Source organism: Vicia villosa, unplaced genomic scaffold (genome assembly GCF_029867415.1).
Source record: "Vicia villosa cultivar HV-30 ecotype Madison, WI unplaced genomic scaffold, Vvil1.0 ctg.002927F_1_1, whole genome shotgun sequence".
Lineage (NCBI taxonomy): Eukaryota > Viridiplantae > Streptophyta > Magnoliopsida > Fabales > Fabaceae > Vicia > Vicia villosa.
Window position 1 is genome coordinate 52199 of NW_026706069.1, and position 72089 is coordinate 124287.

Below are 72089 nucleotides of genomic sequence, written 5' to 3' on the forward strand. Positions count from 1 at the left end.
ATGAAAAACATCGACCCTATCATGTCTCATTTTTCCACTTCAGTGTCTGGTGTAATGCCTTAGACTGCTTTTAGGATTTATGACTGAATCCACAAACCAAGACGGGTCTTTGCAGGATGCTTTGTCCTCACTCACACGCTTTCTAGAAAACTTCCCATAAGGCCCCATCCAAATATTAATCCAAGTCAAGCCTCATTAACTATGGAGTTCTTATTTGTTAGGCTACCAAAAAGAAGATACATCTTGTTGGTATTGGTATCATCAGTCAATCCTTATAACCCTTCCTTTAACCATGCAGTCCCTTCTCTGCACAGCCTCAGGATCCCTCTCATATCGATATGAATTTTATGATCAATCATTGCCCTCTTCAGCCTCATGTGCTACTGCCCACCAGCTTCCACTTGATTCGTCCCCAAACCACATTATACTGGGAGAGGTCTGGCTCTGATACCATTAGTAACGCCCCAAATTACTTTCAGGATTACCAACTGACGCTACAGATGAGAACGAGTCTTTTCAACATGCTTTGTCCTCACTCACACGTTTTCTGGAAAACTCCTTAGAATGCCATCCATCTAAATACTACTCAAAGCCAAGCCTCGTTAACTGTGGAATTCTTATTTGTTAGGCTACCGAAAAAAAGATGTATCTTGTTGGTATAGGTAGTACCAATCAATTCTTATAAGCCATCCTTTAACCATGCATTCCATTCTCAACACAACCTCACGATTTCTCACATTCCGATGTGAATTCGATGACCACTCCTCGTGCTCTTTGGCCTCATGTGTTACATCTAGCATAATATGTTCATCCTCAAGATACAACCTCATTGCCTAGCCATAAAGAAACTCAACCCACAAAGAAATAGATAGACATATCATCCACATCTCACCTAGTAGGACCAATTGGTCTACCATGTTAAAAGCAGACTTCAATAACGGTGTCAAGGATGGGTTAGCCCCAAACTCTATCAAATTCATTATACATCTTCCTCTTAGTCGTAAGTTAAGAACTACATTGATTGCACATAAAATATCTCGTGCCACAACCCAACATTTTCGACACAACGCATATAATATATGTTGGTCTTGCAAACCATCTTTATCATATGGTATCATATTAAGTAACAATTTAATGCACCTGAAAATAGTATCAATTTCGGTAACAAAAGCTTTTGAGAGCCTGGTAGTCGGCATGGAGGGAGGTGGCATGTACATGTCTTTAGGCTTGGAAACCTTCATTGTATCTCAATTATACAGGGGCCACTCGCGATGACCCAAACACTTTCATAGTCGGTGTGAAATGACCATCAACAACCTTGCAAAGGCATTGCTTCATGTTAGTCCTCACATTTTTATCTTCCTCCTCAGTATGAACTTCTCCATGATCCAAATCATCTTGTCCATAGCTTCCCAACACACTATCAACTAACTTGACAAGACCATATGCATCTCACAAAGTAGCCAAACACCCTAAAATGTGATGTTGTTGCCAGGACTTTCTATTCTCAAACCTACGATTCCGCCTATTTTGAGGCTTAGCCCCCTGTAAAGTGCTACAAAAAAGAATTAACATCCGAACCCAATCACCTACAGATCTAGGCTCAACAATCATCTTATAAAGAGCATCTTTCAATGCCTAAGAGAAAGTAAGACAACACCTAATAGGTATATTATTCACAGTTAAGATAGGTTTTGTGTAAGGACTTCTCTAACAATCTTGGATCCAAAACCGGTCTCTCCTTTGCATCGAAGGTATCATGGCATGAATACTCATGCACGTTCCACACATCCATTGCTAGACCACTCCCAATGACTTTATATATTGCACTTTTTCGTTCGTCACTACTAATGTGGTATTTTTAAGATGAAACATCAAACGAGAAACAACATTGCTCTCATCCCTATCATAGAAGTAACAATAGAAGCCTCAAAATATAGACAATGCAAAGCTTTTTTCTAAATAGAAATCATTGAATATATAATACAAAACTTCCCTATGCAGTACAAAAAACGTTTGAATAAAGAATTTTAACAATCAGGTTGTGGGCATGGACATCAATGAATAACAATGTGTAATTATTTCATCTACGAGCTTAAGTGCTTGAAGTACTATTTTTGGTATGAAAACCCCGTCTCATAACAATCTAACTTGACGTTCAAGTGTCGTGGGAAGATATATGAGATTGCACGACATGACATGTTCTTAATGCGCACTTTATTTTCCATACACATTCGTGGAAAAACGATATGATTCAACTAGAACATTTTTGAACATTTTCAAAGTAGTTACTACTTACTACTACTATAGTATTTCCTTTCAATATATCCTAGGAAACATTATAACTAGTCAACTATAGAGAAACATTTTCCATGGAACCAAAACAGTTATTTAATGTACCCGGTGGCTTATGAAATTTTTAAGTACATACAAGCTTACAAATAAATTGATAATTTGTTCCTTATATCCTTATCCCTGGTTACTAATTGTATTGGACTGGACCCAATCCAAAATAGTTGTTGGCCCATAAAGTCTTTTTCTCCAACACGCAAACATTTGTTTTCTACCATCTCTGAAAAACTTGCTTCTCATTACTATCTCATGTGGTATTAACATGTGAAACATGTGATCAAAGCTCGTAAACTTCACCATTTCTTACTAAATTCTCAACTTCTAGTAAAAATTCTTGATGATGTGAATCATAATCGTATCTCTCATGCTTTTGAGCTATGGTAACAACAAGATCAAATACCTTTCCCATGGCTACATTAGACTATATCTGGCGATAAGGGATGACATTGCCTCTCATGAATGTGATAGTATATACAAATACTATTTACACATATCTTATTCACCTCCCTACATAATCTAAATCTAAATCCTACAACCACTACTATAAATAATACATTTCATGACAAATCTTTCACCTCAGGCAAACAAAAAACAGAGATATAAAGTCAAGGCGCACCATGTTTTATTGTTTATAAAAATAAAAACAACATATATAATCCTTGGGTTTTTAATATAATCGAGGGAAAAAACAACTCAGTACACGCTTCAAATCACAGCTATTGCATTTTATATTTTTATTTGTTTACAAGTGTAAACTAAGTGATTCATCCCTTCGGTTTCCTTAATAACCAAGAGATAAAATAATCAGATTTTGCTATAAAAACAATCGTTAAACAGATTTGACCGTAATCCTAACTTATATGTTGCTTCCCCAAACTCGTATGCATTATTCTTTGGGATGGATTGCAAGACAAAAACAAAATCTTCAATGTTCTGCTATCCTTGAACAAAATATTTTTTTCTGTCCTTGCAATCTATCTTACATAATGATGTTGATGTTGCTATTACTGTATTTTTGGAACAACACTCAGTTAAAGAATGTTGGAAAAGTTCCCTATGATAGATTGCAAGTGCAAAAAATCATTTTTGCTTCAGATTAAACAAAGAAGGTTGTTCAATCTTTGAAAAGATATATGAAACAAGATCTGGAATTGCAATGACGATGATGAGTCTGGATTTTTGTTAATATTTTATGTAAATAATGTAATGTTTAAAATAAGATTATTCATCTCGGTTTTCTTCTAAAATCGAGGGGTAAACATATTTTACCTCGCTTTCTATCAAAACCAAGGAATACTTTTGGCGCGATTATTGAGGATATTATTCACCGTCCTTAATCAAATCTTTTCCGTATAATATCAACGCTCAAGACACTTTCATTAGTGATCTGCGTGAAACATAAAAAACTTTCATTATAAAAGCATTATGAATATCAAAATGAGCATTCTGAATACCATTGGAAGCATCATGAAGCGCTTGAGATTATCTACATCCACCACTTTAAGGTTTGCCATGAAAAGATCTCTACGATGGATTGCAAGAGCAAAAAAATATTTGGGTTTAAGATTTTTGTTCTTAAATATTTATTTGAGCACAAAATCATTTATTTATCTAACAATTTTTTTGTTTTATTTCAGAAACAAATGCAAGCAAAAGTCATAGAGAAAATTTGCACCCAGCATTTGATATACCCCAAAATTATATGATTTAAAGGTCTAAAATCTAAATTTTCGGGAAGTCTTGCTGGACGAACTCTAAATCTTTGAGGTCTTTGGCTTGTACCAGTCACACCCTCTTCGACTTCGATTATGTCGCGAATGTCAGCAATTGCTTCGACTTCGACTGGAATATCTGTAATTTCTTCGAATTCGACATCATCAGTTTCTCCATCGAAGCCATATCTCATCAATGTCTTATTTATTGCATCACCAAAATTGCAATCCTAGACAGAAATTTCATCAATCACCATACCTCGACTCATCACGATCTTCTCATTAATTGGATTAAACAACCTGTATGCACCAGTTTTATGATATCCTACCAGAATCATAGGTTCACTCTTGTCATCAAGCTTCCTTCTTCTCGCATCAAGAACATGCTTGTAACGAATAGAGTCAAACACCTTCAGATATACTCATCTATAAATGAGACGAAATACTTGTTTCCACCAATGGTATGCTCCTCAATTGGGCCACATACATCTGAATGTTCAACTTTGAGTATACAAAAGGATCTCATTGGCACAGTCGAAATAATAGAATTTATGAATTTCTTTTTTACTAAACAACCTTCAAAGAGTTTGTCGGGCATCACAAGACTTGGTATACTATTTACCATCTCTTAAGTAATCAGTTGATTGAGTGGCCAAAAATTCAAATGATTCCGCACCTTCGACACATATCCTGTAATCTTTTCATCTTCTCCCATCTGCATCAATTCATACTGCCATCACAAATTTTGAGTATGCAAGAGGATCTCATTGGCACGGTCGAAATAAAAGAATTTATGAATTTCTTTTCGACTAAACAACCTTCAAAGATTTTGTCGGGCATCACAAGACTTGGTATACCATTTACCATGAGTAATCAGTTGATTGAGTGGCCAAAAATTCAAATGATTCTGCACCTTCGACACATATCCTGTAATCTTTTCATCTTCTCCCATCTGCATCAATTCATACTGCCATCACAAATTTTTCAATTTGACAACTTTGACTTTCTCACCTCCTTCATAGTACTTGACAAGAATATATCATGTCTCCTTCTCCAATTCAGCACGGGAGATCTTGTCGAAATTCGTCGAATATATCGCCGATTGAATGCAATACGCAACCTTGCAATCTTTCTTCTTCGTCTCCTTGTCTGCAGTTTTATGCACGTCGGTTGCATTCTGAACAAGCTCAAGAACGCTGTTTTCGACCACTTCTAGGGTTTCATGAAAACTGAACAAGGACTTCATCTGCTTGCTCCATCGGTTCTAATTTTTGCCGTCAAGAATTGGAAGAGAATTCGGAATTCCGTTAGTATCATTCATCTTTGAAATGATAGATTCACGTTCTCAAGAAACATGACCACTAACGTGAAGTTCTTGAAAACACGATCAAGAATATGAACCAGACTATAATACCAATTTGTTAGTGCGTGAGGCACTTTTAGTGAGGAGAGAATAAGGAAAATAATGATTGATATTATTGAATTGAAGTGTAAACTGAATTACAAACTATGCCTATTTATATACAACTAACTTGTACACTAAGTAGGCTAACAAATTCTAATTGAGCTTGGCCTTGTATTACTCAACTTAGATTATATCTAATATCTCAACAGTCTTAGAGGTAACTGTTTTGAACCGGCCAAAGACTCAAACGTGTGAGGACCACTTCATCCCATTCATTCCAGTGAATTCAATGTATATAAGTCAGTTCATACAATAGACAAGGTACATTCTAATCTCTGCTTTTCACTATACTCATCATGAATCTTGAACTAACTAAGACGTCGAAGTGTTAATTTTGCAGGTACACTCTACACTGCCATATTAAAGATCAATACCACCTATTCAAGATCACCGGTTCGTCAACCGCATCTAATTTTAGTTCCTAAATACAAAATTAAAAAAATATAAAAACAGAAATCAATAGAATTCATCACATTCATAAGAAAACAAAAAGTATAGCGCTAGGTAAGTCCATACATCTTATTCACAAGTTTCAAGCCCCCTCATCTTAAATATTTAGTTTGATTATAGAAAAAACAGTGTAATCATATAACAATGTATATATCACGCCGAGATTGTTTTAACAATTTCAACAGAGTTTATCCTTATTATCCGAATCATCACTTATAAAAGGACATGCATCACATCCTAAGTGAAAGTACGATATACATGATTCAAGTAATTTGCTTCTATTTTTTTCTAATTTAAAGATTTAATTTAGTGATGGTGGAATAGTGGAGCCTCTTTAGTGTCCCAAATTAGATGTTTGGAAGAATACAAGAAGTCGGTGTCGGTGTAAATATGATTAGATCCAATGATTGTGTGTGCCTTATGAATGATTAAAATTGGTTTTAATTATTAGAGGATTGTATATGGAAACTTTTGGCTACGTAATCTTGCTTTCGGAAAGATAATTCATCGTCTTAAAGAGATAATCTTAATCTCTTATAGCTATTCTAAGAGCCAACCAATTTGTGGAAGGTTAATTAGTTATTCAGAGCTAGCATGACAAGGACAATTTGAGAAATTCATACTACTTTGAATTACAATAAAGTTTTGAGTTCGGTGATTTTCAGTTAAACTAGTAAGAAACCCGTGCTATCGCACGGGTCTCGTTTGGATTTACATTACACGTCTCGTTTGGATTTACATTACACGTTTATCAGATCATCATTTATAAAGTATAAACTAATTCTTCAATTGGTTGACATTCACATACTTATAAATATAGGCTAATAATATGCATTAACTTTTTTGGTTGACATTCACATACTTATAAATATAGGCTAATAATATGCATTAACTTTTAAGCATTGATTCGTACTTATAATAAATCGTACAGTCGATTCTCTAACTTCAATTATATAATACAGCAGCAAGAGAAATATTTATAAGATGAACATTAAAATGAATAGAGTATAGTTGATATCTCATAGATACGTTTACATCTACCCGTGAACCTAGATGAGTTAACAAAACCCAGTTGAATCTATATGAGTTAATTTTAAAACTACAGATTTGAATAAAATCGTTTTTCCAATTCAAATAACATTACTTTTAGATATTATTCAATTTTTTCAAACCTAAAATTTATACAGCTCCCCATCAAATATCAATTTTAATTCCTTCTTATTATATCATATTTATAACTTTTACAAACCTACAATATATGACAGCTCCTCGTCAAATTTCAATTCTAAATTAATATCTGCACTATTACATCTACCCGTGAATCCATATAAGTTAATTTTAAAACTACATATTTGACTAAAATAATGTTTCCAGTTTAAATGATATTAATTTGTTTAAATAATATTAATTTTTAGATATTAGTCCATTTTTCCAAAAATAAAATTTATAACAGCTTCCCGTCAAATATCAGTTTTAATTTGATGATTATTAATTTTTTAAGATTCCATTATGTTTTGTTTTAGTAATTTTATAATTTTAAAAAAATTTAATTTTAATTAATAAATTAAACATAATATAAAAAATTGTTAGTATACTTTTATATAATTATAAATTTATTAATATATATTTAAAAATAGTTTTTATAGTAAAATTTTTAAAAAATTTTAAAAATATTTTGAGTTTTTAAAATATTAGTGTAATCAATTTTTATTTTAAAAAAATTAAATCATTAAGCTAATATCTAAAAATTAAATCGTTAGTTGGTCCAGTGGTGATTGGCGCTGGACTTGGTAGGGAGAACCAACGGTTCGATCCCCGCAACTGCGATTGGGAAGGGGCTTGACCCACTTGATGCCAGAGCTGATCCTCCGAACTATACCGGTGGTGATAAACCAAAAAACATATTATGTATAATGAAACAAAAGAATTTATATAAAACATATAAGTTTATTACGTATAATGCATTTATAAATATAGAAATTAATAATGAATAAAAAGTGATAAATATTAATTAAAAAGATATGAATAGGTTAAAAAAAATTATGACATAAATTTATTCTATAAAAGAGATTAATTATAATTACTAAAGGAGATTATGTGGATTTTGTTTATAAAAGGTTTTCTATATGTTTTATATTTTTAAAAGATATCAACACTAATTTTGATTTACCTTTGAAATATACTATATTAATAAATTCTTTTGAAACCCTCTCTTTATTAGATATGATTTGATAAAATTTAAATAAATAAAAAATATATATTTTAGTTAAAGTTAAATTATGTTGGAATCAAAGTGGAGCCATAAAAATCTCATCATTCAACGAATTTAATCATTGCAAGAATCATAATAGATTTTTCTAAAGTGTCCATGAAGTCTAACAAATACGTAAAATTTAAATAGAAATTAAAATTAGAATAAAAAAAGAGGAATTTGTTTTCACTTATTTGCAAAGATTCTAAAGGCATTGAATTTTCAGAGAAAAAAAATCAATTTTTAAGAAATTAAACATAGTATAAAAAATTGTTAGTATACTTTTATATAAGTATAAATTTATTAATATATATTTAAGAATAGTTTTTAAAGTAAAATTTATTAAAAATTTTAAAAATATTTTGAGTTTTTAAAATATTAGTGTAATCAATTTTATTTTAACAAAAAAATTTAAATCATTAAGTTAATATCTGAATATTAACTTTATTTTTGAAAAATATTATATATAATGAAACAAAAGAATTTATATAAAACATATAAATTTATTACGTATAATGCATAATGCATTTATGAATTTAGAAATAAATAATAAATAAAAAGTGATAAATATTAATTAAAAATTAAGAAAATTATTTTATGACATAAATTTATTCTATAATCATTTCATATAATTATAAAAGAGATTAATTATAATTACCAAAAGAAATTTTGTGGATTTTGTTTATAAAAGGTTTTCTATATGATTCATATTTTTAAAAGATATCAACACTATTTTTGATTTATCTTTTAAATATACTATATTCCTAAATTTTTTTGAAACCCTCTCTTTATTATATATGATTTAATAAAAATCAAATAAATAAAAAATATATATTTTAGTTAAAGTTAAATTATGTTGAAATCAAAATGGAGCCATAAAAATCTCATCATTCAACGAATTTAATTATTGCAGTAACCAATATTAATGTTCAAGAATCATAGTAAATTTTTCCAAAGTGTCTATGAAGTCTAACTGTAACATTTAAATAGAAATTAAAATTAGAATAAAATAAGAGGAGTTTATTTTCACATATTTGCAAAGATTCTAATAGCATCGAATTTTCAGAGGAAAAAAAATCAATTCTTGCCCAAAGAAGTCCATCCAAACATTCATGAGTAAGTTACATCAAATCATCCAAAAAGAGAATCAATCAAATCTCCCTAAGTTTCCAAGCGAAGTCTTCTAAAATCATCAAATTAGGATCCTCATTCAAGATATAAATAAAGTAAAATCGGATTAAAATCTACAATGATCTCAATCATCCTCAAATTCACTTAATCAACATAAAATAAAAATAATCTAAAATAACTACAGAATATAATATTCTCATTATATAAAGAACACAAATTTCACTTAGAGGACCTCTTTGGCAAATCAAAACTTTGCAGCAACCTTCATAAACTCTTTCTAATGCATAGGTTAAAAAAAGCTACTTCAATATCACCATTTTCATGGAAACCCCCACCACATCAAAATCAAAAAACAATAATAAAAAACTTTCAATCCTTGCATCAGACCAAAAATTGTGATATGCCAAGACAGTGTTGATCGAAGCAGCTCCAGCGACCAACAGCCACGCACGCCACCATTATCTACCGTGCTACCGCGTAGAGACACCCTTCGACTTTGACAAAATCGTCGCAACTCCATCGTTTCCATCATCGACACTTGGACTGGTAAGGTTTGTTGGCAAAGTAGAACCATCTTTTGCATATGGCTCCAACCAATTCCATAGAATCTTCGGATCAACATAACATCCTATATAGATAAATTCAACCTATTAACAACATAAGAAATTAATGTTGATGAGAAGAAAACAAAAGGATCAAGAAAGCAAAATCTTTAACTCAGTATATGAACTTTAAGTGCCAATGATAAAAAAGTTGTTAAAAGACATATGAAATTTAATTTTAGAATACTATTACTGCAACATTTTAACAAACACATAGTGTGCACCCATGAAACATAAATAGAGCAATACTGTAACATTTCAACAAATCTCTTGCAAGTGAAATTCAAGTTGCTCACGTTGCTGCCTCAATCTTTTGCAGCCAACGTCATTTCAAAACCAACGACAACGATAATGCTTGTTTTGATATTACCAACGGAAGATGAAAGAGTGTGCTTGCTTTGGCAAAAAAATTTATGATTAATTTAACAAATCCATCAACTGAGACGGTTTTTGGTGAAATGGAGAAGGTGATTTAAATAGTCCAGCAACTAACTTCCCACAACATGTGTTAGTCCAACCTTCAATGTGACCTTTGCGTCCTGTATGCATAGAGGAGAGTGAAAATTCAAATTTTCATTGAAACGTGTAACATGGTTATTCATTTTTGCATTGAGAACGTGAAAGCAGCAAAAGCATTAATTGAGTTTAGACAAAAATAACTCTGTAATTAGAAGAAAATGAATTTGGATTAAAAAGGCTTAGATATGCACAATATTATGATAATGCTTTGAAACTAACTCAAATTGACCCCACACCATTTACTAATTATGTTTGATAAAAATAAATTAAAAATATCGAAAAAAATGATGGTATGACACATCAGCCATATTAAATACCAAATGCATGTAAATGCGGCATTAGTGCATTAAGACTTATTTGTCCTTGAAATTAGATTAGTTTAAACTTTTATTAGTGGGGTTAAACCTGGATTTTCCAGGTACTTTAGTTTTTATATATTTATAATAAATGTTTTGTAATTTTTAAAAATCAAAATTAGTTTTAATTTAAAGCTCTTAAAAATATAAAATTAAAATCATTTTTTAATGTTCAAATATCAAACTGAGTTTCAAACATAAATATAAAAGTAAACGTTATTTAATAGTTATTTAAATAATAATAGTTAAATTTAACCCAAAAAAATTAATAATAGTGTTGGAAGTTCACTACTAGAAATACTCGATTTACCTGCGGAATTTCCTGCGGAAAATATTCCGCAGGTATTCCTGCAAAATTTCATGGGACTTTATTAAATAAAACTAATTTTCCTGTGGATTCAGAGTTTGCAGAAAATTCCGCAGGAATACCTGCGGATTTTGCTGCGGAATATATATTTTAACAAAATATCTCACTAAAATATAAAATCCGCAGGTAATTTCGCAGGAAAGCTTCCTGCGGATTTTGCTACAGATATTTATTTTAATAAACCCAAGCTATAATAAAAAGTCCGCAGGTAATTCCGCAGGAAAGGTTCCTGCGGATTTTGCTGCAGATGTAACATATTTAAATGTATTCTTAAAATAATAGTATTTTTTGTTAAAATTTATTAAAAAAAAATAATCATTATTTTTTATTTTGTTAATTATTTGAGTTTAATGGATATTATTTATTTTTCATTATATTCCTTAAATATAATAAGCGATATTATTTCTTTTGTAATTTGTAGAGAAAAGAAATGGATACAGATCTATTATTGACTGAGTTCTATTTTCGCACACATCGGAAAAAGTATCAAAGTTGGGTTGAAGTTTATGATAAATCTTCATATGTAATTGTTTCGGAAAGTATTAATATGACTATTTTAACCCAACAGTTTAATTTTTTGCTTTTAATTCACTTTAGCATTATTAGCATAAATAGACACATAGAATATTGTTCATTATTAATCAATTGATTTTATAAATAATAATATAATTTATAAATAATAATATTATAATAAACAAGTAGACTAGATTTTTTTTAAGAATAGATATGTTATAAATATAATACTTTATATAATTTAGAGTATGGTGATTTATTATAAAATTTGTTAATTCATGGACATATATTCAAATTCTATAATTTATTAAAAAAATGTACTTGATTATTTCTAACATAATAAAAAAAAGAGTGAAGACCCATTGTGGTCCCTCACAAATATTGCACGAGTCAAATTAGTCCCTCATAAAAAAATTAACTCAACTTAATCCCTTACAAAATTTAACCGGATCATATTAGTCTTTCTGCTAATATTTTTCTCAAATCGATTTTTTCCTACTTCTAAACCGGTTCTTTTCATACTTTTAAACCGTGACTGGACTGACACGTTGGATTTTTTTTATTTTTTATTTTTTATTTTTTAAATACGAAATTAATTTTTATTTTTAATTTCATTTTTAAACAGTTATCAATGAATAATATCAAAAAAGTCAAAATTATTTCTTATAAAGTAATTTTTAAATAAGTAATTTTCATGATTTCTACTAATATTAACAAATTTTATACATAAATTTTTACCTATGAGGTCTCAAATCCAAGTCCCTTCAAGTTAAATGATTTTCACTTTACAACTAGACAAATCAATTTCTATCGTTAATAAAGTGACTGTCATTTACAACTAGAAAAATCAATTTCTATTATTAGTAAAGTGACTATTATTCACAACAAGACAAATCAATTTCTATTGTTAGTAAAGTGAATATCATTTACAACTAGATAAATAAATTTCTATTGTTAATAAAGTGATTATCATTTACAACTAGACAAGTCAATTTCTACGGTTAGTAAAGTGACTATCAAGAACAACTAGACAAATCAATTTCTATTATTAGTAAAGTGACTATCATTTACAAATAGACAAATCAATTTCTATTTTATTAAATTGAATGTCATTTAATCTGAAGAGACTTAGGTTCGAGACCATATTGATACAAAATTTGTATTTTTTATTTTAAATTTAGAATTGTTTAAGATTAACCACACGTGTCTGAGTTCAACTCCTTATAAGAAACAATTTTGGCTTTTTTTATATTATTAATTTATAATTGTTTAAAAATGAAATTAAAAATAAAAATCAATTTAATATTTAAAAAATGAAAAATAAATAAAATCCAACGTGGCAATCCAGTCACGGTTTAAAACTAGGAAAAAACCGGTTTGAGAAAAATATTAACAGAAGGACTTATATGATCCGGTTAAATTTTATAAGGGATTAAATTGGGTCTATTTTATTGTGAATGACTAATTTGACGTGTAATATCTATAAAATAAGAAAATACAAGTACCTGGTTAATACTATTATGCCCTTTGCCCTTTTGCCAACACCTACCCAATTTTGCTTTTTTATTGTCTTTTCTCATTTTTTTGTCAGATTTTATTATTATTATATTAAAGTGATCATTTTATATATGCATATTTCAATTTTCTACTCATTTCCAATTTCTTCTCTCTCACTTTCTTTTTCCTCACGCTCTCTCTCTCAAAATTTCCCCAACAACCTTCTTTCTCTCTTTTCTCTCTACAACATCCTCTCTTATCTCTCTACAGCAACCTTCTTTCTCTCTTTTTTCTCTTTCTGCTTCTATCTTGCTTCCATATCCCTCTTCCTTTTGCTATTCTTCTTCTCCCTTCTTTCTCTTTTGTTATCTGAAACAATAATGGTGTCTGAATCGGTTTACGGTGTGCGAATCGATTGGATTCAGATTTTTTAGGGTTTCAAATAGTGATAATCGGTTATAAAGTTAGGGTTTTTAATTTGTAGTTTGGGTTTTAGTGGTTTATTTGATGATTTTGTGGTTTGTTTTTCAGGATATAGACTGGATCGAGTTTTACCGCTGAGTTATGAAGCTAACTAGGTATGGGTTCTCTTTGGATTTCTTATAAACTTAGGCTTTTGATTTTGTAGTTAGGGTTCTTATAAACTTATGGTTTTGAATTTGTAGGTAGGGTTTTAGTGGTTTATTTGATGATTTTGTGGTTTATTTTTCAAGTTATAGACTGAATCGAGTTCTACCGCTGAGTTTGAAGCTAACAAGGTATGGGTTAACTTGGACATTGTTTCTATTCTAATTATTTGAGTATTTTAGGATGAAGGTTTAGACATTGTTGTTGTTTTGTTGTTATAGTGTCCAGAAAATAAACTTATGGTTTTGTTGTTGGCCCTTCGGTTTGCTGATTCAAACGAATCATATACTGATTTTGAGATTCTTTGTTGTTTATGTTGTTTTGAATGAAATGCAGGTCTGAATAAACACCAGTTCAAACGTAACAACTGTTATCGCCTTTGTGAAGTTAGCGCTGACCAATTTCTTGCAGAAATTGAAGAGAAGCTGAGGAGTTTGTTTCCAACAAGTGGGCTTTTTCCAGGTATATATGGAATTTTTGATTAATGGTGTAGAATCGTATTTTAATGTTCTTCTATTTGATGCAGTTTTTTTATTATTGCTTCTCTACATACATCTTGGATATGGTTCTTCACTTCCTTAGTTTTATTGTTTTTATTTCTGCTGTATGGCAATGCTTCTTAGTTTTGGAGAGGCTGTTGCCAGAAGCAATAGGTCACCTGAAAAACTGCTTATTCTTCTCGACATGTACGAGATAATGAGAAAGGTGGGGAAGATGCTTTTTTGTGAGCAACTATAATGGAGGAGTTATTGTTGTTGCTGATGGTGTCTCTGGGTAACTTACTTTCTCACTAACTTCAATTTTATAGAATTAATTGTTAGTTTCAGCTTTGCTATTATACATCATATTGAGATATCGTTTTCGGATAATTTGTTTCAACATGTTTTTGTGTTATCCTTGGCTACCATTTTTTTTCTTTCTTCCCATTTTCTTTCTATACTTCCCTCTGTTGGAATTAGGTTTGGAACGAGAATGAATATGAAAGAGCCGACGGGAACGAAAAGTTTATTTTTCAGTAAGTTTATTTTTTTTCTTTATGCATTAGTTTCCAATCTCTTTTCTTCTCCCTGTGAATCTTTGGTTTTGAATTGATTTTGTGTGTCTCATGGATTTCAGAGGACTCTTCATTGACTTAGAGAAAACAATTTCAGACAGGTTGAACAAACTTGAAATTTTCATATGGACTCAGATTGATGCTTTTGTGTACTAAATGATTATTTGGATGGAAGAGAACTAAGCACTTGAAACTTGGTAGAAACCGTGATTCTGCATTTCCCTGTCTAATAACAAGCAACTGTTAGATGGTGGCCTGCCTGTGTGGTGCTATTTTTAACCAAGTCTCCAAATTTACATTGAGCAGGCCAAAGGCCAAAGATTAAGGCACGCAGAATAGCAAGGTTGTTTGCATTCTAGGTATATATGTATATTCTGTTGCAGCTTGCAAGATTAAGGCAGCTCTAATTTCATTGCTTTACTCAATTGTAGTCATTTTGGGGAGAAGTCCTTGATATCCTGTTTTGGTTTAATGGTTTGAAAAAGCAGCTCGACTACATTCAATAAGAGTACCGGGAACATTTGGCTATCATGCTCCAGAGTAAGTATGCTCAAACTTTAACTTACTCTTCATTTGATACTAGACATGGTTATGCTAACAGTTCTGATTTCTTTCTTATGTTGGTAGCTGTTAACAATTCATATTAACAATTTATATTTTCATGTCTCATATATAGTTGAATCATTTTGGTTTCTCTAACTTGAATTATTATGGTTTGAAAACAAAATTCTAGGTGTATATATACCATAGGTGAATCTTTGGTTGAAAGGATGAGAAAGCATAATGTCATTAATGGAGGTAAATATGTTTTTGTACATCTTTGTTTTGAAGATGTTAGTTTTGATCAAATATGTTTATTTCCAGAGTTAATTTTCCAGAGTTGGATTCAACGCCTAACAAATTATATTCACACTATCAAGGAAAAACTGGTAGTAGTATAATAATAAAAGGGTAGAAAAAAAGAAGAATAGATTGAAGTGTGAAAGTCTAGCCTTTTGTGGTTCTCAATGTAGCAGGTATATGCATGATAGATAACTGTGTACTTTTTCATTGTAACTTTTTTTGAATCTTTTAACATCCCTTTTAATCTAGGGGTGGACAGAAAATTTAAACCCTTCGAGGATGTTGAACACCTTTACGGTTCTATTTCTTGCAACTATGCTCTTGCTAATTAACAATGCTCTTTTTCTTAACTTAATCACTTTTTTGACAATATTATGCAGATGTCATAGGCTCTGTCCAACATGTTGGTAGGACTCAAGTGACTGGTGCTGGTAAGAAGGCTACATATATATCAAACAACTTGAATAAATCAATTGAAACATATTAATTAGTTTTACATATTAAACAACTTTCATCTTTTAGCTTGAATAAAACAATTGAAATATATTGCTTAGCTCTACATATCAAACATCTTACAGCTTTTATTAAATCTAAAAAACACTTTTCTGCATGCTATACCTCCAGAATAGTTGTAGCAGATAAATTAAAGTTCTTTTCTCAACCACTCAAACAGTTTATTTTCACTTTTCAGGATATTAGCGTGTATAGTTCATATTTTGTAGTTTAAAATGTGCTTCTGCTTATAAAAAAGAAGGCCAAGTATAGCAAAGTACAAGATGATTAAGAACTACAGGCTGTCACCGATTTGTGTGACCAACTTTCTTCCTAAAAGCAGAGATTACATACAAAATCCTTGGAGAAATCCTCTAAAAGTTGCTGCTCTGATTCTTTCACACTCACGTGTCATTTCAACATCACATAAACGAAATCTAATGCTTTCACACTTGCATTTAGTTTGGTTACTATGTATTAATATAAATTTTAAAATTTAATACTTATTAATTTAATGCCAACATTACACTATGTGGGATTTATAGAGTTTGCATCTTTTGACTTTTATTCCTGTTGACATTTGATAAGTGTACCGCCACAACCAAACACATCCACTCATTCAAGAAAAACATACACTTTAACAACCTCTTATCTTCATAAGCCGAAAGTTCAAGGTGGTAATGTGTAAGCTCTTTAGCATTTGTAACTTTTGCATTTTTGACAGTATGTACCAAAATGTATCAAAAGGCTTAGATAACACTTAAGCTTCAAATATTACACATATTAATGCATATGAGGTGTGGTATTCCCTGTTTCAATGACACCAAGACTAATAAGTATTCTTTCTGTTACCTATACTGGTGTGATGGGTAATAAGTATTTAGTAACAATAGTTTTTATAGCAACATTTAAATAATAGTATCCTATGTTTGAGAAATAAAATTAGATAAGTGGTAGCATCTTCTTCAATTTAGGCACAATAGTTTTATTATATTAATTAGTTTCATTCAATTTAATTAATATGCAAAATTTCATAGCCATTTAATAAATTTATAACATTACATGGGACTAAATTGTTAACTAAGTCAATTTAATTAATATGCAAAATTTCATTCAATTTTATTATTATAACTAAGTCAATCTTAAATTTTTTGGTTTTTTAATTTTGAAGATTAATTTTTTTCAAATTTTATGTTTAATAATTTTTCTTAACAATAGAAGTTTTTAAAAATTTATACAATTATTTTGCCGTTTATTTTTTTTTAATAATATTATTTTATCTTTTCTAATTTATTTGAATTCACATGACAAATTGGTGATATATCTGCGGTCCACACCAGAACCCGTATGAACGCATCAGTATTGTATTATTTTTTTGAAAATCTTTTAGATCATTTTCTTTTTGGACTTTTATGTAAAATTATTTTTCTTTTCATTTTCAACTAATTCTGATTTTAGATATTCATTTCTCTAATTTATTAAACTTTATAAACCATTTTATTATTACAACTCTATTAACCTTTTTTTATCAATATAATAGTTTTGTTTAAACAATATAACTTTTACATTTTAATTTCATATAAATTTTTTTCTTCGATTTTTTACTTAACACTATATGTATTTGATAAATTCGGTCCAACCCACACCAGAACCCGTGCGGACGCACGGGTTTCTCACTAGTTTGTGTGGCAGTCTTAGTTTACATTAAAAATAAAACAAAATAATCAACAAAGCAAAAGAAAAGAAGAAAACTACAGAGAGTATCGTAGCTTTCATGTAACGTGAAAATGCCTTCTTCCCATAAGCACCTATGAGAAGTGCTTTTTCATTCTAAAAAAACACTTATTTTCAAAAGTCATTCTCTCTACTCTCATTCATCATGAAACAATGCTAACAAATAATCCACCAATTGATTCACTCCTAAAGAAGGAGAAGGAATTACCGCGAAAAATATTATGACGGGGTGACGGGATTCCGGCAAGGGACGTTTCCGGCGGCACGTTCTGTTTGTGTAGGCGTTGAAATCGAGATTGAGAGGTGCAGCGGAGCTTTGAGGTAACCGTGGAGGTGCGCGGTGGAGTTCCAAGGTTGTTCTCGCATTTCCGTCAATAAATCCGGTGAGGCAAGTATTCACGCGTTTTTGAATTCCTTTTCTTCTCTTCTGTTCGATTTTTGGTTGCTTAGTCGTAGTTGTGTTATCGTTGATGATTGATGCTCAGTTTTTGCTACCAAATGCTTTCAAAGTGAAGAGTTTTTCATCTTGCACACAAGGTGTTTGATGAAAAGTCTCAACCAAGCTCTTAGTCTTAGCATGTACTAGTATAAAATAATTGTTGAAGTTTAACATGCTGTGGTTTCAAGTTGAAAATCCACCAAATTTTGTGATAACTCTAATTTGTTGTTGTGGTATCTGTTAATATCGGGTATGACATCCTCTTACTCTTTTACTGAAGGTTATCTTCTTCATAATGAAGATGGAGTAGCAATATCATGGTGTTCCATACTCTTTTACTGAAGAGTTTGTAGTTATAAATGCTTTTTTTAGAATAATATGTAACAAATGACTCTGAAGTTTTCGATTGATTGTTTTTTTGGTGCAGAATGGTTTAAAAGAGGATGAAATTCCAGATGAAAAAACATTGGGTGTTAGCTCAGAAGATGAAAGACTTAGTTGAGGTAAAACAATTGTAGTCTATCTCAAATTATACATGCTGAATTGAATCATATCTGTACTCTTTACTAGTTATCTTCTTTGATTATTTTTTTCATTTTTAATTCCTCTTATCTGTTTGTTTCTCTGTAGTATAGTCATTGCTATAATGCTATAATGAGGTTAATGGTAGTTATAAAAAAAGTTCCATGGGTATAGAAGATCATATACCAAATGTGTTATAATATGTACAATAGATATCAGTCAGTATGTAGTTGGCTTGTAGAAAATATATGCAAGGTGACTTTAGTTACATCTATTTTCATATATTTAGGTATTTTGATTCATTCAGCACTGAAAGTAATTTTATTTTAGCAGTGTATTTACATATTGGAATCACCCTTTTAATTTTATTCATTCATGTCAATATAATTATGTTATGGACGTTGATAGTGTATGGACTCACATGCTTGTTGAAATGATAATCTTTATATAACTTTAGCCAATAAATTTATTGAATTTAAACCATGAAGTTAACCTTAGTATAATAATATAGATATTACAATTTCAAACAAGTGTCATTAGCAAGACCTTGGCAATTTGTCTCCATGCATGAATAAACAATGGTCACTGAAAAGCATGTGATTCCTTGATTGAATTCACTGCGAAGCGCGTAACGAAAGTAACTCACATTGGGCTGAATTGAAGCAACTTAGTCAAGTCACTACCTGTTTGGTTTGATAATCAAAGTCTGCTATCTGCATGGGCTTCAATGCAATGATGCAGCAGACATATAGGTGAATGAATAGCATCCAACATAAAAACAAGCGTTAACGCCATTGCATATTTTTGGATATTTGATGAGTATGATGAATCCAAAAGATGAACTAAAATTATGGAAATGTAGAGATAAATTAAGAATTAGGTTGAAATAGACTGATATATTCTTTCACTAAATGGAGACTTGTCACTCTCAGTAGCTCTGGATCCTTGTTCCAAGTTCATCATCGCTCAAAATCTTCGAAATCGGTATTCTTCTTCAGTTCTAATTTTTCCAGTTCTGATATCATATTTAGAGAAGATCTGAAGGAAGCTCAATGTTCGTATCTAGGTGTGCGTTATTGGTTTTTGAATGGATTTGTTTGGATTCGGTTAGTGCATATCTGTATTGTTTGGTATGATTTCGGTTGGTTTTTGTATGTAGAAATTTGAATCTGATTCCCCTCTTTTAATCTGATTCCAAAGCTATTATTGTAACTGTCTTGTTGAATGTTGATTCTGGAAACTAGTGAATTTAGATAGGCCTAGCCACTTGTTTTTGCAATACTGTTGAATGAATTATTGATATATCTTTAAGTGACATAGCTTTTTCAAATGTGCTAAATATCTGCTAAACAACTTTGAGTATTAACAATGTGTTCCGGTAGAAGTCAGGCTCATAATTTATGTACTGAATGTTGTGCATGTGCTAAAGATTTTAAGTTGGATTTTGATTGAATTTGTTTATAGCAAGTGGAGCAAAATGTCCGGGAAGGGGTAATCGATGTGGATGCAGAAGAGGAGGATATTGAAGCTATTGTGAAGTCAACAACTCCCCATATGTTCTACAAGACTCTCATAACTTGACATTAGCACTCATGGAGGATTCTCGGTGCCTCGTTGAGCAGCTGGATATTGCTTTCCTCCCCTGGTAATTTTCATCTACAATGTATTAATTTTTTTGGTCAAAATAATCCATTCTATAAAATTGAATTCAAACCATGTGAAATACGTGTATAAATAATAATATCCATAATTTATACAAAGTATACCAACATTAGTTTTCAATCTTCATATCATATCTTTTTCTATCTTAATAGATCCTAATCTAATTCATAGAACATTAAGGTTCAAAAGTTTATTAAAACAAAAAAAAAAAATATTTAACATGAGAAAGAAAGTACTGGAATTACCTGCGGATTTACCTGCGGATTTAGATGCGGAATTACCTGCGGAATTTCCTGCCGAAAACATTACCCACGAAGGTTTTAGCTGGGGACGTAAACCCGCAGGAAAATCCGCAGGAAACACGTTTCCTGCGGAAATTTACCTAAAATCCGCAGGTAAATCCGCAGGAAATATGAGTATTTCTAATAGTGGTTGTAGTTGTTGGTAGACCATATTATGGTTAGAATTGTGATAGGAGAGGCATGGTTTTTTTTGAAGAAAAAATTTTCTCGAGGAATTCTTCCTTAAAAAAATCATGTTGGTCAAGTTATCTTGATTGGATAACTTTGAAGTATGCGATATTTCAAACAAATTTATTTAAAATTATGATGTTTTTTACCAGAACATACGTAGAAAGAAGAGACTATACCAAAGAAGACTTTGGTTAAGTATTTTCTTTTTAAGATAGGATGAATGAGTTTGATATATTGAATGTAGGGATGATAACGGGTCGGTCGGATGCAGGTTTCACACTACTCAAACCCGTATTTAAAATTGGCACCCAAACTCAAATGATGTTCTGGTGGCAAACTAACACACACGCCCACACCCGTTGAATTCGGGCATTTTCATCCAAACCCGAACCCGCAACAAAATACATAAAATATTTTTTTTCTACAATTTCCCAATATATATATATATGAGCGGGTGTGATTTCGGGTGCGGATTTCACATTACAAACCCGCACCAGAAATATCGGGTGGCACCCGAACCCAAATTCAATCAATTCAGATTTTCACCCGTTGACTCGGGTTCGGGTGCGGATGGGTCCCGCGGGTACGGGTCTGCTTGCCATCCCTAATTGAAAGATATTTTGAAAGAAATCAAATAAAAAAAGTTTAATGTAGAATTCCAATAAAAAAAGTTTGACACAATGAATGATATTGAAAAGGAATCCAATTGAAAAAAGGTAAATGCATGTTTGAATAGTCGTTTGTGTGTATTTAATCGTGTTTTTTTTTTTATAAATATGAGATTATTTTTGTGTTATATACACTTTTAAATTTGATTGGTTGTTGAAAATTACATATAGTTAATTTGTAGGCTTATTTAGTCCTGAAGTCCCATAACTTAATTTCAGTTTTCATTTTGGTCCCCTATGTAATAAACGTTACAACTAAGTCCCTTAATAAAACTTCTGTTACCTAAGTTGGTCCATTCTGTTAATTTGAGTGTGAAAACGTTAACTTGGATGATCTGGCATGACAACAAGACTTATTTAGCACTTGTGACTCAACATATGTATTAAAAATATTAATTTTTTTAAACTACAGGAACTTTGTTTTCGGAGGTTAAAACCCCCCGCAAATTATTAATAATATGTAAAAAAAATATAATAACTTTTCTCTCGGATAAGCTTTTCTAAAAAAAAGGGTCATTTTACTACTAAAAAATTTGTAAACCCTGGACATAAACACCATAATGGAGCCATTCTTGCTTCTGAGAAATTTTCAGAAAATTGTGACTCAGTAGATTTCAACAAAGCTTATAATGCACCAAATTCCCTTCAAAAAATGAAAAGAATAGAATTGAACAACAACAATCCCTATCTTTATTCTTCAGAGTTAATTCTTCAGAGGAGGAATTCCTATCATTTGGAAGCAAACAAATACATTAGTCCATAACACAGAAGCAAAAATTATATGGAAACATATGATAAAATTGGATACATCAACAAGATCCAAAATTTCAATTTCATTCAAAAATCAAAAGGAATTAGTTGAACATGATTCATGTCAGATTTTTTTACTATATAATTGATAGCAAATAACATAATGAAAACTACCCAAATTACACAAACAAGTCTCTAAATCCGACTCCATCATCCCTAAATGAAATTGATTAAATTCTTGAAAACCCAGATCATGAATCAGCAATTAAATCCATAAAAACCAATCATTTTCAACAAATATAAAACGAGGAGAATTAACAGCCCAAAAGGGGTCAAAAAGAAGAGAGTGAAAGAGATTTACATTCTTGACCAAGATGAAGTTAGCGACGGCAACTGTGGCCACTACGCCAGCGAGGATAGCCACCGGACCTGTAAGGAGACTCCACTTCCGATAGATCACCTTCTTCCGTTTTCGTTCTTTTCCCCAACCAGATCTAGATATAATGAAAATACGATTTGTTGGATTCATATTGAGGAGGGATCAAATTACACCCGAAGAGTTACACCACGAGTTACACTCGTTCAATAACTACATCTCGAAATAATATTTTTTAAATTCAACCGTTGGATTGAAACATAATATCATATAGATCATTTCTATAAAGTTTGAGCTTAATCTATAATGATTTACTATGTCATTGAATAACATCAAAATTAACGTTATATGAAAGCTCATTTTGACGTTAATCTTTGGATATCTTGATGATATAGTAAACCATTATAGATTAAGCTCAAACTTTATAGGTATGATCTATATGATATTATGTTTCAATCCAACGGTTGAATTTAAAAAATATTATTTCGAGATGTAGTTATTGAACGAGTGTAACTCGTGGTGTAACTCTTCGGGTGTAATTTGATCCCTCCTCATATATATATATATATATATATATATATATATATATATATATATATATATATATATATATATATATATATATATATATATATATATATATATATAGCACACTCATCCCCCTTATTTGCCTCATATACTAAAGTACACCTTGTGCCTTTAATAATAATGCTTGTATGGTGTCCCGAGAAGAATTTCTTTCTTGAAAATCTCCTCTAATGATGGCACCCTCGAGTAAAGTGTCGACGCAGTGACATACAGGCAACACATCCATAATATGGTCTGTCCTAGCATGTTATTCCTCTAAGATCTCTTGATTATAAGCTTGTTTGGGGGGATCTCCCTCTAGTACCTATGACATGTAAGGATGTGAAACTCTATAATATCATTAAATGTAAATATATACAGTAGTATGTGGCCTATCAACTAGCACACTTTATACATTTGTTAGTACCCAATGCTCACGATAGTCGTCAAATATCTCATCAACAAAAGAAGACATAAGTCCATGGTCAATGAATTGAAAACATCTCCTAGAAACATACTTTAGTTTAGATGCCACTAATATTTGCTTAAACTATGGAGCATCGGGTTGCATCAGCCTCATTATCTTTATACCATTGTTGATACACTTTAGTGTCTCACAAAACTGCAAACATAAATTTGTGAATGTCAGATGTTTAATGTCAATATAAATATGACAAGAGAAGTATTATGGGTCTTCGAGAAATCCTTCAAGTGCGGGATCAGGTGCACAAGCCTGAAGCCAACCATGAGACCGAGAATCCAGACTATGGGATGTTGGTCCCTTAGAAGTGTATGACACTTGCATTACTTTAAACTATGTACTTTGAGCCTTGGATGATTTACCTTTCTCTCTACATACTGAGGCATGTTGTGATAATTTACCATGCATATACCTTTGTTGTTCATCAAACATTTTTCTATAGTAACACAAGACAATAACAATGTGATCATGTTAGCCTATATATAAAACACGCAATAAAATTGTAGTTATCTTCCATACAAATTACATCAATGTATGATATTTTAACTAGAGAACATTATTAAGCAAACAAAATTTAGAAATGTGGTAAATATAATTAGTGTTCAAGTACAAAACTACGGAGAAATAAGCAAAGAGTAAAAATAGATAACTAAAGAACATTTTGTCTTGTTCAAAAGATGACACTGGATGATGTCTCCAGAAGTTATCATCCAAACGCACACAAGCTAGAAAGTTGCGAAAAAAACCACAACCCTAACCCTAAATCTAACAAACAAACTCTATAAGAAATGCGAAGAAGATAAACTAAAAAAAATGAAGATATGTTGCTAACCAGATATAATGTGTGAAAACAAAAAGTTTATCATCGCTTGTTCGTAAAAGTTACCAACTAAATGAGAGAAAGAATTAGAATTGATTAACATAATTCAATGTGAAATTGAATGAGTTAGGATTGTGATTAAATGACTTTAGAGTAAAGAATGATGGTGATTAAGTAACTGGATGAAGGAGTGAGACTTGGAGTATGGTGTTTTCTAATTATTTTTTTATATATTAAAGTTATTGAATAAAGGTAGGGATGGAAGTTTAATTCGTGTTATATGGGGTGAGTGTGTGTGTGGATGTTATTTTTCGGACACACTTCTTTGACTTTTAATGAGTAATACCAAATTAATAACAGTGTAATTAGCGCATATGAAAAATAACTTTCAAACAATGGTGTTTTCAACTTATATAGAATTTATGAGAAATACATGTAGAATAATAAATTGCCTTTAACTAATATATTTTTGTTACTTCAAATTTGGGAGGGAGTTATTCAATACACTCCATAAGTTACTCACACATCTTGGAAAAATTCCAAAAATAATCCTCAAATCCAGATTTCAAAATTTAGGCACACTTAATATAGAATAAGTCATCTCTGGAATCTGTATATTAAACTATAAAGACTGAACTCTGGATGCGCCTAACGCATCACACTTATGCCTAATCTCAGAATCACACATTTTTAAAATAATTCAGATTCCAATATCTAAATTTCTTATGGAGATTGGAATTCGGACGTTGTTGTTTAAGTTAACTCGCGCCTTTCCCTTCCCATTTTTATATGTGCAAAAGAGCAAAAATAAAGAAACAGAAAGTTTTTCCTCATTTGCATTTAAAAAGCCAGTTCCATCATTTTTCAAGCATTCTCAGAGATTATATCCATTGCATTGAAGTTTATCATGTCTCTATTCCACTGCATCGCACGTATCTGAAGGTCTACTCCCAAGTTGCTCATTACCTTTCCTTTTTTAACTTCACATACATACATTACCTAAATAGTTTATAGGTATGATAATTTAGGCTTAAATGCAATAGATATGCCATTTATGTTTGTCTTGAATTATCTTGCTTTGAGTTTTTGAACACTAGAGCTTAGGGTTTGCGCAAGCTCTATTCTCTGATTCGTGTTTTTTTCTAAGTGTAGTTCGGATTTCAAAATCCATACTGTAACACCCGAGGCCGAAGAAGGCGAGGAGTGGTTGCACCGCATGGAACACCTAGGGCCAATTGGGGCTAGGGTGGTCGCCACATCGGAATGAGAGGGATCCAAAAGCCGTGCAGGTATGGGACTGCATGGTTGAAGGAAAGCTTATAAGGATTGATAGGTACTACCTATACCAACAAGATGCATCTTCTTTTCGGGAGCCCGTTCCGTAAGAACTCCACAGTTAAGCGTGCTTGACTTGGAGTAGTATTGAGATGGGTGACCTTCTGGGAAGTTTCCCGGAAAGCGTGCGAGTGAGGTCAAAGCATGCTGAAAAGACCTGTGTTGGTTTGTGGGGTCAGTCGATCATCCCGAAAGCAGTCTGGGCGTTACAGTTGGTATCGGAGCCATACCTCTCCCAGTACGATGTGGTTCGAGGACGAACCATGCGGAAGCTGGTGGGCATGTAACACCCGAGGCCGAAGAAGGCGAGGAGTGGTTGCACCGCATGGAACACCTAGGGCCAATTGGGGCTAGGGTGGTCGCCACATCGAAATGAGAGGGATCCAAAAGCCGTGCAGGTATGGGACTGCATGGTTGAAGGAAAGCTTATAAGGATTGATAGGTACTACCTATACCAACAAGATGCATCTTCTTTTCGGGAGCCCGTTCCGTAAGAACTCCACAGTTAAGCGTGCTTGACTTGGAGTAGTATTGGGATGGGTGACCTTCTGGGAAGTTTCCCGGAAAGCGTGCGAGTGAGGTCAAAGCATGCTGAAAAGACCTGTGTTGGTTTGTGGGGTCAGTCGATCATCCCGAAAGCAGTCTGGGGCGTTACACAGACCCTTAGTCCGGAGATTGGAATCTCGAATAACTTGTTATCTGATTTTTAGTTTGGCTTATTTATTTATTTTGTTATGACATCTCTCTGTGCTTGTTTGATTACAAGAAAAATGTTAAATAACCAAAAAAATATTGAGACATGGTAGAGTAACCCAACATGCTTCTGTTCGCAAGGAGAAAGCTAGACCCTCGCGAACTCCACTTGGAGAGACTTTGTTTGCTGGTGAGGTATCATCTTCTTGGGTTCATGTGTCTCTAGCATCATCTTCCCATATACATGTGTCCCCTATATCCCAAAATCCTCTCCTACCCCCAAGAGCACCCTGCCCTAGATGCCCCCAAAGGGTTTCCCAATAGGCCCCTCAGACCTTTATTGCTTCCTCTATATTCAGATCATGCTGTTAGACACGCGTGGGAAGGAAAAGTAGCATAAATATTTTAATTACTCTTTTAAATGTTTGTGTTATAATATTTGAGGATAATTTATGGAAGACTTGACAGTTGACAGAAAATAACTATCTATTTAAGGTAATTTTTTTTTTTGCATCCTTATTGATATTAATTTCATACTAAATATAGTACACCGTTATATTTCATCTAAACCATTTTTAGGCATGGATCGACCACTACTTTCCACGTCTCGTCGGCTAGGCGTATGTGAAAGATTACTCTGATGCTTTTCCACGTGTTTGCTTAATCAACACGTTCATTGAGAGTTAGGAGACCGAGTTATTACTAGTTTCTCTTAAATGCATTGTGCCAGATGATATTTGATGGATGTCATAAATCGATCACGGTGAGACACGACCCTTGGAGGTGATAGCCTTGTACTCTAGATTGTTAACTTGTGAGTCTCGACTTATGTACCCCCATCTACCTGAGTGAGTCCTATGGAAGTTTGGGTATATTTAGGATATACTCAACGACCCCACCGTTCATGCTCTTGCCATTATCCTCTGCATGGATGTACATCAAATGGTTTTATATAGTGTCATATCCTTACACGACACAAGATGTAGAGGGAGATCTCTTGAGGCTAACTCATCATAACAACTTAGAGAATGAGCAGGCAAGGGCGGACCATATCATTGATGTGTTACCGGTATGTCACTGCATTGTGACTATTGGGAGAGAGGTCATAGCTAGGGGAGAGATTAAGGAAAACACTCATAAGATGGTCACTCTACATGTCATCTTGGCATAAACACAACATGTGTTGCAATGCCGTCGAGGAGAAATAGGGGCATCAAGTATACACAGTAGTTATCTTTTACTTTATAAATTTTGATATTTTATATTATAGTTTGTTATGAGATTGATTATGACATTTTATATTATGGTTTGATGTGAGATTGATTGTGACATTTTGTATTTGACATTTTGAGATTTTGGCATTCAGATAGACATAGTAGTTATTCTATTTTGATTTAACTATTGAATGATAAATGTGTATGATTTATTGTACAATTAATTTATAAATGACTTATAATGTAAATTTATTTAAAAAATGTCAAATTTTTTTAACGTACTGTCAAAGCGTATAAAATATTAACATGGAGTTAATCTAGAGATTTAAATCCGGACAATGATACGGAGATTGCAATTCTAACTAATTTTTGACAAAAATGGAGTGTCTCAGACGTAAATTGATTTTGCTGTAGATTGAGAGCGTCCTAGTTTTAAAATCCGAAGTATACAAAGGACAATGTTGAATTTTCATAAGGTGTGTGATAAGTACAAGTGGTAGTGCAGTGAACAACACCCATTTAGAATTCATGGGTGGGCCACTGGGCCTAGCAAAATTATGTAAGTCCGTGATAGAAAAGGGAAAAAGACGAGCAGAGTGCAAGTAACAACATTAAGAGCAAATATTAGAATGTCCAAATGCATGACTGTAAGGATTGAATCTAAAGGGTGCCAAGGTGCACTTATCACATGACACACATTATTGTCTATAGAAAAAAAAAATCATATGTCCCGAAGGAAAATCTGTTTCCTTGACTAGAACCATAACAACTTTGTCTCTTAAGCTTAAATAATAAAAAAAGTTATAAGAGTTTGTTGCTACTCTTATTTTTGCCAACAGTTGATTTAAAATTACATAAATAAGTTCAATAGTGATAGATCAGTATACTCACACATCAATATATGCTAATGGGGTTAATGTTCAGAAATTGTATTCCACATTAGAAAAGACACTACAGATTCTGACAATTGAAAGTAAAACCTGGCATGTTTTCTGGCAAGGAAATAGGAGAACATAATTGATCATAATTGGCACCAACCCTATAATGAAATCAAAGAACAAACAATTGATCATCCCAAAAATCTAAGGTCCAGAACGTACAAACAATCAATTCTTCAAGTATACTACCTAGGGTACTTTGGTCAGCATATAATTAAAACCTTGATCCTTATTAATGGTGTACCTTCAATGACATTAGGACAATCAGAAAGAAGTTAAAAAAATTGTACGATACTAGAAGACATGTTTTTCAAGTACTTAGGACTTGTTGTCTGTTGAATGTCATGGTAATTTGTTCTTTCACAATTCAAATAAAGCTGCTCCAAATAAAACTCCCGTGGGAATCCAAATAGCTAGATTCCATATACCAGCATTGTACCAATAACGTAGGCGTAGCTCATGGATAAGTTCCCTCGTTTTCATATTCCAAACAGCATAAAGGACATGTTCAGCTGTAAATGATGGCTTCGTGGAAGGTGCAACGAGTTCTGAGATGAAATTTCTACATTTATTGTTACTTAGAACCCTCAAATTTCGTGTTTTTTAAGCTCTTATGGGACAATTAATTCAGATAATGCAAAACATATTCAAGATATCCCAAAGAGTGTAATTATGTAATAAACCCACAAGAAATTAAATCTATGAATCAAATTCAACAAAAATGAGGATTGAAGAGCTAAGTTTTACATCCTTTCTTCACACTTAGTCATTAGTTACTGCCCATTCGTGTATGTATAATATCTAGTTATGCAATTGTAGACGCAGTCACATAAGGTTGTTTTTGCATTAATTTGTTAGGAAAATTTTGTGGAATTTAATCAACACCTTCGGCTCGCTTTTTATATAGTGTTCAGGTCTCGTTGCTAATGTTCCTCCGACTTGTCAATAAGTGGTATCATAGTGACATTTCAACTAGATGGGGTAGCATAAATGAATCATATAAAGCAAATTCTAGCATTGAAAGTCTTCCTAACCACGGGGTAGGGTCATCCAACATGTGCTTTTTGTTAGTAAAGGTGTAACAATTATAGTGATGTGGGAGACTCACGCTTGAAGAAGAGATTGTTGGAGTTGAAGTGTGGGTGGTTAGTCCTACATTGGATAGGAAGGAACTAAATGAAAGATATATAAGATCTAGAGTTAATTTATACATTAATGTCTTAAGATTTTGAATGAATATATGGTGTTGTCTCTTGATAATCCAAATCTTCAGCTTCTTGTTGCTCTCATTATTAATGAACATGCATACATCTAACTAATAATAGAAGTTTAGTTTTTTGAAAGGCCAAAAGTAACATTGTAGTCAACAGAGGACTTTGAGAAAGTTATGTAAGATTAAGATATCATCCAACTATATTCGAGAAAACAACCTCGCCATCTATGAAGATGTTGTATTTATGGATACAGCGCTCCGAAGCCTTGTAACAAAGGAGCTAAATTTGTTACATGTGTGTGCTAACACAGCTCATAAAGGCCAGTATAGCGTTCAAATACATCATCAAAGATGTCCATTAAAATCGACAGCATCTTGATCGAAATCAAAGAAGATCGCTATCATTTGGGGGACACTGCCAACAACCCTAAATGATTGTAACACAAACACTATCACTCTGAAAAACAAGCATATTAGGATTTCAATATTGAGCAGCTGATTTTTTTGGGGTACATGATTATGAGTCAAATCAATGAGGAAACAAAAAAGTTTAAGTATTCAGGTTTGAATGTGTATTAAAAACATCATACTCAGAATAGTTATTAGAAATAGCAAGTTAAGGTTCAGAAGCATGTACGAATGATGCAAATTTTTAACATCCCTCCCTTCCCTCTTTTTGGTTTATGGCATTCCCTGACTTTGTAGTAGAACAAAATCTAGGGGCCCTAAACTTTTATATCAAAAGTGTGACTATATTAATTACAATTTTCATGGAATTCCAGAGTGCTATTTGGACTTTGGAACATTAGTTATTAAACTGGGGATTACGCACTTCCAAGTTATCTATGAAGCATAAATTTTCCAAGATTTTCAAAATATGACTGAAGTGAAACCATCAGCAAGAGCCTGGTACAAGGACAAAACCCACTGCATTTCCACTTTCAGGGTTTCTGTTTCCCAAACTATGTATAGGAGTTTCCAATTGGTTCAGAGTTCATTTTCTGAATAGCAGGAGAAAGTATTTAGGCACCACCTGAGTTTAGCCACTGAAAGCAATAATGTAGTTGAATTTATTTTCAGATAGTTTTATCCTAATTCACAAATAGGCATAAATTGTTAAAAGAAAGAATATATATTCATGCATAGTCATCTGTGTTTATCCTATCAAATTTGCAGCGCATCTATATTTTCAGAATTAATAATAATTGCCTTCTATCCAACTAACTCCAGGCATTTTCTTCGGACCTCCTATTATTTTATCTCTCACCTTCTTAGCATCATCCCACCTCCCATCCCCAGCATATATATTCGAAAGCATAACCTTGTAAACATTGTCAGCAGGATTACTCTTAAAAATCTGCTGAGCTATAGTTTCTGCCAACTCAGAATTTCCATAAGAATCACAGCATGATAATAAGGCTCCCAGAATAGCCTTGTCTACTGGTTCAGGTAAGGACCGAATGAGATAGTGGGCCTCTTCTAACTCCCCAGCATTGCCAAGAAGCTTCACCATGTAAACATAATGTTCAGGTCTAGCTTTGATGTTGAATTCGTCTTTCATTCTCTGGAAAATCTTGCGGCCGTCTTTGACCAGGCCAGCATGACAACAAGCACAAAGGAGAGCAGAGAATGTTGCTTCATCGGGTACCAATCCTTTCTTTAGTATCTCATCAAACATCAAAAAAGCCTCGGACGCACATCCATGCAAGCCAAGAGCCAAAATTATTGAATTATAAGAAATTATATTTCGTTCAGGCATCATCTCGAACACACGAGTTCCCAAGTTCAGGAAACCACACTTTGAATACATGTCTATGAGAGCTGAGGAGACCTTGACATCTGATTCCAATCCATGCCGAAGTACGTAACCATGTACCTCACATCCTGGTACTACATTCGCTGTCTGAGCTATAGAAGCCAACACAGTGGCAATCAAAACAGAATCCGGTTTCTTGCTCTCCGTGTTTAATTTCTTGAAAAAGAGCAATGCTTTTTTATACTCCCCACACTGAGAATACCCAGCTATTAGAGCAGACCATGTAACCAAATCAGGATTGAAAATACTACAAAAGACTCTATAAGCTGAGTCCATGAACTTACATCTCAAGTACATACTCACCAGTAAACTACCTACATGAGAATCAGAATCAAGCCCATACTTTTGACTTAAACCATGTAATCCTTGGCCAAATCTCAACAAGCTAGAATCTGCAATACCCACAAGTAATCCAGCCAATGTATATCCATCAGGCTTCTTCCCAGAACGTCTCATCGAGCTAAACATTTGAATCCCTATATCACACATACCAGAACACACATAAGCAGAAATCAACGAGTTCCACAACACTAAATCCGGCTCATCAATCCCATTAAACACTCTACACGCTTCATGAACAAGACCAAGTTTTGAATAAGCACTCACAAGTGCACTACAACAAATAGGGTCGAGTCCCAACCCAACAGACACAGCACTTCCATGAACAACTCTTAACATATCAAAATCAAAATTATCAGAGCATGCACGTATAACACAAGCATAAGTATAATTATCAGGCCTTACGTCAGCCTCAAGCATGGTTCTAAATAGAGAGATTGCATTGCTAAATCTTTGAGTTTTTGCAAAGGCTCGAATCATGGAATTCCAGAGGTAGACGCTTCGGGTGGAAGTTTTGTCGAACACGTGATAGGCATAGTTAATGTGATTGTTAAATGCATAAAGTCTAATGATTTGAGTTGCGTAAAAAGGGTCTTGTGAGAGATGGGTTTTCAAAAGGCAAGCATGTAACTGCTTTACACGAAATAGAGACTTGCAAATGTTGGTTAGTTCAGAATGGAGCCACTGAAACTGAGGCAACATTAATTAAGATAACACGTAACAAAGTAAAATTGCAGTGTGATAGTAACAACAACAACAGCAACAAGAATTAGGATACAAGTATGAAATAATAGTGTGCTTCTGAAACAGCAAGAATAGGTGTAGTTTGCAGCTTTCAAAGACGTCCGTTTGGTATGAAATGGAGGGAAAGAGATGCGAGGGAGAACTGTTAACAATCTCAACAAAAAAAATATGATTAACTTAGGACTCAAGTTTGGTCCTTTTAAATTTTAATTTGATTTAGATATTACGAAATGAACTTAGCGGGATGGACACTAGAATAAAATGGAGCGGAATAGATTTGGCTGAACAAATATATCATTTCCTTTTTCTTTTTTTTTATGTCAAGACAATTCCATTAAATGGGAAGAAAAGAGGAATTACATGACATAGGACTAAAATTAAGAATATGTCTCGTCAAAGTTCTAGATCCTAAGGATCTGCCAATACCAACTAACCGGTGGGCATCAACATTTACAAATGCTAAAGCTAGACATTAAAGTCTTACAATCCAGGACAATAGAATTCAGATCTGCATAGGTGACACAGCCATTGATGCAATCCACAACAGCCAAAGCATCCGATTGGATAACAAACTCCTTGAGTCCTAAATCTTTTTCCACTTGCAGAGACCGGCGAATAGCCAAAATTCCAGCATTGGCAGGATTCGTAACACTAGAAATTCTCTTCGTAGCAGCATGAAAGATGTTGGAGGTAGGATCGCGAATGACGCAACCGAAGAAAACAACTCCCTCATCAAAACAACCAGCATCGGTTTGCACCACCCAGCCCTTTAGACAGCTCACATCAGACATGGTCTGGTTCTTACAAAACTCTGCAATCGAAAAAATCGAATATTCCTCAATGATGGCATTCCAGATATCCACTGCCACCGCACACGGATCTGGCTTCACGTCTTAAAAATCACGCAGTTTTTTGCTTTCCAAATTTTCCACAGGAAGATAGCAACAATTTGGCCCAATTTAAAATCCTTCTTCGTGAAAATAGCATCCAACCAATCAGCAACATCACCTGCCACAAGAACTCTAATTCCCAAGGGGCCATAAAAAAGGACTCTTTTAACAAAAAAACATCGAAGGAATAAATGACAAGTACTCTCAGAGTCGGCATGGCAAAGAGAGCATAAACCATCGGACGAGACTCCTTTACTAAACAAATTCTCTTTTGTTGGCAGAGTGTCCTTTATTAATCTCCACAAAAGTTCTTTATCCTCGGATTCACTTAGAGCTTCCATAAATGTTTCCAGAAACAGTACTTGTCCAAAGAAGAAGAATCGGGGTTATTCTTGCATCGCATCCCCCCTTGTATGTGATAAGCAGATTTAACAGAATACACTCCATCCAATTCGTGGTGCCAAATAAGTCTATCCTCCAGAAGATGAAAAGAAAGAGGAATGCTGCTAATGTGACTAACATCATCCTCACCAAAGTTTTGTTTGAGAATTTCTAAGTTTCAACAAGCACTACTCGAATCAATCAGAGAGCTGACCTTGCTTGGGGGATCGATAACAGAAGTCGTAGAAGAAGGTTTAAAAACAGACCGTGTAGGAATCCTCTATCACCATTAATGCTAACTTTCTCACCATTGCCTATTCTCCATCGAGAGCCATTCAGCACTAACTCCCGTGAACTCAATGTACTGCGCCAGGCATAGCTGGGTTTAAACCCAGACAAAGCTTCAACAATAGAACACCGAGGATAATACCGTCCCTTAAAAAACCTTTCCATGAGGGAGCCATCAGCTTGAAGAAGTCTCCAAAATTGCTTTCCCAGAATACTGATATTGAAATCACAAATGCCTCTAAAGCCAATTCCTCCATCTCTTTTAGAGTTAGCCAATCTATCCCACTTTAACCAATGAATTTTCCGCCCTCTTTCGAACCCCACCAAAACTTTGCTAGCATAGATTTAATTTCTTTGTAGCAACTCTCCGGAATACGGTAGCAACTCATAGTATAAGTGGGGATAACTTGTGCTACAACTTTTATCAAAACTTCTTTGCCGACTCTAGAGAGGAAATTTTCTTTCCAACCTTTCACCTTCTTCCAAACTCGCTCAACAACCAGCCTAAAGACCTCCTTCTTCCAAACTCGCTCAACAACCGCTTCCACATCACTAGCTCTCGCGAAAAGCGCTAGCTAGTGATGTAATAGTAAATACTTTACAAGACCGAGGAGCAATGGAATACACTATTATAGTGGCTGAAACAACAAATTCCCCAGCTACATTACAATACCTCGCGCCTTATACAGGAGCAGCTCTGGCTGAATATTTTATGTATCGTGAACGTCACACTTTAATCATTTATGCTTATCGCCAAATGTTTCTTCTATTACGAAGACCACCAGGTCGTGAAGTTTATCCCGGAGATGTTTTTTATTTACATTCGCGTCTTTTGGAAAGAGCCGCTAAATTAAGTTCTCAGTTAGGTGAAGGAAGTATGACTGCTTTACCAATAGTTGAGACCCAATCAGGAGATGTTTCAACTTATATTCCTACTAATGTAATTTCCATTACAGATGGCCAAATATTCTTATCTGCTGATTTATTCAATGCTGGGATCAGACCTGCAATTAATGTGGGTATTTCCGTTTCCAGAGTTGGATCGGCGGCTCAAATAAAAGCCATGAAACAAGTAACTGGTAAATTAAAATTGGAATTGGCACAATTCGCAGAATTAGAAGCTTTTGCACAATTCTCTTCAGATCTCGATAAAGCTACGCAAAATCAATAGGCAAGAGGTCGACGATTGCGCGGGTTGCTTAAACAATCTCAATCAGCTCCTCTTACCGTGGAAGAACAGATAATAACTATTTATACTTGAACGAATGGTTATCTTGATTCATTAGAAATTGAACACGTGAGGAAATTTATCATTGAGTTACGGGCTTATTTAAAAACGAATAAACCTAAATTCAACGAAATCGTATCTTCTACCAAGACATTCACTGGGGAAGCGGAAGCCATTTTGAAGGAAGTTATTCAGGAACAGATGGAACTCTTTTTACTTCAGGAACAAGTAGAAAAAAATTGATTACAATTTTCATACATTTATAATTTCTATAATTACTCTCTTGAAATATTTACAAAAGAATAATAAAGATAAGAAATTCACAATATATTTTTAGAAATATACGAATTCAATCAATATATATGCAATTGCAATAAAGAATTCAATTAATATATATGCAATTGCAATAAAGAATTCAATATGTAAGAAATTTGCGTCCAATAGGATTTGAACCTATACCAAAGGTTTAGAAGACCTCTGTCCTATCCATTAGACAATGGACGCTTTTCTTTTTTTTCTTTCACTTTTCACGACAATTTCGTGAAAAGTGAAAGAAAAAAGAATTCTATAAAATCTCTATCTATCTATAAAATCTGTATCTATCATAATATAGAAATAATTATTATTATCATTCAAATTGTTGACTATTGACTATTCTATTCATAACTCAAACTAAAGAAATCAATTTATTAATTAAAAAAGAGAATATATAGAGAAATAGAATTATCATTCAAATTGTTGACTATTGACTATTCTATTCATAACTCAAACTAAAGAAATCAATTTATTAATTAAAAAAGAGAATATATAGAGAAATAGAATATAAGCGGGTAGCGGGAATCGAACCCGCATCGTTAGCTTGGAAGGCTAAGGGTTATAGTCGACGTTTATGAATGAACGTCTCTAATTCAAAACCGAACGTGAAACTTTTGTTTCATTCAGCTCCTTTACAGAATAATTTAAGAGAGAGATGGAATACATTAAAAAAATGACCCATAACATCTATGTCAGCCTTTCGGTATGAATACAATTAACGTTGCTTTTTAGATGATCCCTATAGAAAAGGAGTATTCGAACAATCTCTTTTTTCTAGTTACTTCGTTCTCTATTTCTATTTCATAGAATCTTTAGGAAAAGAATAAAATTTCTGTCGAGCTAAAAAAATCTGTTGATGTTTCTAGTAAACTAAAAAAATCGTTTCAAAGCTATTTTGCTTCAATCTCTCCTATACAAAACAAATAATAAAAAAATTGGAAGATTTAGTTACGATTGGAAACAAATTTTATCTATCTTTTTCCCCGGATCCTTTAACTTATATTGAAAAATTGGGATTCTTGATCCAATTGCAAAAACTTATGTTTCATAATTTTAGAATTGATTCTAAAATGTATACAAATTACGATAATGTATATTGTTCTGGGCTGGGCCAAGATTTGGCCCACCTAGTTCCAGCCCATTAGGCTTAAAGGCCCAAACCAACCCAAGCTACTGGCAGACGATGCTTCATGCTCGTCTCGGTTTTGCCCGGCGCCGTCCTTCGGCACAGTGCTCTCCACGAGCAGGTGGATGCTCGGCACACAGCTCCCCGCGAGCATCTAACTGCCGAGGACCCTGCTCCACGCAGTGGTCCTTCACACCCAATCCTCCGAATACTACGGAGTCCACGTGGCCCCTATAAGACCGCGTCTCCCTTGGATTCCGGAGCGGTTAACCAGGACAGAGGGCATCACGCACCTCCGATATTTCCGCCTAGGAAACCTGGCAGTCTCCTAGTTGGGCTTGGAAATCCAGTTCACTAGCGTGATCATGGCCCAGCGCTGGGGGCTATAAATACCCTCTCTCAGTAGAGGGTCAGGTATTCAATTCTTACTCACTCTTAGCTAGTACTTGCGCTCCTTTGTTCGTCAACTTACTTTGGCATTGGAGTACCTTGCAGGTACACCCCCCTTTTCCTTCCTAGAAGATCCAGTCCGAGCAGCCTACGACGATTCTTCTGATCAGGTACGATCAGTGGCGCCGTCTGTGGGAACTTGCTTCCCCATCTTTAACGAACAGAGATCAAAGCTAATCATCTCCAATCTTCATGGCTGACAACAACAACAACATCCCAAGCGCTGGCCCTTTCCTCCTTCACGAGCTGATCGAGGAATCCTCCCGCGAGCTAGCTAATCATCGTCGGGGGGATCGTCGGCGACAAAGGTCCGGGCATATAACCCAGGACACTCAGCTGCTCCAGGTCCTACAACAGGTCCAGAATGTTGACCATGTTCCTCCAGAGGGGCACGTTCAGAACGGCGAGCAGATCCGAACGACCAACGGGCCGGAACATGCCCAGAATGTGAATGAGACCGACCTCCGAGACGGGCAACATGCTTCCTCATTCACCCACACCTCCGACAGGCGGAGAGCCCGTCATGGAGAGGAAGAGGAACCACTCAACATTCCCGAGGACACTGACCCCATCACCGTCCGCTTGCTCAAAGAAATACAATTGACGAATAGCCTCCTCAGAATCCAGGACGACCGAATTCACGAACTGGAAAGACACCGACGACGTCGCCCCTCTCCGCGGAGGCACTACAGGTCACGCTCTTATTCCTCCTCGCGCTCACCGCCGAGAAGATACCGTCGGCGTTCTCCGTCCTCTTCAAGATCTCCCCCGAGAAGACATCGCCGCCGGAGGACCCGTTCCCGTTCTCCACCCAGAAAGAACAGGAAGAACCAGAAACCTGAAGCCGCTGAACAAAGAAGCCCCTCCCCCGAACAGGGCCGTCGGGGCCCCTCCAAAGCTGCGTTGGGTGACAACCAAGAGGATTCCCGACGAAACAGGCACTACCGTTCACCAGGACCGAGCGACGAGGAGGACTTCCGCAGCCCCTTGTCCGCCAATATCCGGAGAGCTCACCTCCCTCGGGGGATGGAAAAACCGCCAGTATTGGACCAATACGACGGGACCACTGACCCCGACGATCATATTCGGAGCATCGAAGCGGTCATGGACTATCACGTCGTCAGAGGCTCGATCAAGTGCCGCATTTTCCCGACCACCCTCAGGAAGGGAGCGATGAATTGGTACAGGAACCTCCCTCTGAACTCCATCCATTCCTGGACCGAGCTCAAAGAACTCTTCTTGAGCCACTTCACAGCCTCCCGACGACAACCGAAATCGGAAGCCAATCTCGAGGCCGTGGTACAAGGACCCAACGAACCTCTTCGGGATTACCTTGAAAGATTCAACAAGGAGGCCGTCCAAGTGCAGACGGCCGACTACATGAAGAGGTACATCTTGGAGCGAGGACTTCTCCCCGGCAGTGACTTCAAGAAGGCCATCAAGATTGAGGAGGTGCACTCGATGAATGCCCTCCTTCGCAAAGCAAAGGCATTCATCGACTTTGAGGAAGCCGAGGCAGCCGCGATCAAAGCCTCGAGGGGCAGTAATACCGCTCGCAGCTCAAACCTCGAGGATCCAGGGTCACGCCGAGGACAAGACAAAAGAAGGGACGACAGGTCCCGAGATGTCAAAGAACGGCGAGGACCGGCAGGGCGTTTCAACGACTACACTCCTTTGAACACCTCCCGGGAGAGAATCCTGGCCGACTGCCAGAACGCTGAGTTCAAAAAATCCAACATCAGGCCCCCGAAGTCAAATCCTACAAGACCGGGGACGGACAAGTCCAAGTACTGCAAGTACCACAAGAGTCACGGGCACATGACCGACGAATGCATACATCTCAAAGATGCCATAGAGACCCTGATCAAAGAGGGCCACCTGGCAAAATACACCAAGAAGGGAGAACCCTCCAGAAGAGACATCCCTCGAAACTCTGACGAAGGGAACTCACCAGACAGCAGACCGCTTCAAGTCGCATTGTCCGTGACCCGACCGGAAGACTTCATCCCTTCACTCGGCGTGACGACCGCCCTCAGCACCTGGGAACATTTCCCCACCGCAATGGTCATCTCCAACGGCGGCGACCCCGGCTCTCTCACCGTCAGTTCAGTCAAGAGAAAGTTCGACGAGCTACTCAGCGCCAATGCCGATCTCGGCCCTACTCTGCGGAAATTCCGAGGAAAGTCGGAGCCAATCACTTTCTACCTCGAGGAACTTCCCGACGGAGCTCCAAACGCCACCATTCCCCTCCTCGTCCGAGCCAGAATGGCAAACTTCGATGTTCGACGAGTCCTGGTGGATGAAGGTAGTTCGGTCGACATCATGTACTCTCACCTTTTCCGAACACTTCAGCTCGACGACTCGCACCTCACTCCCTATGTGGGTTCCGACCTCCAGGGTTTTAACGGAGCCACCACCAAACCATGGGGCTACGTCGAGCTGATTGTCACCTTCGGGGAAGGGGAAGCGTCCAGACAAGTCAAAACCAGGTTTTTGGTGATCAACTGCAAAACATTGTACAACTGCATCATTGGACGCCCAACACTGGCCGAGCTAACCGCCGTGCCCTCCACGGTCCATCTGAAGATGAAGTTCTACACGAGGACAGGGAAAGTGGCCACCATCAACGCCGACATTGAAGCTGCGAGGAGAATCTTCGATGCCTCCGTCAAAGGACTAGAGCTGATCGCCCCTCCGACCAGCTCCAACAAAAAACCAAGAGCCGAAGACAAACATCCTCGGGAAGATCAGGTTCCAACGGCCAACGTCAGCTCAGTCGACCTCGATGCAAGGTTCACACAAGAAGAACTGAAGACCGGGGAAGAGACACAATCAAAGGCCCCCCATCCCATCCGGCCTGTCCCCGACGGAGATTTCGAGCTGATCCCCCTGGGAGACAACGCCGACAGAGCAGTGAAGATCGGCAAAGGCATCCCTGACCTGCCGAGGAAGCAACTCGTAGCCTGCCTTCGAGCCAATGCCGACCTGTTCGCCTGGAGCGCCGCAGAGATGCCCGGACTCGACCCTGAGGTCGCCTGCCACCACCTCTCCATCAATCCAACCGCCAAGGCCGTAGTACAACGTAGGCGTCGGCAGTCTCCCGAGAAAGCGGAGGCTGCCGAGAAAGCTGTAAAAGACCTCCTAGAGGCAAATTTTATTTCCGAGGCCAAGTATTCAACTTGGCTCTCAAACGTTGTACTTGTTAAAAAAATCTAATGGAAAATGGAGAATGTGTGTTGATTATACTGATGTTAACCGGGCATGTCCAAAAGACGCCTACCCTTTACCTAATATTGATAGACTGGTCGACAACTCGGCCGGCTATAAACTGTTGTCCTTCATGGACGCTTATTCTGGTTACAACCAGATTCCCATGGCGAAATGCGACAAGCAATGCACGGCTTTCATGACCGAATCGGGCAATTATTACTACAACGTAATGCCCTTCAGACTCAAAAACGTCGGGGCAACTTACCAGCGGATGATGAACAAGGTCTTCCGAGGAGAAATCGGCGACACGCTCGAGGTATATATGGACGACATGATCGTCAAATCTCGAGAAGACTCCGACCACACGCTACATCTCGAGCGGGTCTTCAAGCAGACCAGGTCCTGCAGGATGCGCTTCAATCCGGAGAAGTGTACCTTCGGAGTACGGGCAGGCAAATTCCTCGGCTTCTACTTAACAGAACGAGGAATAGAAGCCAACCCTGATAAGTGTCGAGCATTCTCAGACCTCCCTACCCCCACCAATAAAAAATCCATCCAAGTACTAAACGGAATGCTTACGGCATTATCCCGCTTCGTCGCGAAGTCCGCCCAGCATGCACTTCCATTCTTTAAGCTTCTTCGGAAGGAAGCGGCTTTCGAGTGGTCCGAGGAATGCGAACAAGCATTATCCCACCTCAAACAAGTACTCTCCAAACCCCCGGTCCTATCCCGACCAGACAGCAACGAGGTTCTCTATCTCTACTTGGCCGTTTCAAGCGAGGCGGCCAGCGCGACCCTGATCCGAGAAACGGAAGACGGGCAGAAGCCAGTGTACTTCACTAGCAAAGCCCTACAAGGGCCCGAGGTCCGCTATCAACAGATAGAAAAAATCGCACTGGCCCTAATAACGGCCGCCAGAAGACTGAGGTACTACTTCCTCGCCCACACCATCATCATCCGGACAGACCAACCGATCAAGCAACTCCTCAGCCGACCAGACATGGCCGGGAGAATGCTGAGATGGTCCCTCGAACTATCCGAGTTCGACATACAATACGAGGGCAGGAAAGCGTTAAAAGCCCAAGCACTCGCCGAATTCGTGGCCGAGATGACCATGATCTCCAACTCCCCAACACCCACCGAGAATAAGTGGACCATCTATGTTGATGGCGCCTCAAGCCACACGGGCAGCGGAGCCGGTATCATCTTGGAGAACGACGAGGGGCTCGTCATCGAAGTATCCTTAGTCCTATCCTTCACCACATCGAACAACCAGGCCGAATACGAAGCCCTCCTAGCGGGCCTACGCCTCGCCGAGGACGTGGGCGCTCGGGAAGTCATGATTTATACCGACTCTCAACTGGTCGCGTCCCAAGTTAGCGGTGATTACCAGGCCAAAAACGACACACTAGCCGAATATCTATCGCTCGTCAAAGAAAAGATGAAAGGATTCACAAAGGCGGACGTCGCACACATCCCTCGGGAACACAACTCGCGAGCCGACCTTTTATCCAAGCTTGCGAGCACGAGAAAGAAGGGAGGGAACAAGTCAGTGATACAAGAAATCTTGTCCGAGCCAAGCATAGGCAAAAACACGCAAGCCATACAAGTGTTTGCCATCAGAGACGACCATTGCTGGATGACCCCGGTGTACAAGTACATCACGAACGGCGAGCTCCCCGACGACCCGAAGGAAGCCTCAGCCATTAAGAGGAGAGCCTGCTCGTACACAGTCATCGAAAATAAACTCTATCGACGGGGCTTCTCCGTCCCCCTCCTTAAATGCATCGACGGCTCGCAAGCACTGGAAGTACTGCAAGAGCTTCACGAGGGGATCAACGGCCAGCATCTCGGCGGTCGGTCGCTGGCGAGGAAGGCCCTCAGAGCCGGCTATTATTGGCCGACTATGCAGCAGGACGCCAAAGAGCATGTTCAAAAATGCGACAGATGTCAGCGGCATGCCGACATGCACCTAGCTCCCCCCAACGAGCTTAAATCCCTCTCCTCTCCTTGGCCTTTCTCCACCTGGGGAATGGACCTCCTCGGCCCTTTCCCAGTCGGATCATACCAGAATAAGTACCTGGTGGTCACCGTGGATTACTTCACGAAATGGATAGAGGCCGAACCTCTCGCCAAGATCACGTCTCAAAACGTGCTACGCTTCTACAAACGAAACATACTCGCTCGGTTCGGGGTGCCACAGGCTATAATCACCGACAACGGCACCCAATTCACTGACAGGAAGTTCCAAGAATTCGTGGCCAAGCTCGGCACAAAACAGCACTTCACCTCAGTCGAACACCCTCAAACGAACGGGCAAGCGGAGGCAGCCAACCGAGTCATCCTCCGAGGACTGAAAAGGAGGCTCGGTGAAGCTAAAAAAGCTTGGGTCGAGGAACTACATAGTGTACTTTGGGCGTATAGAACGACGCCCCATTCGAGCACAGGCGAGACTCCTTTCAAATTAACCTACGGCACCGAAGCCGTAATCCCCGTGGAAATCCGAGAGCCTTCCCGGCGCACCGAATCCCCCCTCGAGGAAGAACTTAACGACGAGGCCATGAGGGAAGAGCTCGATATGGTAGAGGAGATCCGAGCAGGATCCTCCCTCCGAGAAGCTAAACTAAAACAGCAAATAGCTCTTCGCCATAACGCCAAAGTTATAAAGCGCGAATTTGAAATCGGCGCCCTAGTGCTCCGCAGAAACATGAAAGACTCGCGCGAGGGCAAACTAGCCCCGAACTGGGAAGGCCCATACCGAGTTTATGACAAAACCGAGAATGGCGCCTACTACCTCGAGAATCTTCTCGGCGAAAAACTTGCTCGACCTTGGAACGCTGAAAAACTCAGACGTTATTACAGTTAAACATAAACTAAAACCCCCGGCACCTGGCCCAAACTCAGGTAACAGACGGGCAAGGATCCACGTCGTCGGTACGGACGTGAGTATTCCACGACAGCAACTGTTGATCCCCCTCGTCAGATGGACGGACCGACCCCTCGGCGGATTCTACACCTAGACCCTCCGTGGAAGTACCTGCATGGCAGAACCCCAGCTCGCGATGGGATCGTTCACGCCGCGAACGCTTGGCCACAACCGCGGTCTCGCGCTCGCTAATAGCGCACACCTGCTCTGCGCCCCCGGATCGTTCCCTACACCTCCGGGCAACCAACCAAGGCCGAGCACATTTCAATTGTTATCAATTATATTCAAAATATTCTAAATATTTGAGGCAGCTCTCCGGTATGCTCGACTGTGGCATATTGCTATGGAAACAATCAAGTGTTGAAGCAAGTCCCCGAAAAACTCGAGCACAACCGGACGCCATAAAATACTGTATAAAACATACAATCGGAACAAATGATCATGTTCAAAACGCTGTAAAATATTCTAAAGCATGGACTATATCCTCGGAAGCATACGAGCATAGCCTACAATCAAAGACGATATACAGACATGCAGCAAAAATAATTTAAAGCATACAATGCTAAAATAAACATGGAAAAATTGATGGACATTAACTGCCGACCAAATTGGCCGACGATGTTCTAATATTACAACCAAAAACGGGCACGCAGGCCCCCAATATCCCGGGCTTCAGCCCCAACAAATCACCATAAAATTAGTGGCACGCAGGCCGAGAAAACAAGGACGCGCAGGCCCTAAAAACTCAATCGTCTTCAGGTGTGCCGGGGATCAGCCGGCCATCCTCAATCCGGCTCGACACTCCAACGTTGTCCATTTTTAGATCCGGATTCAAGAGCTTCAACTGTTGAACGGCGCAGTTGAACCCCGCTTCAGCCATATCGGCAAGCTCGATCTTTAGGTCGTCGATCTTCTCGACGAACTCCACCCTTGATTTCAACACCGCCACGTCGGCAGATTCCTCCGGCGTCGGCTCCCAAACCTGCTCGAGATCGGCAACCTTCTTCTTCTCCCTTTCCAACTCCTCATCCTTCTCGGCAACCTTTTTCTTCTCACCCTCCAACTCCTCGTCCTTCAGCTTCAGCTGATCCTCCATCCTCTTCTTCGTCTTCTCCCGAAGAGCCTTTTGCCTGACAACTTCTTCTTCGGCGGTCCGCTTCTCGTCCTCCACCTTCTTCAAAACATCAGCAGAAACGCCGCCCCCCTGAGCAAACAGTTAGGCCATACCAATGACCCTCATGACGACAGCGCTGTCGCCGGCCAACTGTTTCTGACGAGCAGAAGAGGACATCCCCTCCACTCGACGGACCTCGTCCGGAGAGACAGACAAAGGGAACTTCTCGAAAAACAAGCCCTCGTTGAAGCAAGGGGGAAGAACAAACCCACGTTCAGGCTCCGGAGCCGACATTTCATCTCGTGGCGTCTCCGTTCGACGCAGCCTCTTCGGCGTCCCGCCTTCCGGGATTACCCGGGGAGAGCCTGCAGATCCGGAGTGGTCACCCGAGGCTGCCCCCCGGTTCTTGCTCTTCAACGCCCGGAGTCTTCTTCCATCCTGGGCCGCTTTCAGAACTTTGTCTTCCTTCAAGGGCATAGCATCTGAAACAAAACAAACAGGTTAGCGCCGAGCATCAACAAAACAAAACAAACAGGTTAGCGTCGAGCAGCAATCAACAAACAAAATAGACTAAAAGTCCACCTAACAACGCTTTCATTTCCGCCATCGTCCGGCACATCAAAAGAGCCCGGGTGTTGATGGCTCTAGCTTCGGTCATCGGGACCCCATCCTCGTCACAAATAGGTTCCCCGGTCCTCGATACCCACAAGCTAAGGGTGAAGCTATCCACCCACTGGCAAAGACGAAGGTACGATGCTGCATCTTGCTCATCCAAGTCCCCGTCTTCCCGAGCATAATGTTTGGGGGGAAAATTGAAGTGGGCCTTCCACCAGACAAAGGGGAACACACTGCAGAGTCTGGTCTGAACATTCCCTTCCTCGTCCCTCTCCGGGGCCCCGTCCTCGCCACGTACTGTCACCATTTTCGACAGCGAAGTGTAGGCTGCCCGGCTGTGCAGACGGATGACATAATACCGGTCTTTGAAGTCCTTAACCGAGTCAACAAACATTTTGAAGAGCTTACGGTCGGCGTTCTTGAAGGAAACCCAGCCATACCGCCCGTCGGCCACCTTCCGTTGGACTCTGAAACACCGGCAGAACAGGTCGGTCGTGGCCCCGATGCCCAGATACTCACAGACAATTTCGAAGGCTCGCATAAAAGCAAAGGCGTTCGGATGTAGTTGAGACGGCGCCAGTGCAAGCCGAGCCAGAAGCGAAACCTGGAAGCTGGTGAACGGCAGACGAAATCCAAGCTCCCGAAAAACATACTCGTACATGGCGAAACTGTCTCCATGAAAGTGAGAGCAAATGCGCTCGTCGGCGGACGGGCACACCACCTGAAAGTTCAGTTCATCGCTCGGCCCTCGTTCTTCAACTTCACGGAACGCACCGGACAGCGACTCGGTGTATCGCGATACCTCCACTTGGGGCTCTTCGGCCACCCAATCTAGGTCCACTTCAAAGTCATACTCGAACAAGGGGGTCACGGGGACATCCTCATCGGACCCGGCTTCCTCGTCGGACCCAGCTCCCTCGTCGGACCCCGGGGACACCCCCTCATCGTCACCCTCTTCTATCACTGATAGAGGTACGCTCTCCGCCTCTACCACTTCGACCTCGGAGCTGCTCGCACTCGTCTTTTGAGACTCATCCCACGAGCTCGAGCTAGACCCTGAGCTTGACTCCGAGCTAGACCCTGAACCTGATTCACCTGCACGCAGAAGGAAAAAAATGAATTCGACCGGTCATCAAATCCACCCTTCCACCGCGAGGTAAGTGAAAGGGCGGAACAGCGAGCAATTAAGCCGCCGACCAAACCCCTTCAATGGATCAACCAAAGCAGCGGCCAGGACGCTCGGGTACACCTCGGCAAAATTCAACGGGGCCTCAATAAGACCGGCAGCGTTGTGGAACAAACCGATTGGAAACTTAAACATGCCGTGCGTTCCATGAATACGACGAGTTGAAACATGAAAAAGCCGGGCGGAAAACAAATAGCATCTAACGTTTACATTGGTTCCCACCGGGCATCGCATGAATAACCCGAGGAAGATACCCTACTCCGCAGCAATATGCCGACTTAGATGGCAAAAAACGGCATAAACTCATAGCTAAACGTAACATAAAAATGCAGGAAATCATTCAAAGTCCAGTAGAAACACAGTCGTACTTGATCCAGACATGATTTTGGGAAAACTCGATTGCTGGAAGAAATTCTTGAATGAGAGATTTGAAGATCGACCACAGACGCCGAGCACTTGAACAGAGGCGAAAAAAAATGCCCTAATGAGAAGCCTCGTTCCTTTTATAGGAGGTTTTGCCCGGAATACGAAACGTCACGTCGGCTGACACAGATTCCCTAGGCGCCGCCTCCTACCCCTAGGCAATCATTACACTGCCACGTTAGCGCGTGCCCTCCACGCGCGACCTTCCGACTTCCCCTCGAGGTGACGCTGCTCGGGGGCTACCGGTCAGCAGAAGTAAAACTCGAAGCTCCTTCCTCGGAACTCCGACTTGGGGGGCTCCTGTTCTGGGCTGGGCCAAGATTTGGCCCACCTAGTTCCAGCCCATTAGGCTTAAAGGCCCAAACCAACCCATGCTACTGGCAGACGATGCTTCATGCTCGTCTCGGTTTTGCCCGGCGCCGTCCTTCGGCACAGTGCTCTCCACGAGCAGGTGGATGTTCGGCACACAGCTTCCCGCGAGCATCTAACTGCCGAGGACCCTGCTCCACGCAGTGGTCCTTCACACCCAATCCTCCGAATACTACGGAGTCCACGTGGCCCCTATAAGACCGCGTCTCCCTTGGATTCCGGAGCGGTTAACCAGGACAGAGGGCATCACGCACCTCCGATATTTCCGCTTAGGAAACCTGGCAGTCTCCTAGTTGGGCTTGGAAATCCAGTCCACTAGCGTGATCATGGCCCAGCGCTGGGGGCTATAAATACCCTCTCTCAGTAGAGGGTCAGGTATTCAATTCTTACTCACTCTTAGCTAGTACTTGCGCTCCGTTGCTCGTCAACTTACTTTGGCATTGGAGTACCTTGCAGGTACACCCCCCCTTTTCCTTCCTAGAAGATCCAGTCCGAGCAGCCTACGACGATTCTTCTGATCAGGTACGATCATATATTATTCCTCGAATTGTTTGTTAAGAGGTATAAAGGATGAAATCCCTTTAAGTAAGAAATAAAGTTTTTGATCGTGATACGAATCACGCAAGCGACCCCTTAACTATTAAGGGATCGATAGAACGAATCGCACTTTTACCACTAAACTATACCCGCTACAATACCATTATTGTATATAAAAGGATCTTTTGTCGAACAAGGGAATCAGTCATAATTATGAAATAGGTGCAGAATTTCCTGATAAATAGAGTGTTCACATGTTTCGTAAAGGGCCCCCTAATGAAATTTAGAAAAGGGGGCGAATCTCATTTTTGGATTTTGTTGAAGGTATTTTGACAGATAGATCTCGACAAAATTACTAAACTCAATTCATAACACAAAAATGAATTGTGCAAGACGCCAAAGTTCTATTTCTTTTTTAGATACGTACCTGATGAATTCGTATGATATACGATCAAAAAGTAATTTTTTCTTTTTGTTTCATCTTATTAAAATGTTTTAATTAATTACAAGTTTCTTTCAAATCTGATACAGAAAAAGAAATCATTGATATCTAGGATTCATGGGAAAAAAGAGTCGTGCCAATACCTAGCTGGACTCTGGTTGGATAAAAAAACAAACTAAAAAAAAAGAAAATAAAAAATTATATATTTAGATTATATATTCTATATTGATTCTATATTTAGTATATATATAATTAATATATATTCGAATATATATATTTATGAGTTCATATAGAATTTTGAATAGTAATTAAATAGAATTCTAATCAAATAGAAAAAAGATAGATAAGATCAAATGAAGATAAATCAATATCAAATAAGATATATAAAAGGCTTTTTTCGAGCACTACTTTTTGTTCTTTTTGTTTCTCCGAGGTATCATAAGCATAATCATTCCATTTTTTCAATTGGGGAGAGATGGCTGAGTAGACTAAAGCGTCGGATTGCTAATCCATTGTATGAATTTTTGTACCGAGGGTTCGAATCCATCTCTTTCCGTTTATTGATGATTTTACATTTTTGAACTTATGGAATTTTTTACTAGTTCAAGATCTAAAATAGCTATACAAATGAAAAATATTTCAAAATCCAACACAAGTAAGGCAAAGACAAAAAATTTTCTTATTCTTCACGTCCAGGATTACGTCCTGGATCATTAGATATGAATCTGAAGATGAAAAGAGAAACAAAGAATATCACTATTGTGTAAACAAATAATTTTAGAGTAAGCATTACAAAATCTCCAAGATAATAAAAAAACGACAGAGAAAGAGAATAGATTCTCTTCTATTTCATTTTCTGTTTCCTTTGATACTCAGTTTATAAGATGATACTCAGTTTAGAAGAAATAAACTGATTTAAAAAAAACTTAAGAAATTGATTTGTAGTAAGAGTAAGAGTTGGGCCTTTTTTTACCATTACCAAAAATTTTCCTTCATATCCACAGTAAAGATCCACGTATTGGTGGCAGACTCAAATCGAATAATATAATTTTTATAATGGAAAAAAGGAAATGATGAGATAATCCATATTTTTATAGTCTCTCCAAAAATTTCAAGATTTGTAATCACGGATTCACACTGTAAGATTTATCTGATCTTTAAAAATGTTCAATTTTGAGTTTTCTAATAAATTCTCTGACTTTTTTTAGGACATTATTCAAATTCAAGATCTTAGCGAAAACTTACAGTAGCTTGCCAAACAAAAGCTAATAGAAAAAAAAATAAGGATATTACTGGCATAAAATCTACAATTGGATTCAAAAAAGCGTAAGCTTCAGGTAATTTCCCCAAGAATAAACTACTTGAATAAAGGACAGAATTAATACAAATACAGACCAAGCTAAAGATATTAAGCATAACAAAAATGTTGTTCTTTAAGAAAATGAATTGTATTTTTACTTTTTTTTTAATTCTAATATTTATCGTATTATTTTATCGTATTATTATATATATGATTTATTATATATATATATATATATATATATATATATATATATATTATTCTTATTATTCTCTATTTTTTGTATTATCCTTTTATTCACAATTTAGACTTACAATTAAAAAAAAAATAAATGTTGATTTCATTTATATAAAAATAGATATCTATAGAGAAAAATAGATATCTATAGAGAAAAAAATATATATCTATAGAGATAGAATAGAAAATGAAGAATTAGAAAATCGAAAAGAAAGAAAATGAATAATTTGAAAATAAAAAAGGATAATAATAGAATATAATTCAAATATTGAATTAATATTAATATATATATAAATATTACCAAATCAGTAATTAAACGAAGAAAAAAAAAGATGAATCAACTAAGATCAGACCCCCAATCCCTTTTTGATTTGAACTGAATAAGTTCAAAATAGTTTCATTCTTAAATCAAAAAGAGAGGAAATTCAATATTCATACAATATCTTAATTGAATTCTATGGAATGATCAATCAATTTAGTTTAATTCGATATCGATGCATATCAAAATTCTAGCAACAATTTATTCTATCGAATCAATTGAGAAGTGGAATTGACTAACAACCCATAATAGTATTTATTATTTATTAGTGTTAACTTAAAAATGGGGCGTGGCCAAGCGGTAGGGCGGTGAGTTTTGGTCCCGTTATTCAGAGGTTCGAATCCTTCTGTCCCATAGCGATTCTATTTCTATACTTCTTCGATTAAAAAAATTATCATCAAATGACTATTCATCTATTGTATTTTCATGTAACTAGAGGAAAAAAGATCTATGGAAACAAAGTGGTTTAATTCAATGTTGTTTACAGTGGCGGAGCCAGAAAATTTAGACAGCCTGGGCAAAAACTTTACACAATTTATTATTCATCTGTTTTAATTTTCAAACCTTATTTTTACTAATTTTGCCCCTAATTTTACCCCTAATTTTATCTAAAAATTGAGTATTAAATTAGAGGAGTACAAAGAAAATAGGGGTTGAGCCCGGGCGCCTGCCCGGGCTGGCTGGGCCTTGGCTCTGCCCCTGGTTGTTTAATAGGGGTTTAGAATATAGGTGTGGTTTAAGTAAATCAATAGATAGTTTTGGTCCTATTGAAAATAACGGTGCAAATGAAGACCCATCTATTTTAACTGATATGGATAATAAGATTGATAGTTGGAAGAACAATAGTGAAAATTCGAGTTCCAGTCATGTTGATTATTTAGTAGATGTCAGCAACATACAAAATTCCCTATCTAAGAAAACTTTGTTAGTTAGCGATAGTAATAGGAATAATTATTCCATATCTTTTTCTATTAAAAATCAAATTTTGGAGATTGACAATAATCATTCTTTTTTAAATGAACTAAAAAGTTTCGCTAGTTATCGAAATTCTAGCTATTTGACGAATGTCTCTAAGAGTAATGATCCTAATGATACTAAATCGAATTTGAATCATAACATTAATAGTTGGAATCAAATGGGAGTTAGATTCTCCATTTTCAACTCCTATTGTTGGTTCTTGGTTTGAAATTGATAAAAGTATAAAAGTTAAAAATATTTTAAAAACAAGGTTAAATTACACTTTTGGTCCCCTATTTTGCCCAACTCACTATAACAGGTCCCCTATTTTTTTTAAACAGTTTTAGTCCTCCATACCCATTTGTCAGAAAAAAAAGCGTTGGGGTGTTACTTTCATTAATTACGTGGCATTGTTTTTTGTTGCCATGTCATTTTTAAATAACTTGCAATATATTAATAACTTTAAACAAATTAAAAACATATATTTATAAATAAATTGCAATATATTGATGCTGTAACCTAAAATCAATCTTCATCGTGGCCATTTTCCATCGTTATCTTCTCCCTTCCAATTTCCAATTTCCATCGTTCTCTTCTCCCTTCCAATTTCCAACGTTCTCTTCTCCCTACCTACCGTATCTTCTTCCATTTCCTTTGTAATGGATTCCAAATATGCATTTCCCCTTTCCTTAGTTTGTACTTCCTCCCTTTCCTCTACCCGTACATCTTCCCTTTTCTCAGCATGCACTTCTTCCCTTTCGGTCTCGTCAGATTCAATAATGATTGGTTCTTGAATAGGTTCAACATAAGCCCTTAATTCATCTTCCGTTAGAACGTCTGGTTCATCTACTACATGCTTAACATATATATTAACACTTTCATAAGCAGACATAACTTCCCAAATTTCAAAACATCTTTGTCATTATTTAGAGGTTTAAGACCACACTCAAATGAAAATTTGGGATCATGGTACCAGAGACATTTGAATCTTACAAAACCTAAACTCTTAATAAGTTCTTCAATTTCCATATATGACATTATATCAATATCCCAATTCCAGTTCAAAGCTTCAACCTTTCCATTTACATAAAGTTTGCAAGGAAATTGGAATAATGTACCCCCATGATTAATTTTCAACCTTACTGAATTAGTCTGAGATGGCCTAGAACAAAATAATAGTACAAAATTTAGGGTCTTCCTCGCAACAAATTTAGGTTAACAGTCAATGCAGTAATGAACATACCTTGCAACAAATTTAGGGTCTTCCTTAGTAACGGAGGATGGTTGGCCATAAGTGGAAGAAATTCGCAACTGTTACAGATTCAAAAAAAAAATAAGGATAAGGAAGAGTTAGGGTTTCAGTTTCAGATAGAAGAAATACAGCTTGCAACTATTAGAGAATCAGTGTCAAATTGATGAAATACATTTGCTGCAACTCTTCTCCAGATCGTCTTCTTCGTTCGATCTTCTTCGGTATCGCCTTCCTATTCGTGTTCTTCGCTGTAATTTTTTCCAGAAAATGAATATTTTGTCTTTTAAAAAACCATTACACAATATTAATGCCACGTTTTATATCTTATTTCCTTTTTCTTTTTTTAATAAATAAATTACTTACATAAACAATGCCACGTAATTAATGAAAGTAACACCACAACGCTTTTTTGCTGACAAATGGGTATGGAGGACTAAAACCGTTTAAAAAAAAGTGTCTGTTATTGTGAGTTGGGCAAAATAGGGGGACCAAAAGTGTAATTTAGCTTAAAAACAACTTAAATAATACAATATATTATTAAAAAATATTATAATATTTTATGCAATTTAACAATTCCATTCATGAAATTATACATCTTCAAAAACTAAAAAGAAAACGCATAAACAAAGATGAAGGAGAAAAAACTTCAAAATTATTTTAAAGGTTAATATAATTTGGAATGCTATAAAATTACAAATATGAGAAATAAAAAAAGTTGAAAAATATCTTAATTTCATATATAATTATTCCATTTATAACATGCTTATATCTACTAAAATATGATAGAGAAGTAATTAAAATAAACTTAAAATACATAACAAATTAAAAAAAAATTAAATAATATTATGATATGATGCTGTGTGCAATTTAGGAAAATGGATTCAATATTGTGATGATGCAAGGGAACTAGACACGCTTGGTTAAATGATTTTTTTTAATAGGAAGTTTTTTTTTCTTTATTTAATTTTAAAATAATGGAAAGGAAGTTATTAATTTTTCTTTATTTAATTTTTATATTAATAAAAAGTTATTCTTTCTTATTTAGTTATGATTTAATTACTAATACTATTTATTATAAATGATGTCGAATTAAATATAATTTAAATTAATTAATTAATTAAATTAAAATAAATTGATGACTAATCCTATTAATTTATTGTTAATAGAAAATAATAAATTGTTAAGAGATTAAAATTTTATTACTTTATTTTATATATATATATATATATATATATATATATATATATATATATATATATATATATTTCATAAGTCAATTAAATAATAAACTATGGAAGAGAATAAGATTTTAGATAGAGTAGTGGGATGTAGAAAAAACATGCTTTAGTGCTCAATAATAGTGGAAATAAGTTTTAGTGTAAAAAAATATACACATTAACTTAACTTGGACTAGAGAAAAAATATCGGCTATTTATTTATTATTTTTTTTAAATTTTTACCAAAGAAATATAGTTTTTCTCTTTTTTTGAAGTATAAAAATAAATATGCAATGTAACACGCGGCAAATGTATTATTTTTTACTATTCATAAATTATGATAGTGGAAATAAGTTTTACAAAAGAAAAAAATTAAAATCAAATAATATATAAATAGAAGAAAAGTTACAAAACTATCCTCAATTTTATAAGATATGAGATACGGAGAAAAACATTTTAATCTTCTTACGAAAAAAACTTAAAAGAAAAAATATTAAATATCATTAATTGAATCAATTATTTCAACAATATTTTCCTCTATTTAAAATATAATTAACATTAAATAATTCTATAAATATTATAAATTATAAATTTTTGTGTAAAATACCAATACATTTTGACAAACATAAAATAAGTTGATCATTTTTCATTTAATATATATATATATATATATATATATATATATATATATATATATATATATATATATATATATATATATATATATATATATATATATTGCATGTTACAACTAACAAGGTCATGTAAAAAAATATACACATTAACTTAACTTGGACTAGAGAAAAAATATCGATTATTTATTATCTTTTTATTAAAATTTTACTAAAGAAACATAGTTTTTCTCTCCTTTTTATTAAAATATGTTTAAATATAATACAGAATAAATGTTATTTTTTACGATTCATAATTATTTTATGATCACCAAAATAAAAATGTTATTATTTATATATATATATATATATATATATATATATATATATATATATATATATATATATATATATATATATATATATATATATATATATATATATATATATATGAGGAGGGATATATTTACTCCAAGAGTAAGTGTTGAACACTTACTCCAAATCTTAACCATTGATTTTCATTAATCTAACGGTTTTAATTGATCATTTAATCTAATTATTTTTGGAAATATTTTTCTATATAAAACTTTAATTAAAGCCCTCCTCTCTCTCTCTCTCTCTCTCTATATATATATATATATATATATATATATATATATATATATATATATATATATATATATATATATATATATATATATATATATATATATATATATATATATATATATATATATATATATATATATATATATATATATATATATATATATATATATATATATATATATATATATATATATATATATATAGAGGAGGGATCAAATTACACCCGAAGAGTTACACCACGAGTTACACTCGTTCAATAACTACATCTCGAAATAATATTTTTTAAATTCAACCGTTGGATTGAACCATAATATCATATAGATCATACCTATAAAGTTTGAGCTTAATCTATAATGATTTACTATATCATCAAGATATCCAAAGATTAACGTCAAAATGAGCTTTCATATAACGTTAATTTTGATGTTATTCAATGACATAGTAAATCATTATAGATTAAGCTCAAACTTTATAGGAATGATCTATATGATATTATGTTTCAATCCAACGGTTGAATTTAAAAAATATTATTTCGAGATGTAGTTATTGAACGAGTGTAACTCGTGGTGTAACTCTTCGGGTGTAATTTGATCCCTCCTCATATATATATATATATATATATATATATATATATATATATATATATATATATATATATATATATATATATATATATATATATATATATATATATATATATATATATATAGGACGACTCAAGTGAGAACACTTGGTTATTATGAAAAATGAGAACAATGAATCACGACCATTAAATTTTGATTTGTTAATTTTAATGGACTGAATTGGTTTCTCTTTCTATGATCCTTAATATTTATTTGGGTTGGGTTTTTCTAACTTATGCAACATTGCATAGGATAAAGGACAATTAATACACTAGTTTTTTAAATATAAATTACCATATTAATTATTATTTATGTTGATCAATTAATATCGTGGAAGAGAGAAAATATAAAAGATTACTTTTTAAAAGAAAAATAATTAATATGATAATTTATATGGAAGGAAATAATGTATTAATTGCCCTTATCCTATGCAATGTTGCATAGGTTAGAAAAACCCTATTTATTTTAAGGGAAAAGCTAACATGTGCCCCAAGGGCACAAGATAAAGAGATATTTATAGAAATATTTTCTTGGAACGCGTGAATTCAATGTATCGAAACTTTAAATATGACTTTATTGCATTTAATTACATTTAACTTTTTCTAATTATAGTGTCCTTAACATATGCCCTTAGGGCACATGTTAGCATGACCCTTATTTTAAATCAACATAGAAATCAATCTAGTTCATTAAAATCAACAAATCAAAATTTAATGGTCGTGATTCATTATTCTCATTTCTCATAATAACCAAGTGTTCTCACTTGAGTCGTCCCCCATATATATATATATATATATATATATATATATATATATATATATATATATATATATATATATATATATATATATATATATATATATATATATATATATATATATATATATATATATATATATATATATATATAATTTCAGTTTACTAATTGTATGTTTTTTATAATAATAGAATGAACACACCAGTATCAGTACAAACGAACAGGTATTAATATTAAAATTCGTGCGAACTCACGAGTTATTAAATTTTTTATACAATTTAAAAACATATGTGTGTAATGGGTAAGTACCCGCACGTTGGATAAATACCTATACGAACGTGCGGGTGTCCAGATCAGAATTTTTACGAATGCACGGGTTATCATTTTTAGTATAATTAAAGAAAATATTTTTTTTTAAAAATAATATATGAATACAAACACGAGAAAAATGTATTATTTTTTAACTATTTATGTTATCAATGTTATTATTTTGATTTGTTTTAAATTTAAGATACAATATTTATTATGTTAATATATCAAAATTTGAAATGTATATTATTGATGTAAAATAATTTCAATAAATTTTTTTTATTTTTCTTTTAAAAATATATATTTTTATAAAAAAATTAAAAAATTTGATAAAACAATATTGTTTTTCTTATTTACATTTTTATGACATTTTGAAAACAAAAGCGTGTGTACCGCACAGGTAATATACTAGTCTTTGTACGAACGCACGAGTAACACACACCAGTACCGTGTGAACGCAAGGATAACCATACCAGAATTCGTGCGAATCCACGAGTTATTTTTTATACATTTAAAGAAAATAAAAGTAAATATATTTAAAACAATGTATGAATCTAATCAGGGGAAAATGTTTTATTTGTAATTATTTATATTACTAATATTTTTGTTTTGACATTTTTTTAAATTTAAGATATAATACTTTTTAAGATAATATATGAAAATTTGAAATATATATTATTGATATAAAATAATTTGTTTTATTTTAAAAATATGTCTTTTTTATAAAAATAATAAACTTTTTAGGTAAAACAATTTTATTTTTCTTATTTATATTTTTATTATATTTGAAAATAATAGTATGTGTACCACATCAGTACTCGTGCGAATGCACTGGTAACACACCAATACCGTGTGAACGCATGTGTAACCATACTAAAATCCGTGTGAACGCACGTGTAATTAGGGGTGGCAAACGGGCGTGCCCACCTTGTTTAGACCCGCCTCGTAAAAGCCTGCAAAACAACGGGGCGGGATGGGGTGGTCATAGTTGAGGGTGCGGGCCTAAAACTTTGGTCAGCCTCGCAAAAAAGTGAAGGCGGACAGGCTAAGCGCGCGGACACTATGCTTTTTAGACCGAAAATATAAAATTTATGTTAATGCACATGCCTGCAAAAGCCCGCATAAAAAATGGAACGGGGCGGGACGGTCACACTAGAGAGTGATGGCCTAAAACCTTAGTCCGTCCCGCACAAAAGTGCGTGCAAAACGGACATGCCCAATGTATCGGACCCATTTTGCCACCACGTGTACCCATACCAAAATCCGTACGAACGCATGAGTTTAATTTATGAAAAATTAAAATATATATTAATGTAAAACAATTTTGGTAAAACAATTTTATTTTTCTTTTAAAAGCTTTTTTTAAAAAATAATAAATTCTTTTGACAAAACAATTTTATTTTTCCTATTTACATTCTTATTATAATGTTTAACTCTAATTCATTTTATCTTTGTTAACAATAACTAGGCACACACGTGAATCCGTACAAACTCACGAGTATTCTACTAGTTTTTTGGGAAAACTAACATATGCCTCAAAGACACAAGTTAATAAGTTATTTATAAAAATATTTTTTCAGAACACGTGCATTCAATATATTGAAACTTTAAATATAACTTTATTATATTTAATTTTTTCTAATTATAATATTTTTAACATAGACTCTTAGAACACATGTTAGCATGACCCATATTTTTTTTATAGTAGTGAGAATAATATAGAGTAAAGTCTTGGCTTGCCTTCATATTCAAATAACTCTAATGGTTATGGTTATTGGTTGGCAAGATGAAATTCAGTGGATCATTAATGGCGGGAAGGGAAAAGGTTGGAGTGCTCGAGTGCTAAAGTGTGCTTGACAATACCAACAATTTTAGAGATATAGAGATTACTGAGATCACATTAATGATAATAATCTGTTATGGCTAAAAATTATGAATTGAAATATGAAAATACAAATGATTTTGTATCATTTGGATCACATTAATGTATGTGATTGAAGGAATGAAAGTAAGAGATTAATCTAATTTTTTAATAAAAACAATTATTTATTAATTATAAAAAATATATATATATATATATATTTTAACGATGCAAAGTCCCTTATTCTGGATTTTTGTAATTTGGAGGATAGGAAGGTTGCAGGGAGATTTGCAGTTGTGATGGATGTAATTTGGAAGAATAGAAATGATTTTATTTGGCACAATGAGAAGGAGGAAGCATCCAAGTTGGGTTTGATTGCGTTTCATAATTGGCAGGATTGGTTTATGGCCCAAAGAAATCAGGAGAGAAATGAAAATCCTCATCATGTCATTAGTTGGAACCCGCCACCGGAAGGATGGTTAAAGTGCAACGTGGATGCGGGGTTTAATAAACAGTGTGGAACAACTAATAAAGGTTGGTGTGTACGTGATAAAAGTGGAAATTTCATTGTTGCAGGTGTTGCTTGGGATATTGGTACTTTCTCCATTCTTGAAGCGGAAGCTTCGGCCATTAAAGAAGCTATTGAAAGTGCTATAGCTCTACGTTTAGAAAATGTCATCTTCGAAAGCGACGCTCAACATGTGGTTCAAGCCATCCACTCTAATCAAAAGGGTGATTCTGAGTTTAGTTTAATTATTATGTCCATTAGAAACTTGTTACATATTTCTTCAAACTTCGAGGTGAAGTTCGTAAAACGTCAAGCGAATTCGGTTGCCCACTCCCTTGCGAAGGCGGCCAATTCTTGGTCTAGACGTAGTGTCATAAACATGATTCCTCATTGTATTCAATCTATTATCTTGAATGAAATGCGTTAAGTTTGCTTTTGTCAAAAAAAAAAAAAAAAAAAAAAAAAAAAGCAGAATAATAATTAAAGTAAAAATATTAATAAAAAAACCTAATAAAAATAAGAATGGTTATGCACCGACAATGTAAAAAAATCTAATTAGAATATAACGTTCTTGTATGTTATACAAATTTTTTTAAATTTTCAGTCTGATTTTTCTTAATTCATGATCGTCATTGATTAATAATAAAATTTTAATATTATCATTATATCAGGACAAAATATCGATTAGAAAAAAAAATATAAGATATAAGTTAACCACACAATAAGATTTCAAAATAAATTTAATATGTTAAAATATTAAATGAAATTAAAAGTGTTTTAAAAAAATGATAATAATTGATTGGTATAAATAAAATACTATGATAGAAGAAAAAAGAAACAGAATGAATATAAATATTTCTTTTGTAGCAATATTTTCAAAAGATAATTAAAAATAAATATTATCAAAAAATAAATAACGAAAAAAAAAACTTTAAAAATAAGTATATAAGTGCAGAGAGGGAGAAAGAGGAATAGAGAGGGAGAAGAAGGGTTTGGTTTTGTTGTACCAAAATCAGAATTCTCGAATATGGGTAGCGGTGAAATGGGAGTTGCAGAGAGCGACGGTGCTTCGCTACCCTCAATCGGAACCGACGCAATGAAGCGAAGAGTAACCTACTTCTACGAACCAACCATCGGCGATTACTACTACGGTCAAGGCCACCCCATGAAACCCCACCGTATACGCATGGCTCATAACCTCGTCATCCACTACGCGCTTCACCGTCGTATGCAAATCAACCGTCCTTTCCTCGCCGGTTCCGAAGACATCCGCCGTTTTCACGCCGACGACTATGTGGAGTTCCTTTCTTCCGTTTCGCCGGAAATCCTCTCCGAGAGTTCTCACTCTCATTATCGTCAGCTTAAGCGGTTCAATGTTGGTGAAGATTGTCCGGTGTTCGATGGACTTTTTCCGTTCTGTCAGGCCTCGGCTGGTGGATCGATTGGTGCTGCTGTGAGGCTTAATCGCGGTGATGCTGATATTGCTATCAATTGGGCTGGGGGTTTGCATCATGCTAAGAAAGCTGAAGCCTCGGGGTTTTGCTATGTTAATGACATTGTTCTCGGTATTCTCGAGCTTCTTAAAGCTCATAGGGTATTTTTCTTTTTCTGTACTCATTTATACTCTATATACATTGCTAAATGTTTTTTCTTCTTATTCCTGACTTGTGTTTGTGCCCTATAGCGCGGTTTGGATAAACAGTTGAATTTGCAAATTATAGTATAAGTTCTTAACATATAAGCACTCATCATATAAGCTCTTTCTTTTACACAAGATAAATTAAACCAATTTTTTTTCCGTGTTGTTTTTCTTAAGTTATCTTTGTGGAAATAAGCTGAATACTACTTATGAACATATTATAGCTTGTTTTCATTATTTCTTCCAAACAGTTTCATGGGTGCTTATGCCACTAGTCTTCTAGCTATAGGACACAGCATGACTGTACAATCAAGGTTTTAAAAAACGGCCGCGGTCGCGTAAAGGTTTTCGCGATTTCGGTCGGTACAAGTGTATTGCGGTCGCAGTGTGAATTAATGACAATTTGTTCTTCAATATAGAAAACGGTGATAACATATCGGTATCGACATCTGCCAAAACCGTTTTGTCGCGGCCGTAGCGGACTGTTTTTTAAAATCTTGTGTATAATAGTGTATAAAATGATGTTAAATTTGTAACCGGAACATAAATTTGAAATAAAAAGTAGAACTGAATACGAACGATGTAAACGTTGGCATGTGTTGTTGTAAACAGATGTGATTATTGTTTCGAAAAAGCTAATCGGGTTGTAATTCAACCATTCGATTTGTATTTTTACTAGAAAATTTCCCCCTCTTGACACTTTCTGGACTTTCACATGTCTGTATCCAACCATTTTCCCAGATTCGTACAAGAGCGCAGGATCCTTACTAGTTTGGTATATAAATATAAGAGTAGTTAAAGTGATAGTGAAGAGAACTAGCACATGTATACTGTATATTTACCGTTTTGAATAATCAATATTTCTTTGCTTTTGCCAAAGATAAAAACGGAGATGGATTTGAATGCATATGCTAGTCATGTTAATGTAATTTTTTTTATTTCTATCACTTGGATTTTCTTCTTTTTCTGAATATATTGTTCTTTATGTTACTGGCCAGCGTGTGGTGTATGTTGATATTGATGTCCACCATGGAGATGGCGTTGAGGAGGCATTTTACACTACTGATAGAGTGATGACAGTGTCTTTTCACAAGTTTGGCGATTTTTTCCCAGGAACTGGGCATATTAAAGACACTGGGGTGGGCTCTGGAAAGGACTATGCCGTAAATGTTCCTTTGAATGATGGAATGGATGATGAGAATTTCCGTGCTCTGTTCCGTCCCATCATGCAAAAAGTCATGGACGTATATCAACCCGATGCAGTTGTTCTTCAATGTGGAGCTGATTCATTGTCTGGTGATAGGCTGGGTTGCTTCAACTTGTCTGTGAAGGGTCATGCAGACTGCCTTCGTTTCCTTAGATCTTTCAATGTTCCTCTAATGGTCTTGGGTGGGGGAGGATACACAGTACGGAATGTTGCTCGTTGTTGGTGTTATGAGGTTCCTTTCCTTCTCTACTTGTGCAGAATTTTAAACAATGTAATGTGATGGTCTAATATGTTATTTATTGATTATTGATTACTATTCGTCTCTTTCTTTGTTTTAGACAGCAGTCGCAGTAGGAGTGGAGCCTAGTAATAAGTTGCCATACAACGAATATTATGAATATTTTGGCCCAGACTATACACTTCACGTTGAACCAAACAACATGGAGAACCTAAACACACCCAAGGATATGGAAAAAATCAGGTGACTTATATTTTTGCTTTTTGATTGTATAAGAATTGATGATTCTGATTTTTCTTTTTTTGTTTCATAATTATGAAATTAAACACTAGCCATAAATAATTATGAATTTGCTTACTCATGCTCTATTTTTCTGCAGCTAAGTTGCATCCTTTTTGCTAATGTTTTGACTTTTCCAGAACTTATAAATAGTTTAATTTCATGAACTAGCTGTAGTTTGCACTCGAATGTGGCCTTTTCTTGGATATTGGAATTGTACGTGAGGACTTTATTTATGTATTATTCTAGATTTCAAGTATCTAAAATCAGTAGTGGAGCCTTATCCACTTCTTTGAGGGGGCCTAAATAGTTAATCTATATACTCAATTTGAAATAAAACATGTTAAATTTTGTTGTAGCGTGATGGTACAAATGTTTTTGGTAGCAAGGCACGCAAGTTTGATTATAGGAAGAGATACTATATCATGCAAGATTGCAAAAACTACCTGACCCAGGATCCATACTATGCCTACTTGCTTAAAGAAGCCTAACCACCGCGGCACTGCAAAACCCTGTGAGAAAAGTCAACATGGCACGTCTTGTCTTGTTCACATAGTGCCTGATATTTGTATGTTTTAGGGGGTGTGCTACACTGTAAAGCAGTTAAAAATATGCGGCAACTCTATATACCTATTTAGCCAATAGCGCACTATAGCTGCTGGTGGCCGCTATAGGAAGTCTTTTGTGGAGAAATATGCGGTAGCTCCTGCAGTAGCAGCCATACTCACAGCTGGTTGCAACTGCTTAGGGATTTAGGATAAAAAAAACTTGTTTTAGTAGTGATTTTTTGAATTTGATTTTTTTTTGTGGCATTTACGTGTGATCTATTAAATTTATTCTCATTTATGAATGTTTCATGAATATTGAGTTGTTTAATATATGCTTAACAAATTATAATAGCAGTTATCCCGATATGCACTTCCCTGATTTTTGAAGTCTGCTACTTTATACTGCTATCTAGGATTGATAACTCTTAGAATTGTGGTTGGGCCTAACACAACCTTTACAAAACGGACTTATTAGGTGAGGATATCTCCCGTTGTTAACATATGTTCAAGCCATATATTGTCCAATGTGGGATTCTTTATACACCCTCTCATGCCCAACACTAACACTATTAGGATGAGTGTGAAGAATATTAATGAGGCTCATATTGTGGTGACTCGCTAGCGGAAACCTGATAACCTGTGGCCCCAAGGATCTTGAATGAGGTTTTGATACCATCTTAGAATTGTGATCGGGCCTAACTCGACCTTAAATAACTGACTTTTATGGTGAGGATATCCCCCCACTTGTAAACATATGTTAAGGACATATATTGTCCGATGTGAGACTCTTAACGATAACTATATTTTGTAGGTCCACGTAGATCACTACCACTTGAGAAATAGCTGATGTGATACATAGTTCCTAATAAAATAGTATTTTTCCCTCCCTGTCTAGTTATTTGTGTATCTCCCTAAAGACAAAAATGGAATGATATCTCGATATATTTTTCAGATATTGAGCTTGATATGCACAGTAACATTGATTATTTATATGCAATTTTTCAACTTTTTCCCCTGTGCTGTTTACTTAAGCTTAAATTGATAGTTTGTGGGATTTTCTTGGAGCTAACATTGATTTAAATGATTATTTTAAATGGTTTTTCAGGAACATGTTACTTGAACAAATTTCCAGACTTCCTCATGCACCCAGTGCACCTTTTCAGACTACACCGCCAACTGTACAAGTTCCAGAAGAGGTTTGTACTTCTTAAACTAGTGGAATAGACTATCCTTCTACCATCTTCTTTTAGTTTGATGTTATTTAGTGAATGTATTCAGGAAGACGAGGACATGGATATGAGACCAAAACCTCGCATATGGAATGGTGAAGATTATGATTCTGAAGACGATGATGAGTATGAAGATGAGAAGGCTAGTATAAGGAGCTCAAATTTAACTTCCCATATGAGGTAATAGTTTTCTTTTGTTTTAAAGCTGAATGGTAAAAATGCATCTCAATTTTCACTCTTTGTAGTGTTGGAATAGCCTGGAAGCTGCAGATATATAGTTATGGATTTGTCCCTTGGACAATAATCTTAGTGCCCTATGTAGGCTGGAGACTCTAGCCTCAAATTTAATGGAAGTTTTGTTTTAGGTCTTTCAACCTCTCTGCTTATCCTTTTGTGTATATCAATCTGCTAACTTTCTTTATCCAAAGGAAAATTGTCTACCGTGGTTGCCGTGTTATTGGATGCCTTAATGATAGACTTATATTCCTTATTAGCTTGAAGGTTAATCCATTATGAAGCCTTGTGTAAGCCATGAACATGGGCTTGGCTATTGTGTTATAGATGTAGAGTGATTATTCATGTCTATGATTGTTTACTAAATTTAGTTTTAATAGAAATATAATATTGCAAAGAAAACTTAGTAAGGTTGTAATTGTAATAGACTAACATTTAACTTGGATTGGAAGATACTAAAGATTGTTGTTTATTCTAATTACTTAAGTATGGTACTTTTAATTACTAACCAAACATACTAATAGAAATAAAATCCTCGAGTGTGTGATTTTTAGCCACGAAATAAGCACACTTAAGATTGTTGTTTATTTCAGTGTTGAGATTAAGAAATTGAATAAATTATTTACCATTTGGTTCCTTTTTTAAAAATCTAAGAATTATACACTATATGAAGCAGGCGTTCAGCAGTTCATATGGAAGAAGACAAGCCAGATGTTAAGCCTGATGTGCATTCGTCGTCGTCCTCCTAATAGTGATAAAACAGAACAAGTTCTCAATTGTCATGTTATGTTAGTGAGAAGCTCATTAATGTTTGAGTTGTGCTTCACATTTTCTTCCTCTATGATAAATGTGTTTTGAAGTTTAAATATATCGAGGTAGATGTATAAAGTAGGAAGCACATTAGCTGAGGATGGTGCCATTTTGGTGGCGGATTTGTAAAAGCACATTACCTCAAAAATATATTTGGTGCTTTAAGTGAACAAGTGAACACGAGGCATGGATGATAATTTCCTGATCTACATTCGTGTTCATCAGACATAGATATAGGGGTGCAAAAACTTGGTTAATTTTTTGGTTTTTATTTTGTTTATGCTTTTTGTAGCATGCAGAAAAGAAGAGTCCTAAAAATTGATTACATACTATTTTGACTATTTCTTCGACCATCTTCATTTTGTTTATGCTTGTTGTTAGCCAGATATTTAACTAGGGGTGGCTAACGGGCATGCCCACCCCGTTAAGGTCCGCCCCGCAAAAGTCTGCAAAAAAATGGGGCGGGGCGGTCATACGTATAAGGATGCAGACTTAAAACCTTGACTCGCCCCACGTTAAAAGTGAGGGCGGGACGGGCCCGTGGGCACCTCTCTTTTTAGGCATAAAAATACAAAAATGCAAGTAAATGCATATGTCCGCAAAAGTCTGCATAAAAAATACGGCGGTCACATTAGAGGGTGAGGGCTTAAAATATTGATCTACCCTTCACTAAAGTGCGGGCTAAACGGGACTGTTTTGCCACCCCTATGTTTAATTAGTTTGATGGAAATTTTGGTACTAACTTGATGTACGGGTAGCAATAGTTATAGTATATATTTGAAAATTTCTTAATGCATCTTATATTAGGACACTTTGGGAAAATATAATTATGCCTCTAAGCGTTGAAGATACATCTTCGGACGCATTAAAATTCAACACACTTTTGAACCAGACCTTAAATCAGTGGAAAGAATCATCAGAGATATTTCTACATATACCTTACGTAAATACATCTCTGGACGTACCAAATTTCAGTGCAAATTTGGATGAGCCCCTAACTCTTATTGCAATTATTTCAGAGATACATCTCTGCAAAGTTTACGTAGATACATCTCTGTACGCTCTTCTTTCAAAAGCATGCCAAAATCCCTTCACCTTCCTCACTTACTCAAACTCTCAAAACTCATTTTCTCAAACTCAAACCACATTCAAATAACATCAAGCAACTTCAAACATCCAACTTGAAGCAACGTCAAACAACAACTTAAAAATACTTAGAATTTACTGTCTACACTAGATACAGAGACACATCTTCGAAAATATTACGCATATGCATCTCCAAAACAATCCAACATTTAACAAATAAAGTCGCGTTCGGAGATACATCTTCGAAAATTGAGAGGCATTTTTGAAATTGCATAGGATGCTTTTAGGTATATAGTTAAAAAATTCCCATATAGTACTTATTTGCATATGCATTTGAAAAAAAAAAGGGGGATTCAATTCAGTTTGTATTCTAACTTCTCATGTTTGTTAGCTATATTTAGTTGACAAGAACAAGTTAATAAATAAATAAAAACAAATTAAAACTTTCTAGAAACATCTCAATTAATCTTAGGTTCTGGTAAAAATAACGGTTGACTGATAACTTAATTAGTTGATAGTACAATTTATGGCTTATGATTAGTGATTGATAGTTTATAGCTTATATGATTATATTTGATGACTAATGAATGATAATTGTTAAGTTAATTGAAATGTTTGGTAAAATTAGCGGTTCAAGTAAGTAATAAATGTAAAATGACATAAAAGAATATTTTTTAATTAAAACGTATCTCCTCAATTTTTTATTGTAAGTTGTTTTAGACTTTTTACTCTAATGATTTTACAAAATTGTCTTTCATTAAATATAAGGGAAAAATAAATTCAAATACTTGAAAGAAGAGATGGTAATAAATACTTATGAATATAATAAGAAAAATAATATTAATGATTTTTTTGATATTGTAAAACCATTTATATTTTAGTACAGTGTTTTTCAAAGCGACTTATAAAAAAAACAGAGAAAATATTATAAAGAGTAAAAGTTGTAGAGAATTAAGTGTGAGGAAGATGTCCTACATTGATTAGAAAATGGAAGATTGAGCACTTTACATCACTTTAAATTTTTGGGTGAATATGTGATGTGTGTCTCACAAAGGTGTGTGAATTGCCTCCAACAGTGGTATCATGAGCCTTTGATTTCAAGTTAACGGCGATATAAGTATATGTGGAAGAAAGAGGACTCACACTTGAAGGGGAGTGTTGAGAATTAAGTATGAGGAAGAAGCCTCACATTGATTAGATTGAACATTTTATAAGTGAGAGAACATAGACATCTATTACCTTAAAATTTTGGATGAATATGCGGTATGTCTTTCACAAATACGTGTCACAAGTATAAAATGCTCTTGTGTTGACCTTGAATTGACTCCAACAAAAGTGACTTTTAATTAAAATAATAATAGTAAAAGTGAAAAATAAAATGATAAACTATGCTATTTGAAATAACGTCTAAAAAATAAAATATAAATTATTAATATAGTTATAAGCTCATATTTAAATGGAAGTATAACATGATGCGGTTACATTGTGTAAATGAAAAAAACATGACGCGGTTATTAAATATAGTGATATTTCATCATCTAGAAATGTTTTTTGCATTTGAGATGAACTAGAGTTATAACAGTGTTATTTTTGAAAATTATCATTAGACACCAGATCAAACTACACCTACATAACTAACATTAAGTTGGTCTATGTAAAGAAAATTGGTTGGAAGAGTATTCACTGCCAAACAACATTAAGTTGGTGTCTGTGAAGAAAAATGGGTTGGTTTGTTTGAAGAAAAATTGGCTGTAAGAGTATCCACTCCCAAACAGAAGCGGATGTGCCTGTGAGATATTGGATCGAACTCTAGTATGGTCGAATGGTAGCTTCTTGGTTCGACAGGGTTAAGCATGAAGTCGAAGGTTGTTCACATACTTGTGTCGAAGATGCTAGGGTTGTTAGCATGCTAAATTAGGTTTTAGTGTTTAAACCCTAATTTGTTAAGTTAGCTTGTTTATTAAGTTGGCTTGTGTAATGGGCCTTGTGGAAAAAGCCCATTAGTTAGTATGTTAGGTTTTATTATAAATAGCATACTAGTCTCTCATCATTGCTAAGTTGCAAATCCTAATTTAGGGTGAGAGAGGTTATTTGTTATTCTTGTAAACTTGTAATCTTGTTCTAAGAGAAAGTGAAAGAATAGCAGTTATAACCAATTATTGTGTTCCTCTTCTTCCTCGTCCTTTATTCTTCCTTGTTTTATACTTTGTTCTTGACATCGTTTTTCACAACAAATTGGTGCGGTGAGCGTGGAGAAGATGCCTTCAACAAAGTATAAAATTAAATTAATAGATTTAGAATATTTTGGAACAAGAATTAGTTTAGTTTATCAAAGTATTTTTAAGGTCTTATTATTTTTTAAATTAGTTTGACTTTTTTCACGTTATTATATAAACTCTAATAAAATTTTAAAGTATATATCGCATTGTTTCAAAATTTTGAAAGTCTTATAATTTTAAATATATATTAGGGTCCATTTTTAATTTTTGTCCAGGGCCTCTTAAATGTCAGGACGGACCCTGGGTTCAGTGGTGATTTGTGTTGGACTTAGTAGAGAGGGTTACAGTTTGATCTCCGCACCTGCGATTGAGAGGATGGTGGAACCACTTGATATTAGAATTGACCTTCGAAGCATTTGCTGTTTCAATCGTGTTTGATTTATCACTATGAACGAAGCTTTCTCACCTGAAATTACTGAGAACGAAGATTGAGGAACACAATATCAAAACATACGAAGGTTGACGAATACAAAATCGCACAAAATCGTCGTGGTCCTTGAAACTTTGGTCATTAATGTTTCGTTTTCAGACAGGTTTGTCCCACATGTCTTTCTCTTTTCCTATCTTTGGAGTTGCGTCCTTTTCCTATGACCCACAATGTTCATCTGCATCTAAAAAGGAAGTATAATAATGTGATTTTGTCTGTATTTTGTAGGGATACACATTGACTGGATATTTAACACATTTGCTATTTTATTGACTTAATAGTTGTAGTTATGTGAAATGTTTACGAAATTAACCCTTACCATATGTGTAATTTATAGAAGATTTGCTTGTTTAAGGTCGTATTTTTCACTATGAGTGCTTTTATAAAAGACCCCTGTAACACCCTAATTTTCATCGAATAATTATAATTAAACATGCTCATAATATATTGAGATGATGAAATTCTCTCATTTGGTTTTAAGATGAACGTAATTGATGAATGTGTGTATCATAAATTCAGTGGGATCAAATATATAATTTTGGTATTGTATGTTGATGACTTACTGCTTGCCACTAATGATATAGGTATGTTGCATGAAACTAGGAGATTTCTATCAAGAAATTTTGAGAAAAGATCTTAGTGATGCATTCTTTGTGTTAGGGATCCAGATACATCAAGATCGCTTTTGAGGTACTATAAGATTATAACATATGGGCTATTGATAAGGTGCTTAAAAGGTTTGGCATGAAAGACTGCAAACCAGGTGATACCCCAGTGGCTAAGGGAGACAAATTTGTTGGAATTAAATCCAAAACTTTGAGTAATTCCGAATCAATCTTGATGAACAAGATTCAATCAAACTAATCAAAATTCCTTGTTCTTCACTATTCACTTGAGTGGTTCAACCAACCTTAGTTGCAAGATGATTATTGCTGCATAATGACAATGAAAGAAGGAAGAAAGAAAAGATGAAAATGGAAGATAAAAAATTTAGGGTTTGAACAAAAGGAGAAGAATATTTTCAACATAGTTTCTCTTTTCTTCCAAATTGGAATTTTATTCACTTTGCAACTGCAATATTCACTGTTACAATAATAGGGGTTACTTCCTTTATTTATAGTTTTTAGGCTGCTTTATCCCTAAGCCAAAGCCCAAAACTACAAAAGCCCAAAATACCTAGTTTGGTCTAAGTCGAAATTCTGTGTCAAGCAACTTGCTTCGTCACTTCGACATTTAATACAACTCAACACACATTAAACTATTTCAACACACCTCATTCCTATCGAACAACATGCTGCTTCGACACTAGGGATTACAATCTCAACACACCACCTAATTCATTGTGTGTAAGCTATTTACATTCATCATAACTCTTAATTTCTTGAATACTTCGACCTGCACTCCTTTCTTCAGTGTGCAATCCGATTCTCAATTCTTCAGTGTTCCAATTTCAGCTTCGCTTTTTCTACCTGCTCTTGAAGATAATGGAACCTCATTTCAATATGCTTGCTTCGTCCATGTGCTATCGGGTTCTTCGCCCGATTGATAGCCGACATGTTATCGATCTTTATGGTAATTGTTCTATGATTCTTCCTTATAATCTCTTCGACCAAGTTCACCATCCATGTTGCTTGACATGCACAAAGAGAAGCAGCTGTGTACTCTGCTTCACATGATGACAACGCTACTACTAGTTCCTTCCTTGAACTCCAAGCAACTAGTGCACCACCCAACATAAACACATAATCAGTTGTGGATTTTTTATCCTCAACATCACTACACCAACTTGAGTCGGTGTAACCCACTAATTTACATTCTTTTCCTTCATCACCTGCAGGAAACATAATTTCATAGTCGAGAGTTCCTTTCAAATACGTTAATATCCTCTTCGTTGCTTCTAGGTGTGATACCTTTGGCTTCTGCATGAATCTACTCACCTTACCTACATTGTATGCTAAGTCAGGCCTAGTGTGACAAAGGTATCTTAATGACCCAATAAGTCTTCTGTAATGGGTTAGGTCGACATCATCTTCATCTGATTCTTTCGACAGTTACAATCTTGGTTTAATAGGTGTCGAAGTCGAGTTGCATTCTTCCATCTCAAATCTCTTGAGTATTTCACTTGCATATCTTCTTTGATGCATAATCAAACCTCTACTACTCTTGTAGAATTTGATGCCAAGGAAGTATGAAAGTCGCCCAGATCAGACCTTTCGAACTCCTTGCTAAGATCACCTTTGAAGTTTTTGATCTGTTTCTTGTAACTACCTATTATTAACAAGTCATCAACATAGAGACATACTATAAGCAATTCAATCTTGCTTCTTCTCACATATACTATATGTTCAGTTGTGTACTTCACAAGTTCCTTCTCCCTTAGAAAACCATCAATCTTCTTATTCCAAGCTCTTAGAGCTTGCTTAAGTCCTTACAGGGATTTATGCAGCCTGTGCACCTTTCTCTCTTCGCCATGTTTCAAAAACCCAACTGGTTGAGAAACGTAGACTTCTTCGTTTAAGGGGCCATTCATGAATGTACATTTCACATCCATCTGACATATGTGCCAATTGTTCATGCTTGTTAGACACACAACCAATTTGATTGTTTAGATCCTAGCAACAGGTGCAAAAACTTCATCGAAGTTGATTCCTTCTTTCTGAAGAAATCCTTTTGCCATAAATCTTGCCTTGTGTCAAGTTACTTCTCCTTTGGGATTAAAATTCACCTTGCATACCCACTTCACATTGATGGCCTTCTTGCCTTGAGGCAATTCAACAAGTGACCAAGTGTTATTGACTTCGATGGACTTTAGTTCTTCATTCATAACTTTCATCCACTTCGAATCCTTCAATGCCTAAGATGCATTAACTTGTTCGACATCTGCATAGAAAGAATAATGTACTAGCTCACCTTCATTATCAACTGCATCATCTGATGTAATCACACATTCTTGCAACCTTGTAGGCACGTGTCTAGTTCTTTGAGGTCTGCTTGGACCTGCATCACATCTGACTTCTTGTCGAACTTCTTCTCTCGAC

The 72089-nt window shown here is 35.4% G+C and overlaps 3 protein-coding genes, 1 long non-coding RNA gene and 1 other non-coding gene across 6 annotated transcripts; 3 read left to right on the forward strand and 2 right to left on the reverse strand.

The window, feature by feature from the left end:
- Positions 1-13351: 13351 nt before the first annotated feature.
- LOC131640070 (uncharacterized) lies at positions 13352-16762 on the forward strand. 2 transcript variants are annotated; one of them, XR_009295142.1, is made up of 11 exons: positions 13352-13617; positions 13747-13793; positions 14179-14304; positions 14466-14616; positions 14802-14857; positions 14959-15239; positions 15328-15436; positions 15630-15694; positions 15761-15912; positions 16120-16170; positions 16431-16762. It is a non-coding gene; the product is annotated as an uncharacterized LOC131640070 (long non-coding RNA). The 2 variants fall into 2 exon arrangements; XR_009295141.1 differs by having other exon boundaries at positions 15630-15912.
- A 14293-nt stretch (positions 16763-31055) lies between these two features.
- LOC131640067 (putative pentatricopeptide repeat-containing protein At1g64310) lies at positions 31056-35168 on the reverse strand. Its single transcript, XM_058910477.1, has one exon. It carries the CDS (start codon positions 32971-32973, stop codon positions 31312-31314), a length of 1662 nt encoding a protein of 553 aa, XP_058766460.1. The 5' UTR covers positions 32974-35168; the 3' UTR covers positions 31056-31311.
- LOC131640068 (ATP synthase subunit alpha, chloroplastic-like) lies at positions 35160-35760 on the forward strand. The gene has a single exon (XM_058910478.1). The coding sequence runs from the start codon at positions 35191-35193 to the stop codon at positions 35743-35745; it is 555 nt and encodes a 184-aa protein (XP_058766461.1). The 5' UTR covers positions 35160-35190; the 3' UTR covers positions 35746-35760.
- A 474-nt stretch (positions 35761-36234) lies between these two features.
- Positions 36235-36306, reverse strand: TRNAR-UCU (transfer RNA arginine (anticodon UCU)). The gene has a single exon. It is a non-coding gene; the product is annotated as a tRNA-Arg (tRNA).
- A 23724-nt stretch (positions 36307-60030) lies between these two features.
- On the forward strand, positions 60031-65600 carry LOC131640064 (histone deacetylase 6-like). The gene is made up of 6 exons (XM_058910474.1): positions 60031-60669; positions 61713-62153; positions 62260-62402; positions 64092-64182; positions 64265-64395; positions 65126-65600. Exons 1-6 carry the CDS (start codon positions 60103-60105, stop codon positions 65196-65198), a joined length of 1446 nt encoding a protein of 481 aa, XP_058766457.1. The 5' UTR covers positions 60031-60102; the 3' UTR covers positions 65199-65600.
- Positions 65601-72089: the final 6489 nt, after the last annotated feature.

Coding starts and splice junctions, on each gene's coding strand:
- LOC131640067 (XM_058910477.1), bottom strand. CDS start 32,973: ATGTTGCCTCAGTTTCAGTGGCTCCATTCTGAACTAACCAACATTTGC.
- LOC131640068 (XM_058910478.1), top strand. CDS start 35,191: ATGGAATACACTATTATAGTGGCTGAAACAACAAATTCCCCAGCTACA.
- LOC131640064 (XM_058910474.1), top strand. CDS start 60,103: ATGGGTAGCGGTGAAATGGGAGTTGCAGAGAGCGACGGTGCTTCGCTA. Junction 62,403..64,091: donor AAGGATATGGAAAAAATCAG/GTGACTTATATT, acceptor ATGGTTTTTCAG/GAACATGTTACTTGAACAAA. Junction 64,183..64,264: donor CTGTACAAGTTCCAGAAGAG/GTTTGTACTTCT, acceptor GAATGTATTCAG/GAAGACGAGGACATGGATAT.